Genomic DNA, 71,302 nt, shown 5'->3' with positions numbered 1-71,302 from the left:
AGCCTTAGGTTTCCCAGGAGGTCTTCCATCCTCGTACTGACCAAGCTCACACCTGCTAAGCATCAGTGGGCTGCCGGTTGTGAGTTATATGGCTGCTGGCTGAAAGCACAGAGAGGTTAACTACAAAAAATTAAAATCTTGATTCTGTGCTGTTTTTCCTCTCACGTAGATTAGCTGAGGTATGGGGAACCAGCACTGCAGGACTTCTGAAAGTTCTCTCTTGAGTTCTTTCAATTAACTGCTGTTGCTGGTTCTGCATGTTTAGCCACTTTGCCTGCAGACCAGGCTCAATATGATAACTTGTGATTATCATGCAGTTGAATAGGAATGGCATTATGGTGGTGCAGTGGTTAGAATTGCTGCCCTGAAGCACTGGGGCCCTGGATCCAATTCCAGATCTGGGGTGCTATCTGTGTGGAGTTTGTATGTTCTCACTTTGTTTATGTGGATTTCCTCCAGGCGATCCGAAAATATACTAGTAGATTAATCGTCTTCTGGGAAAAATTGTCCCTGGTGTGAGTGAGTGTCTGTCTGCCCTGTGATGGACTGGCATCCCATCCAGGGTGTACCCTGCCTTGTGCTCGGCTACCACGTGACCCTGAATTGGATGAAGTTGGCTTGATGGACTTAAAAATCACTTTAGACCTGTGTACATTGATAATAATGATACATTTAGGAAGTTAAATAAGTTGTTCCGACGAAATAAAATGTTACACGTACGTAGTAAAACTGTTGGTAACTGTTTTGAAACAAGAGAAAAACAAAACTATACATTCAAACCAAAAGGCTTTAAAAGCAAGAACGCCCTTTGATAAAAGGAAAACACCGAAGTGCGCTCTAAATAAGTTCTAATTTTTTTCCAAAAAAAGAAGTTACACGCTTTACTAGAGTAGTTCAAGTAAGCACAAAATTCCCAGATTCACCACCACATTTGTCGTGGTGGAGGAGAGTCTCTATTACCTGTAAAGCGCTTTGAGTGGAGTGCCCAGAAAGGTGCATGTAAGAAATTATTATTATTGTTATTATTATTATTCGATATTTAAGCGAAGAGCAACAATGTTAACCACTGTGCCACCCTGACGCTGTGATTAGAAGATACCCCCGGTAAATACGGCGGTTACATTAATTTTGATTAAATAAAGGCGTGTATCATTTTTTTTCATCAGCAGACAGAACAAAGACTTTAATAATATCACGTTGACGCAAAAAAGATTAATTAAATTTTGTGTATGACCTTAAAATCGTTTTATTAATCCAACAATAACCTGCTGCCCGTCTGTTCTGTTGCAGCGGATAGGCAGTAGGCGTGCTTGATTACACAATACAATAATTTAGTTATTTGCTTCCCCTCTCGGCGCACCTCTGTTGACTTTTCAATTTGCATTTTATCCTTTGCACCTTGGTAACACTGCTAGTACTCCGAAACATCCCTGAAAGATAAAGGCCTCCGATAGACTCTTTACTGGAGGGTGAGACGCTAAGATGCCAAGCTGCGCACAATAGGACTTCAAAGCTTTGCTCATTGCATTCTTAGCGGTGTGAAGACATCGGCTACCTCCCCAGGCAGTGTCAACAAAAGCTCTTGGAAACACATGACGGATGAATCACCCGCGTTTTAAAATATGCCCATTGTAAATCGTAACCTCACCATCAGATCAGCGATACCAGCGAATTCAGGGCCTGGCAATTTGAAGCTCAAAATGGGTCTTTCTTGGCGCTTGTTCCGCTAGTGTTCTTTTCCGCTGATTCAGCAAAGTGAACAGCTACGTGCCTCCTGTCAGTACCGCATTCATCTCGTCCATTCCGCCAAGCCGCCCAGCCAAAAGCCCTCTTCCTCCCGCCGGCAGACTGGGGTGTATGCTCGTTGACATGTGAACTTTATAATTGTGCTAATGAGGGATAGAGAGGACAGAGCGGGAAGAGAGGTTTCCGACGGAGCTCGGAGGACGGGTCTGTGAGCGACAGTGCCCGGCAGCTTACCGGTCAGCAAAAAAAAGACCAATTACAGTAATATTAATAATAATAATAATAATTGCTCACACTTATATAGCGCTTTTATGGACACTCCACTCAAAGCGCTTTACAGGTAATGGGGACTCCCCTCCACCACCACCAACGTGCAGCATCCACCTGGATGATGTGACAGCAGCCATAGTTCACCAGAACGCTCACCACACATCAGCTATCAGTGGAGAGGAGAGCAGAGTAATGAAGGATGGGGATTATTAGGAGGCCATGATTGGTAAGGGCCAATGGGAAATATGGCCAGGACGCCGGGGTTACACCCCTACTCTTTTTTGAGAAACGCCCTGGGATTTTTAATGACCACAGAGAATCAGGACCTCGGTTTTACGTCTTATCCGAAGGACAGCGCCTGTATACAGTAGTGTCCCCTTCACTATACTGAGGCATTAGGACCCACATGGACCACAGGGTGAGCGCCCCCTGCTGGCCCCACTAACACCCCTTCCAGCAGCAACCTTAGTTTTTCTGAGGCGTTCTCCCATCCAGGTACTGACTAGGCTCACACCCGCTGAGCTTCAGTGGGCTGCCAGTTGTGAGTTGCAGAGTGATATGGCTGCTGGCTATAATAATATTACTATATTATTAGAGGTGGATGCTGAACATTGGTGGTGGTGGAATAGAGTCCCCATTACCTGTAAAGCGCTTTGAGTGGAGCATCCAGAAAAGTGCAAAATAAGTGTAAGCAATTATTATTAATAATAATAATAATAATAATAATAATAATAATAATAAGACTGCACCCACAAAAGTTAAGTACCACTGGCCTATTTTTTCAAAATTGAAAAAGACATTTTTGGAATGTGTTTTTTTCTGAAAACTGAGCCTCATTAATATAAGAGTGAGGACCACTGGTCAGTACTTGCAGTTAAGCTATCAACATCAGGCCATATCACCCAGCAACTCACAACTGACACCCCACCAAAGTTCAGGAGGTGTGAGCCTGGTCAGTACCTGGATGGGAGACCTCCTGGGAAAGGTTGCTGCTGGAAGAGGTGTTAGTGGGGCCAGCAGGGGGTACTCACCCCATGGTCTGTGTGGGTCCTAATTCCCCAGTATAGTGATGGGGACACTACTGTAAACAGGTGCCGTCCTTTGGATAAGACATAAAACTGAGGTCCTGACTCTCTGTGATCATTAAAAATCCCAGGGTGTTTCTCAAAAAGAGTAAGGGTGTAACCCTGGTGTCCTGACCAAATTTCCCCATTGATCTTTACCAATCATGGCTTCCTAATAATCCCCCTCTCTGAACTGGTGTCATCACTCTGTACTCCTCCCCACTGATAGCTGGTGTGTGGTGAGGAGAGTTCCATTTAAATGTGTCAAATACACTTATTTGACACTCAGAATTTAACGTTCATTGAAAAGTTATTCATAACAGCAAGTGGATGTTCCGATTCCTAGTAAATTAACTTAAGGCATGTCGAGTGAATAATTATTGTACAGCTTGTAAATCTTGTAAATCAACATGTACTATTGTTGTGGGCTGCCAATACTTTGTCCGCAGCTGAAAACTATGATTAATTTTCTGAATTTGAGCGAATCTATTTGAAATAAATTATCTGCCTTCTCCTTGGCTCTAATATCCGTTGTTAAATCAATGCTGAGATATTATGTGCCAAAATTTGCTATGAAGCAAAACAGCTTTGAAAATCGGTTTATAGACCCTTCTGCTTGTAAAACTTGCATTCAAAAGATCGCGGACTCATCTGTGCGGGCAATACAAGTCAAACCTGTGCCAGACCTCGAAAGGTGTGTCACTCTAAAGTCATACTTACGTGAGCTGCTATGCCACTTTTACTATGTCACTTTTATTATACATAATAAACAATGAACATTAAACCAGGCGTATAAAATCCTTATTGGAGACACAGCAGGTATAAATTTAGCTCATTTAGTTTTAGAAGGTGCAAATTAAATTTCTTGCACATTGTCATGTCATCCTGTTAACATGCAATATTGTAACAAATGTTTAATGTTTAGCTTATTCCTTCTTTCCGTTTATGGCTACTTGTCCCGTGTAATGTGTAAATAACCCTTATACATCTACAGCACCTTTCTGGACTCTCCACTCAAAGCATTTTACAGGTAATGGGGACTCCCCTCCACCACCACCAGTGTGCAGCCCCATCTAGAAAATGCGACAGCAGCCAAAGTGTGCCAGTACCCTCACCACACACCAGCTATCAGTTGGGAGGAGAATAGAGTAATGAAGCCAGTTCATAGATGGGGATTATTTGGAGGACAGGATTGGTAAAGGTCAAAATTTGGTCAGGACAGTGGGGTAACGCTCCTACTCTTTTCAAGAAACCCCCTGGGATTTTTAATGATCACAGAGAGTCGGGACCTTGTTTTTATATCTAATCCAGCAACCTCAGCTTTCCCAGGAGGTCTCCCATCCAGGTCATACACTGGCCAGGTTTACATTACCCACTGCTTAAGTTCAGTAGGTTGCAGTTATGAGTTGCAGGGTGATATAGCTGTTGGCCTGTGTAGGGTACACAGTTTAGGGGCCAGAGGACAGCACTAGAACAGGCCCTGCTAGTTTAAGTGTTTCATTCACTGCAGTCTAGTTGGCTGCATAGCTGACATTTCATGGATTCTTAACAAATGAATAAAATACCTCCCCCCGCCCGACTTCCCACCACCCCCACACTCTACAGAATGCAGGTATATGCCCCAGTTGCCCATCCCACATATCAGATTCAATGTGGCCTCCACTCAGGCCTACTCATATTATGTTGTCCACTTTCCTTACGTTGGTCAGTCTAAATTCATTCAGGATGATGAGAGACCTGTCACTGCTCTCTTCATTCAGGTGCTGTAGGAGGCTGGTACATGTGGGAGCCGTAGCCTATCCTCGCAAGTAACGTGTGCAGGATATTACCTGGATGGGACTCAGGAATTGAACCCAGGCCCCAGTGCTGCAAGGCAGCAATGCTAGCCACTGAACCACTGTGGCATTGTGACCTCTGTGAATAACCCCTGTGAACCCCTCCAATCTGGTTTCCGACAACTCACAGAAAAGAAACTGCCCTGATCAAAGTCACTAATGGTCTTCTAATCGCTTCTGATTTGGTTCTCTTTCTATCCTCATTCTTCTTGATCTCAGACCTGCTTTTTAGAGTGTCAACCATGATATCTTACTATCTCATCTTGAGACTGTGCTTGGACTTCTGACACTGCTCTTAGATGGTTCAAATCATACCTTACTTTGTCACTTTGTCTTTTTGGGGGGTTTTAGCTCTGAAATTAGACACATTAAGTCTGGTGTTCCTAAGGGTTCGACACTGGGCCCCCTACTGTTCAGCATTGACTGTACACGTACATATGGCAATAAACTACGCTACTATCATATTTTGTACATATGTGAACAATGAAAAACAACTACTTTGTGAGTAGAATGTCATCAGGCACCAGTACAGTTACTCTTGCTCTGTTGTGTGGCCTGTGTGAAGCGAGAAACCTCTTTACACAAGTTCACTGGTGAGTGGCCTTATAGGAAGATACAATTGTGGGAGGGATCCATGACAATTGAAATAATTGCAAGTTACTGATGTAACACTAGTTCGAAATTTGACCCGAAATTCTGACAATTATTTTTTAGCTGCATATGGTATTGTCTCTTTATAGATATTTAATTGAGTCCTGACTTCTAAAAAAGTGCATTGGCTGTGATTATAGTTTGATCTACTTTACATAAGCAGAAGCCCAGTTTGGATTTTCCTCTTGAAAGAGATCCAATTGAAATTTGCATTGGTCGGTACTCATATAAAAAATGGTTCATTGTCAGAGTTTGCTTTGAGTTAATATAAAGATGTAAAGAGATATTAAGCAACAGATGAGATTGTCCTCAAATCAGGTTCTTAAATTTGCTCATTCATGAAAAAATGTTTGAGGAGAATGACGTGATCTACAGACCAGTAGCATTATTGCCTTCTACTCAGGTCAGATCTGCTCAGATCTCATAAGCTAAGCAAGACTGGGCTAGATCAGTACTGGAATAGAAGACTTCCAAGGCAAACCAATTAGCCACAAATGTGTTTGGTGGACCAGTAGGTGCTGCTCTTCCCTTTGAACCTGAATTTTCAAACCAATGTCCCAGTCTAGTGATTAGGGACACTGTGCTGTATCGGTTGTCCTTTACATTTGCTATTAAGCAGAAGTGACTACCTAGTCATTCAAGATCCCATGGTACTGTCTGTACGTGTAGGAGTGTTAACCCTGGTTAACCCTGGCTAAATTCCATTCTGGGCTTGCAGATGGAAAGCCCAGCTCTCTAAAATCCCCCATAGCTGAACTGGTGAAGCAATTTACTTACCTACCCGATCAACTGTGCAGTGAGATTGCTGGTGCAGAATGACAACCATATATGTCACCCAGGTGTATATCGTACTTCATTGGCGGATGAGGTGGCTCCCCGTGAATATGAGAATTTCTCTAGGATCTTTCAGGAAGAAAGACAATCATCATCATTAGTAGTAGTAGTAAATAGTAGTAAGTAGTAAACTGGATAACTGGATTTTAAGTGCAATAAAAATAATCATTTTTCTGCTGCTTTGATTTTCTTTAATGCTTCCCTGATGTGTGTGTATTCTTATCTTGATTGCATGAAAACCTGTGGTCATCCAGAACTCAAACACTCAAAGTGTTTCAGTTGGAATTGAACATTTTGCTCTTCCTCTCTAAATTCAATTCAATTTTTCAATTCAAGGTGCTTTATTAGCATGACCGATGGGTACAATCAATGTTGCCAAAGCAAATAAAAATAATAAAATTAACATGGAACAAAACATAAAATAAAAGTAAAATAAAATCTACAGACATATTACAGACATTTACAACAGAGACATGTCATAAAATATTTACATATACTGTAAACATATTGAGCATTATTGGGAGATAGGCTCACTGTTCCTCAGGCTGTGACAGGAGATCACATACTGGGCTGCCAGTTCAACTGAGTTCCCTCCTCCCTCTCCCAGTAGGATTGGGACCCCTTGTGATTCTGGCAGGTGTGGGAACTCTGGGACTAGATTTCTGAATTTCGGGAAGAATGTTTCTCTAATCCCAGAGTATCTGTCACAGTGCAGTAGGAAGTGCACCTCTGTCTCTATTTCTCCCCGCTGGCAGTGGGAGCAGAGCCTGTCCTCTCTGGGCAGCCAGGTCTGCCTGTGTCGCCCAGTTTCTATGGCCAGGCTGTGGTCACTGAGCCTGTACTGCGTCAGGGTCTGTTTCTTTTTGTTGTTTCTAATCTTGGTCAAATATTCGGCTAGTGTGTATTGTCTGTTTAGGGTTCTGTAGCATTCCAGTTTATGTTGTGTTTGTGTGTGTGTGTGTGTCCCAGTGTGTGAGATATTGCTGTTTGATCTGTGCTGTGATGTGGCTGAGTCTGAGTTGTGTTGCTCTAGCAGTGCTGTCCTGAGGCTGGCTGGTGTCGGTGTGGCTTGTGTCAGTGAGCCCCAGGACCAGCTGGCTCAGGGGGCTCCATTTTGAGCTCAGCTCTTGGCTCAGCAGGGCTTTGTGGTGGTATGAATTTTGGTCGCTGTATTTTAGGTGTAGCCAATACTTTAATACTCTTTTCTGTATGTTTATCAATAGTGGGTACTGGCCTAATTCGGCCCTGCACCCGTTGTTAGGTGTTTTTCTCTGCACACGGTGGATGTTTCTACAGATCTCCATGTGCAGAGTTTCTGTGGGGTGTTTGTCCCATTGAGTGTACTCCTGATCTGTGAGGGGATCCCACACTTCACTGCCGTGTAGGGCAATGGGTTGGATTACACTTTGAAATATTTGGAGCCAGATTCTTGTTGGTGGGTTGATGTTGAAGAGCCTCCATCTTAATTCGTAGAATGCCCAGAGTGCCTTCTCCCTCAGTGCCTTCACTGCCAGGTCAAAACTCCCAGATGAGCTGATGGTGAGACCGAGATATGTGTAGCTGGATGTGTGCTCCAATGTGTTGCTGTTGAGTGTGAATTTGTACCTGTTTCCCTGAGGTCTGGCTTTCTTCTGGAAAACCATAACTCTGGTCTTGTCCAGATTGACTGTCAGCATCCAGGTCTGACAGTACTGCTCTAGCAGTGCTAGGTTCTGCTGCAGCCCCTGTTCTGTGGGCAACAGCAGGACCAGGTCATCTGCATAGAGCAGGAACTTGATTTCTGTGTCGTGTAGTCTCTCTCTCCTGTGTTTTCTCTACCCCACTGGTGGGTGACTTCATTGTGCAGCACATACTATTTCTCAGGTGCAGGGAGGGATGTCTCTTCACTAGCAGAAGGCCAAAAGCTGCATTTTCAGGAACACCATATGTGCATGTGAGCAGAGGGAAAAGGCCCAGTTCTGACTGACATCTCTGATCCTGGAGAACACCAAACAGAAGCAAACTCATCTCTCTTCTAGAGGTTGTCATGGCTCAGCTCTGTGTTTTGCCTTCGGTTGCTTGTTAACAGTACTTCAATAAGCATAATAATTAAGGACTGTCAGATTCCTAAAGGCACGGGGATTTCACGTCCTTTTAACTGGAAGCAAGGGGGCCAAAGGAGCAGAATAATTGCTATAGAATGAAATTTCTTTTTTACAGTAATTGGAAATGGGTGCACTTAAAAGACTTAAGCTGGTTAAATTCCTTGGCTGTTTTCCATGCACTTATTAGTGTTCATTTTCTCCAACATGGCTGGCTATTCCTGGTGACAGGATTTATCGCTGTGTCTAATCTCCGCGTTCACAATCTATCAGTTCTTACACAAAAGCGCTCTGGTTTTAGTTTTTGTTTTTAATTTTGTTCCAGCCGGAGCAATTGTTTACATTTTCTCTCCCTCCCCACCCCAAAAAAAAGACTTTAAAAACGGTTAATGTACCAAAGAAACATAACAGAATTAGCTTTTGTTACTTCCCACAAACTAGCAAGGTGTAATTAAACGGTAAAGAGCGTGCTCAGATTTAAAAGTCCTGAATGCCCTCAAACGTTCGATAAAAATGAAACAATCTACTACTGTATTTAAAGGAACAAGTAATAGGTTTATTCCATGCCGAAAAAAAGAAGAAAGAGAACACAACTTTTCGGCCGTGGAGCCTTCTTCAGGTGTGAGAGAGACAGGGCAGTAGGCCTGAACCACCCACCTGAACTACTAGTGTATTTAGTTGACTTCTGCTGGAACCACGGTGTAAATTCTCAATGATAAAACAATTGCTCACAATTCACCCTGCCTTATCAAGATTAATGAGCACCTCATTTTCTGTCACACATCCACCAATACAAAGGTTTGCAAGCAAGACTTATCTTTGGAATAACACACATGCAAATGTCCTTAACTTTTAAGTACATATTTCTACTGTTGGCTAACTTACAACTCCCGGGAAGCTCTTTAAAATAAAAGAGAGCCCGAAATAACCAGGGGATCTCCATGTGTTTCTTCCATTCTTTCCATTTGTCTACAACGCTCTATCTGCAATTTATAACGAAGTTTGAGATAAACAGTCAGGAAGAGAATAGGGTGGGAAAAAGTCATTTGGGAGCTTCTTTGACCATTCAAACAATCTGCAATCTGCATTGTATTCAAGCTTAACAGCTCACACAAAGAGGGGCAGATTCAGAGTCATTCATTTCTTTAGGAAAGCAAAGAAACATTGTGTCTGTATTGATAATACAGCCTCACACCTATATCCATTCTGATTTCCCTGAAATAAAGGCCACATCAGTGTCTGCGGTTTTTGTCAAACACAATCGATTGCTCACAGAGATAACAGAAGACATCCTACTGTGCCCATCCTCCTTCACACACCATAACTACATACCTGCAGAGTGGCACAGGGCAAAAGGTGATGGAAGCAAATGAATGGTACTTGAGTGGCAGACTGATAGAATTTGATCTGCAAATACAGCAACTCCTTCCTTTGACACTTCATTCAGGCTAAAATTATATGCTGGCAGGGACCGTGCTAAAAGTCCCAGCCCTGGTGTGGTCTCAGTTTCACGGCTGGAAAGAAGTGTGGTTTGAGCTGGAGGAACTGGATCCACATGGGGGTCAGAGCCTTACAGGGTCAGACAGGAGGGGGCTAAGTAGTCCAGCAGTTTCAGAAAAGGTCTTGCCACCAGGAGGTTGCTGGATCAAATCCAGGCTTTATCACTGACTTGCTGTGTGCTGCTATGAGCATGTTACTTCCCCTTTTCTTGGTCCAAAATGTAAAAAAAAATCTAGGTCAAATAAGACAGGCTCAGGGGTGTCATTTCATGAATCCATCGGGGGGTCAAAGGTCATGTTGAGGAGCCCCCTGCCTTTCTCTACACCTTGCACAACAGTGAGCTTTGAGTTCTTCAGTTCAGTTTATTGTCATATGCACAAGTGCAATGAAATGCTTATTTTCATGTATGCTTCAATACAAAGACAATAAGGCAACACCAAAAAACCTGTGATGTTCTGTGTGATAAACTCTATGACAATACATGTCACCCTTCAATAAATGCTTGGGAGAGGGGCTTCTGCGTTAATACGTCTCCATTGTAAGGTCATTGTAGTGTAAATCTGTTCTTATTTCATTTATTATCTTACATAAGAAATTAGATGAACAATTAAAATTCCATTACACTGAACTGTACCATATTCCATGCAACTCAATCGTATCCTGTCGGTTTTAACTATTTTGACGTTCTTAAATTGTTGAAGATGATACAACTGTTGAAGCGTAACTGCAAACTCTATAAACCTTGTCGGATAAAAGTGTTATATGCTGTATTTAGATTGGATACATCAGATACACAAAACCACCATAAGCACAATAACGGCACCCTAAACTCTTTGTGACTGTCGCAAAGAAAAGGCAAATCAGACTTTGCTCTGGCATTGGAACGCGTCTCGAAAAAACAAGATTACTTTAGTTTGTGCTATGTGGTAATATAGTGAAGTTAGGAAATCGCCCGGCAGTGCGCGGTTGCGCCTTTATCTGATTATGTGAATGTTAACAAGCTGCACATTTTCCAAAAAAAAGAAGAGATTAGCTTGTGAATGCTTCTATATTTTAACAGTTGAGTGCTTCAAAACGCAGTGACAGAGTCATCTAATAGGGGCCAGTAGTCACAAAAGGGAAAAAGTCCGACTGCGCTTGTGCGAACCAAATAATAAAAACAACTTCAATGTTGATTTATTTTTACTTCTAATATATTTTAATGCAAACACGAAAATTACCGCTGTTGTGCAGAAGCGTTACATCACACATCACACAGTCAGGGATTACATTATAAGTGATAAGAGCATCAGTGATTTCCACTTTCATAACCACGTAAATTGTTGGTGAGACGAAATCAGCGTTATCAGGATATAAAGCTCTTTAGGTTTCAATTTAGCAATCTCTGAAAACGTGATCAGAGCAGCTCAACGTAAATTATATATATGAGCAACCCAATATGAAGTACTATAGTAGCTAATCCACATTTACCAAATGTGATTAACTCTTTGTCAGGTTTCCCTAATTATAAATATCGTGTGTTCTTTTCTACACATCCAGAAAGCTAAAGGCTACTTTTTGTGCTACAGAAAGCAGACCTACCAGGATTAACCTAGAATAAGCAATAATGGCTACTATTTCAGCAAAAGATCACCATAGTATCGTCTTTCTGTTCAGGAAAAAACCCTGCGTCAAAACACCAATGCAATGCAAAATGGCTTAGACTTTCACACAGCATTTGTTAATTAAAAAGAAAAGTGTGTTTTTTACATAACATTTGCCTAGAAATCGTCCCCTATTAAAACACAAATTTACAACCTTGTAAGAGGGGAAAAACGCGTGGACTCCCCCAAAATTTGCAAACAAATTAGTTTTAAAAAGTTCTTTTGAATATAAAAACCTAATAGTCGACTTAAAATCTAACAAAATCCCTAAAGATTTATCAATTTGAAGAGGAGACCAAAGGTCAAAAGCCAATCTATTTGTAGCCAAAGATCTTACCGCAAAGCATGTATATATCTGCCAATCTGTAAAGCGTGTTGCTCTGTCCCAGATAACACACACTGCATTGCTAAATCACAATGCCAGTTTAAACGTTAGACAATAGTACTCGCGCAGTTCAGCTTGTTTTACGTTACAAATGATAAATTTTACTTAAAACCAGCCTCTTCGTTTCACGTGCGAGCACTGAAGGTACAAAGAGTTTATCGAGAGTACTCTTGACACAAAAACATCACTCTGGAATTAAAACATACATAACGTGCCAGAGTATTAACATTAACAACTAAAGTTTTCGTTAACATGTACGCGTAATCAAAGATTAAAATGAAAAGATCCGTGTTCTTGAATAAGGCCGTTGCAATTGCGGGTCTATTCAGGTATCTGAAGCAGTGGGCTACTTCCTAAACTTTTACGTAGTCGGCGTGCTAAGACCTAGTGGGTTAAATGAAATATTCAACAATTTGCCTGTTTGTTTTTAACTAAACCTTTAAGCGTTTTAACCTAAAGCATGGACTGACATCATCCCATACAAACAGATGCCCTTTCATATTTCGCTCTACAGACCCAAAGGCGAGTTTGAGAGGAGGAATCACGCATGCGTCGCGAATGAGGGGGGGCGGGGTGTTAATAGGCCATGCCGGGATAGCTAAGAGTGTCTGAAGAAGTTATAAGCAGCTCGATACTCCAGCACGCCCGCAACTCCTAGGTGAGCTCATTTGCCTTGGACCTAGGGGATAAAAAGGAGCAAAAATTCAGGACGTGCTTGATTCAGTTCGAAGGTAAGTCAAATGTCTAAGAAACGTGTGGTGGGAGATGGTGAATGGAGAAATATTATACTTATTTCAAATTTAGAATTGGTAACTCTGGTGAACATCTTTTTTGGATTAAAACAGGACTGCTACTGTTTTAATTCCTTTTAAATAGAAGCCCCGATTTTTTTTTTAAATACCTACTTATATTTCGATTTGTGGGGGGAGTTTCTTCTTGTTACATAATGTCTTTGAGCGAGTCGGTGAAAAAGCTGAGCAGCGGACCTACGGACCGGCGCTTTTTAACTCAAAACTGCCTTTGATGTGGAACACGTGGTCAGTTTAAAAAGTTCCTTCCAGCTTTCGCCTTTGACTCTGAGCCGCCAACTTTAGGTTTTAGTAAAAGGCGCATGTTATTCGATTTGGCGACGTAACAATACATTACACGCCTAAAACACCATCTTATACGTTGGTTACGTGGTTTACGCTACTATTTTTTTAAAAAAAAACATGCCGGAATATAACCCGGTGAATTATATAGGAAAAGTGAGTTTGTAACAAGTTTGTGACCTAATGACGCTTTTTAAACTTAGTGTACCAGCTACGTTGTAACTTCTTCAAGTTGACAGTGTTGCCATTTTAGCCTCTAGTTTTTCGGAAGTGCATGTGACTTTTAACTTATTCCATGCCGATAAAAAAAAGTAGTTTTTAAACACCTAATCAGTTCTGAAGTACTGTCGTTCCCAATTAAACATTTTCGTTCGTTCATGTCGACTGTTGGCGACATGTTCTGCTGTAGTATTGAGTGTAAATTACTACACTTGAATTCACTCTTCTCTTTCAAGCTACGTGCAGTGATGCTTCAGTGTTTCCACGTGTCTGGAGGTGACGCAGTTTTCGCGTCCCTGGCGTGAAACATCCCTTATGTTTAAATAATTTAACGTTGGGAAGTAGAAATAAACTTTTCTGTTGTGGAGGTGAAGTGCTTTTCATGTCTCTCTTGAAGCCGGTTCGAGCCGAAACATGTTTCTTCTCTGCTTTTCTACGTGTAATTGACCTCTATTTGTTCCTTGCACTCTGACGCAGCTACCCACTCATCCTTTAACGTAGTGCATTTTGAAAACCTGGTCATTTTTAAAACGAGGCATCTTTTGCTGGGGTGTTGCGTTTTGTGCCGTATAGTAAGAGTAATGTCGAGTTCAATTTTGCGCTTCAACATTCTCATTCTTTAAGATTTTAGTTAACGGTCATCAGTTTTAATGAGTCGGCGGGGTTTGGTGCACTTTTTAACCTTCGTTGGTTACCACTGTATTCTCAGCCTGGGGGGGAAAAAGTGAACTAACCGAATTTATGCGTATGAGCACCGCTTGAATAGACCACCTCAGTAATGGCGTACGCGGAAGATGCTTTGGTATTGGAATGTCTGCGGATGGAAGTTCCTTCACGTTCCTCAGGGTTCTCATTGGCAGGAAAAGTGCCGCTACTTCAGTGGACCGATACTGTGGTCCTGGGAGACAACCCGTTTTTTTTCCCCGGATGGGTTGAGTCACCAGAGCAAATTAATAAACGTCTTGCTTGTTCAGACTCGGTTTAACAAAAGCGGTTAATCTTTTTTTTCCCCCCTCCAACGGCTTCGGTACACGGGGCGTTACTTTGTAGTTCTTATTTCTAACACTCGATCTCTTTCCTTCTGCGGAGGTTCAAAGGGTTTACGCTTCTCCAATGGGAATTTTGAACTTCAGGAATTGGGGACCCACAAACGCCTTGCAGTTAATGCTAGAAAGCGCCTTTAAACTCCACAACAGACGTTCGTACGTGTACAGCTGCGGGTCAGCGAGTTCGGAAGGGGGTTCGAACTTGGAGCTTCCAATAGAATAATTTAAAAGGTGCTTTTCAATACGTTTGAGTTCAGATTTTGAATTCACCAGTGTATTGAGTGGGATGAATGAATTCTAGTGAGGTGCAACACCCACTTGCTTGGAGATGCTTAAAATGGGGGGTGCTTACTAACGTAGAGCGATGTTTTGGAAGTCCCCTAGCTAGTCTGCTGAATAATCTTATTCCAACAGTGAGAAGCCCATGTACAGTATTTCTGTAGGTTGTAAAACGTGTTTTCCTTATTTCATCCCCTTGCAGGTAAAGTTCCTTGTCATGTTAGCTTTCCACAGATAGTAGGTCTGTGTATGTGCTTGAGTGAGCTTGGCGCATTGTAGCGAGGAAGAAATCTGCCTGTTCCATAGTTTTCTGCTTCTTTGACCCCTCCTTTGCATTAGTAGGATTAGTTTCACTTAACTGCTTTTGGGCAACAGTGATCTGATGCATTCAGATCAAAGTGATTTGAATAACTGACCAGTCAGTAAGAATTTGCTGTAGGGGCACAAAAAGCTATTACTCTTCTACTATGGGTAGCTCCGAGACTTTTATTAGAGGTTTTTGACCCAAAACATAGCTTCAGACAATTTGCTTTATTGCCATCCTTTGCTATTAAAAATACTAAAATCATCCTGGAACAATGGTAATGGGCCGGTGTGGTGGCTCTGTGGCTAAGGATCTGCGGCTGTGGCTGGAGGGTTGCCCGGTTTGTATCCTGCTGCCGGCAGAGGAATCCTACTCCGTTGGGACCCTGAGCAAGGCCCTTAACCCCAACTGCTCCAGGGGCACCGTATAAATGGCTGATCCTGCGTTCTGACCCCAAGCTCCTCTTTCTGTCTGTGTCTCATAGAGAGCAAGTTGGGGTATGTGAAAAGACAAATTCCTAATACAAGAACTTGTATATGGCCAATAGTGATCTTTTAAGGGGTTGCTCACAGCTTCTAGTGCTGAGCGTGACTCCTTGCAGCCTGTGTGGCCATTGCATTGCTTATAGAGCTGTTAATGCCGAGACAATAGGGTGCATCCCTGTGCATGTCCAGCAACCTGGGAGACCACCGCCTCAGAGAAAGTCTTTGTCCTTGTGTGAAGAGCACACCTAGTGCAGTCTAATTGCAAACCTAGCTGTCTGTTGGGTTAACAGTGTTGAAGATTTTGAATAGGTTGATTGAATTGGGTTTTGTTTTAGTTTTGTGTAAGACTTAGTCTCGTCTTTCTTATATGCTCTTTGATAACCTAATCGAAAGCAATTGGTTTATTGCTTCCATTCAATCTATTTGGAATAAAAAATGAGAACTCTCCTTGCTCTACTTGATTTCTTACCAGCACTGTAAGTTCATCTGAGCTGCTCATAGCCTCTTTGTTGCAGTACGTCTGTAGAGCCAGCAATGCAGTTATGATGATCCTCCTGTTCCACAGATTGACTTTAATCGGTAAAAGAAAGGAGGCACGGGCAGTTATACATTTCACCAGAAAGGGGATTGGTTAAGCTTTTCATCCTTGAATCCGAACAGCAATCTTTGCTCTTCAGATCCTGGGGTTGCAACATCAATGCATATCATGCTGCTTAATATGTGATGAGCCCTTGGACATAATTTCACAAGTTGAGTTTTGCAAGGTACTATAGCCTTCTGGATATTAAAGAGATTATGTTGTTAGCTACCTGTTACTTTTGAAACTTGTGAGATGTTCTGATCTTCCATCTTCTGCAGCCTGGTGCACAGTGCAGTTGTCTGATGTAGCTGAACATTTGATTGAAAAATCCGGGGCTCCTTCATGTTGACTTGATTGTACCTGCTGCTGCTATTTTCCATTTTGACTTTCCCACTTGAACTGAGATGGTGGGAGGTTTTTGGTAGTGTTCTGTTAGGCAATAACACCCCACCCCCCCTCCCCCCCAATCAGCATATGAACAGACTAAGGCATTTGTCATGACCTTGGCAATTTTAATCAATCAAGACCCGTACAACAGCCTTAGAATTGCCTACAGCATAAGGGGAAACTGAGCAATTTATAGGTTTGGCAAAGGGAAACTACTCCCTTCTGTTGCTTTATTTCAACCTGCTAGTATAATAGGGCCTTTGCCATTTTAAGCACTAAAATATTATTGCTCATCTTAAAACATACCGAAGAAGCAAGCTTTTGTACATGAAACACTTTTTGCTAAAACTGTTGCACTGCATCAAGAAGTGATACAATAAAAGAGACCAGACCTCATTCAGTAGACGTCTTGTGCATTTTGACTATTATAGGTTATGGCTAGTTACGTAGGTAAGATGGCTATTGTTATTGTTGGCTTGAAACCTAAAATAAAATGAAGGTCTTACTGCAAATGCAATGGTGTTTGGTTAGTACAACACTGCTTTGGTGTTGAAGAAAGTATAAAAATCATAAATGGAGGCATTTGTTGACCTTGTGTCTCAATTTAAATGTTTACTTTTGAGTATGGATGAAATGAATGCCATTGATCTGTACATCAGTCAAGCATGTGAAACTGCACTAATAGAAATGGTTAGTAGCATTTCATGGCTCCTGACTTTTTTTAAAATTAAGATGGAGATCTAGCAGTTTTAAGCAAAAAGCAAATGATGCATGTTTAGGTCCTTCAGCATTATCCCCTAAGAAGGACGGGAAACTTTAGACAAACCCTGGAGACCTAACCTCTATCTCACCTTAACCCAGCGCAGACTGCAGTACTCGGCTTCATGTGACCAATGCAATTGCAATATTTAGAACACATCACTTGCTAGGTAGTTTCTGATTGGCTGGCTCTTGACAAGCCTTAGCATGTTGCAAAACAGAATGACATTCAGACATGCTGGAATTCTGAAGAACTTTTTTTTTTCCCTGTTAGTTATATAGACCTACAGCTCGGTGGAAGTCACAACTTGGCTTTATCAGCATTGTATTTGGTCAGCTCTTCTCTTGTTATATAAGGCTGGTTGGTCAGCAGTGCTGGTCTGTGTCCTAGTCACATCGGAGCCCTGTTCTGTGGAATCTCCGCGTACTGACTCCATTTGCATAAGAAAGGTCCGTCTTTCTTTGCGTGGGTTAACATTAACCTGTTTGTAGGAGTGCATGTAATAAGTCATTGTGAGACTGAGGAAAGTTTGCCTACAGCAATCCCTAATGAGATTAATTCTCAAGCTTTCAGGGGCAATGCTCATGCATGGCTAAACAGATGCCTTATTAATGGTAAAATAAGCTGCATCACGAATCTTTGAACATTGAATGAATGCCACTGGGTGATCCAGTCATACCTTGGTAATCTGGCATCTATTCACAAGGTTCACTGCTCAAGAAAAATTGCGGAGGCGACTGTTGTGAACACGTAGCAGTAAAAATTGTAGTTTAAGGAATCCATTGGTGCCAGCACTCCAAATCTATTTTGTTTTTTGCAAGCCCACTCCTTTTGTTTCATTTGCTTAGACAGTCTTGAGTGAGAGCAGACCAGTCTGCTCTCCTGCTACTGGGAGTGCTGGTGTGTGTCTGTGTGTGTGTCTGTGTGTTGTTTGGCTGCTCTAAATGTGCACTGTTTTATTTATTTCCCAGGTTTGGAATTTAAAAGTCTAAAAGGTTCATGTGCCCTAATGTAATTGATCAGACTTTGCTTGTAGGATTAACATGTCTGTGCGTGGTGCTTTGTGCAAGTATTACTATTATGAGGACCAAATGTGGAGTGTTCTTACAAAGGCAAAAACTCCTAGGCATCATAAGGGGGCTCTCATGAGCCATGTCTTTCTGAAACCAAGAGGAAAAAGTTTTTTGGGTCTTTTTTTTTTCAGCAGAGGGCAGAATAGGTTGGTGGGAGGTCCTTATAAGTATAGAAGCATGTCCTGTGTTTCTTTCTCTTCAGGTTCTCTTCCTAATCTCCCTGGGCTTCCTAATCTTTGAAACTGAGGTTCAGGGTGATCTAAAAAAGGAAAGCGTATTGAGGATCACCAGGGCAAGGGTTGCAAGCCCCATTACACTTACATCGGCACTTGTCCCTACTGCTCTTCCAGGCAGTGCTGTGTAACTATTTGAAGGGCCCTGTGGTGTCAGGCAGCCTGCAGGCTCCACAGTAGTGATACACCCTGGGCTGGGAAGACACTGATAATGATAGTGGGTGCTTTCCTCAGAAACCTGGTCATTCGTGTTTCAGGTTTCCTATTTCTCAGTCGTGAATGTGAATAATGGTGGCCCTGAAATTTGATCAACAGACTCTTTAACCCTACAATGAACTAAATTCTTTAGGCAAACTAATGGACTTTTGCTTTTGTAGTGGTGAAGCAATGCTGCACTGCTAGAGATTGAGGCTGATGTAAGGTTTTCTAGGTAAAGAAAGCAGCCCTCGTTGAAATGATCCATAAATTCCTACTGACGTTTGCTTGACATGTTAAAGCATTTAGATATGCATAGCCGAACCCTAAAAATTCTTTTGCAAAAATCCTGCATCTTGAAAAGGTTGCAGAGAATCAGCTGGTTCCTTGAGTGCGTGGGAGCTCTTCGACGCATGGCCATGCATTTCTCTGAAGATGCAATAGTCAAGACTATTCCATTTAAGATTATGGAGTGTGGAGAATCCTGTAAAACGTGCTGGAATGTGACTTTCTTTCGAAGAACAGGGTAAGCACCCTCTGCTCTTGAGTTTGGTCATGCAGGTTATGCAGAAGCTGTAAGCGCAGAGTGTGGCAGGCTCCTGCACTTAAGGACCTAGGCAGTCAATGTCCTGTCTGACCAGCTGTGCTATACCAGACGTCCTGCCCCAGCAATCCTGCTTTCTGCTTCTTGTGGAGCAGCAGCTGGGATCTCGGGGGGACTGGAGACTTTTGGAAAGGTCTCAAGATGAACGTCCGCCCTGAGCCGGAGACGTGATCTCCCTGGAATTGTGCTGGCTAGCCTTCAAAGAAGGCTTGGCGTGGACTCTGGAGTTGTTCGGTGTGACTTTGTGTTTTTTTTTCATGGGCCCCCCAGTTGTCTGCGTATTCCCCTGGTTTTTGAAGTCCACAGCGCCTGATGTTTCCCTGCCACGCCCGAGAGCAGGACGGGCTTTGTTTTAGGAGTCTTCTGCTTTAAGTACAATGGGCAAGGAAACTGGAGTGTAGAGTAAAGGATCTTTAAAAAGGGAAACCTGAAAGTCTTCCTCTGCTTTATTTTTGGCTGTTGTATGTTACATGCAAGGTTGTTTAAGCGGTGTCCCGTTTCTCTGGTCCCCTCGTGTTTCCGGTGCATGAGCTGTAACGACTGTGCATATGGTGTCCAGGCACGTATCCTATACCTATGGAAAGTTATGAACTGGGTTCATGGTAAAATTAATCTGTTCCGAACTGGATATTTCCTATGGATGAAAAAAGCAGTCAAGACGGATGCTATTTAAGAAAATACTGATTTGTTCCCACGTATAATCTTCAATTGCTATCAAGTGTCTTCTGTCCACATGTTAGGTTTATTGGTCCTAGGCAACTGCTTGTAGTGGTGCAATAACTTGAATGTACAAATGTCTGAGTGAAGGACAAAATTAATTTTTTTTTAAGCAATTCCATTTTTACAGTCCATGCAATATCTCCAACAAGCAGTCTGTGGGCTTTAGACAGGAGAATTTCCCCCTAAGGTTTGATGTGCTAAAATTCCAGTAGTTATTCACTCTTAACAGGTAAATGCAACCTAACTAATTAATGCCACCAGCTTTGGGACTGTATGAGTATCCTTTCTTCTGGGTGAGGTATTGTAGATTTTGGAACAACTCAGGCCTTAAAGGTCGGAGGAACAGTGGTGCTTAACTCGGAAGGAGCAATAGGAATAAATGTGGGAGATGTTCGCTAAGTACTGGATAATGCTTAGCTTTAGCTCCTAAGGAGAACTCTGGGATAGATAGTCAGAGCTGTCATTACTAGCAGGACATAAGGGAGGGAGTTGTACTATCCTTGTCTAGACATGATTGCAAAGCAGCAGAGCTGTGGGAGTCAATTTTGCCTTTAACTAGCATTGGAGTTCAGCCTCTCCTAAAATGCAGCAAAACATTCAAAAGTCATGGGCTGCAAGCTTCCCTGCTTGTTTAGAATGAGGAGCATTTTAATGAATGCTGTGCCTATTAAAATCAGGATCATGTTGAAACCCTAGTGGCAAATCTCTGAGCCTGCCAAATATGGCCCAGAGGAAGAAACTGGAGGCATTTTGTATCGGTCCAGCTTTCCCGGAGCCCGGGATAATCGGACATAATCCTGTGGTTAAAACGGGTGCGTTGCTGCCACAACCTCTCAGCGTGATTTTGATTGCATCTTTAGTGCCAAAATCTCTAGCCAATTACTGGGGGATAAGCATGTTCTTAAATGTTTTAAACCCTGCTAAAGTAAGATGGGTACTTAGGAACAGAATAGAGTCCACTATGATTTGCTGAACAAGTGAGTACAGAGACCTAAAATGGCAGCAAAGCAGTGCTTGGCAAAGCAAGTTGAAAATTCAGCCTGCTCTTTTAGAAAGAGGAATGACCATATTGGATTTGTATAGCGGCTTTCTTTAAGGGCTACAAGAACTGGAATGTGTAGAAAAGGATCAAAAACATTTCCTCATCAAATTATATAGTTCTGGAATATGTTGTTTTTCTTTGTTGGAGATGTTCAGCAGCATACCTGTATATCCATATCTAAGCAAGGAAACTTGACACTTTTCTACTCATTTGCTTTAAAGGGGTGATATTTAAAAAGCACAGTGGAATGAAAAAGTTGTTACGGGTGATCAGTAACCTGTATGTCTATGCTTAACAGCAGCAGTTGCTTTGGCTCAAATATTTTTTTTCCTATGCTTAAAATTGAGCAAGGATCTACCCATATGAGGTAGTTTAATACGTCTGGGTTAATTCACTCTGAAATATGAAATTTTGTTCAGTTTTTGGGAATTCTCCAGCATATTAGAACTCTTCCAGCAGCTGCACATATGTAGTCACTACATTGTCGGTAACAAATTTATGCTTTTTCCAAATGATGAAATATAGAAATATGGCTCAATTCTGTTCATCTTGACTTTTAATGTAATTGTTTGTCAGCCCTAACCCTTATCAGCTTATGTCATAAAGATAATTAAACTTTTCATTCAGTACTGACACATTATGGTTTCCTGTATGTGTTCATGTACAAACCAATTGTAGGTCCATCAAATGTGGTTTTTCCTTAAAGATATTACCATAATCCTCTGAACAAAACTTATTCTGTTTTCACTTTTTTTCCGTTGCACCGTGATGCATTAATAGTAAATTTTGCTGCGACATTCCTAGTTAATGCTGAATGCAGTGTCTGAATTAGCCAGTGCAATGAAGAATAAGGAATGTGGTGTTGCAGTACTGTTCACCTGGAGTTGCAAGCCCAGGCTTGAATAACAGGACTACATCTCTAAGAAGCTAACCTTGGAAAACCTTTCACCTTAGAGAAATGAACATGGTAATCTCAGCGGAAATGACGTGTGGCTGGAAGAGTTCAAAAGTGCCTGGAGCTTTTTGAACTTCAGTACTAATGTGAATAAGAATTGGAAGTAGTTGAGTGATTTTTTTTTTTGGGCCATCCCTCGTATTAGCCTTCACTCAATCGCAGGTGAAGGTTTATTCCATGCTGAAAAGACATTTCAGCTGTGGAACCAGACACCCGAAGAAGGCTCCACAGCCAAAATCTTGTTTTCGGCATGGAATAAACTTTTACCTGTTCCTTTGTAGCCGACGCAGCTACCTACTTGAACATCCCTTAAAATGGTCTGCTGCCTGGTTTGTTAGGTGTGATGCCTATCCGTACAACGACTTCTTTTTCTTAGGATGTTCGTGCCTAGAAAGCGGTGTTTTAAGCCGCTTGTGCCAAGCCAGATGGCGTTATCAATCAGGCCAGGGTGCTGCTCTGGCTCTGAAATAATGTTATGGTGTTCTGGCCCAGTGAAATATCAGGAGAGGTTTTGTGAATTTGTCTGCTTACTGCCAGCCCAAGAGAATGGCTTAAAGGATTATAAGTTGCTCTGTCCTTGCTTCAGGCTTTTCCAACTTGTTAGAAAAACAGATAAACAATTTGAGGCCTTCTGGCCTAATTCCAGGCTACCAGGATGCCCTGGCTACCCTGTTTTGTCTACATTTCCTCAAGACACGTGTTGGTGTAGTGCTGTGATTTTTTTTTAGTGAACCTATTAACCTCAAGTTTAGTAATGAGGAGTCCACTTGGCCTGTTGGTAGTATACAAAATGATCCGATCTCATTCAGCAATTACTCCCACATCCCTTTGTATAAAGTGCCTTTTGTTCTCAGTTAAATGCACTTCCACACAGTTTCCACTTGTCCTTTGGGTTTTTACTGTTCTTTTTGAAGAAATCTGTGGTTTACAGGTCGGTGTCATTAAGGTACATAGGAACAAGTAATAGGTTTATTCCATGCTGAAAAGAGAAGAGAGAATTCAAAGTTTTGGCTGTGAAGCCTCTTCAGGAGCTGGTACATAGAGTAGCTGGTTTATAGAGTAGCAATATTTTCTATAAAATGGTGACTAAAAAATAAAACTACAGTATTCTAAATGGGGAAAATAGTCTAGATATTCTACAGGAAAGAATATCAGTGTTGTAAATGGAAGTGCTATTCCATAAGCCATTTCTTTTGCTTCCATAGAGAAGTGGAATCTGATCATCTGATTGATCACCCACTCAATTTGGAATCTCTAATGGTTTTAAGATTGGGCTGGCAGTGATCCCTGTCCTGAATGTGACCGACTTGCAAATGTCAAATGGATCACTATTTTCCCGAGAATCAAGGGGGTCCTGGTAGTCTAATCCTGAATCTTCCCCTTATTGGCAGAGTGTTGTCACTTGGTGAATCCCTTTTCAGTTGGCAAGTGATGTGGCTCATGCCTTCAGGGTCATTGATGTTAGCCTGTGCTTCCTGCCAGCTATCTTTGCTGGGTGAATTACGTGGAAACCTGGATATATGATATTTCTTTTGAATTTAAGTTGACTGAGTCTGAAACTGGTTTTGGGAGAATTTGCTTGTGGAAAGCAAATGTGGCTTACGTCAGAGAACAAGTTATAAAGAAATGTCTGTTTAATGCTGTGAATTCCATCGTGTAGTATCTACTGTTTTGTGTTTTGTCTGGCAGGCAGCTCTGCTTCTGTAGTGTTGCCATCTACCCTTGCTAATTTTCCCTTGTACTTGAAATAGCCTCCAGCAAAAGCAATAGAATGCGGTTTATAAACTGGGGTTTTGAGAATCCAACCGAACAGTTTTGATATTTTGCCCACATCCTTAAGGGGAAACCCATGGCATCTAGTCAAACATTGTTTTAGACTTGTGTGCTTTGGAATTTGGGTGGTGCATGGGTTGGCTACCTAGATATAGCAGTATGACACATGCACACGGTCATTACTTGCGCATCATTTCCTCATTTCTTTACATAATCCAGTTTTCTCCTGTGTTTGTCTTGTGAAGCAGCAGTTTCACACTAATGCACTCCAAAAGCCTCAGGGTGCCTCGTATAGTAGATTAGAGGGAAGTGTGACTTAAATCATTTTAAGTTGCTCTTCAAATACAAAAGGTTTCAGCCTAATCTATAAAAAAAACTCCTGCCAAGTGCATCCAGGCCAGCTTCATACTGGTGGGAATAGTGTTGTGGTTGATACTGTATGTCTCTGCTGTACGTGTCAGCTGGCACGTTATGCACCTATAACTGTGAGCAGACTATTTGCATACAAGACATCTACTCCCCCCCCCCCCCCACCCCAAGCTCTTTTTTTCCATTCAGCAGTAATTTCCTTTGAAATGGTCATCCAGAATTTTTTAATCTTTCAATTTGGCAAGGGCATCTTGCTCTTCAGGTGCTTCTGCTTTGCAGTAATGCCTTCAGTTGTTAAAATTGAGTTAGTCCCACATTTATGGGACTAATTTGTAAGGAGAAAAAGCTATATACAGCAAGACCCCAATTTTTCTTGTGCCATGTAATTTCTCTACTGCATTGTCCTGCTGGAAAATCATCTCTTGCATTGCTCCTAAGAACAGGAAAATCTGTTGTCTCAAGGACTTTAACAATGTATTCTAGGAGTGGACACAGTCTTGACCAGAGCTTTTGTTCTGCTGAAGGTTTGTGCCCCTTATCGCATGGCCTCCCCATTTGTTTTGCTTGTGCTCATCACGATGGCCCCCAAATCACCAATTTCTTGACTCCTAAAAGAAACTCCACCTCTGTCTCAAATGTCCTCCAGCCTATAGAAGCCAGCAGGCAGCCAAAGTGGGTGTTTTCTTCCTAGAATTCCTTTGACATCTAGGATGTGACCTGTCGCCCTCAGAGCAGTGATCTCTGGCTAGTCTGCTGATTGCTCAAGCAGAACAATTCTCATTCTCTGGACTGCTTCTCATAGGCTGCTTTTATAATCTGTTAGTTTTTGTTAAAAGTAGGGCATGATTGTCTTTTGCTGCTTGCTTGTTTTTTTTAAGCAGCAACTTAGATTTAATGAAACAAGAATGGAATCTTGCATCAGAACTATGGTTTCCCAAAATCTACATTTTTGTAGTCTATAGGTTTCCTAGCTGAACTTTGTCCTCTGAGTTAATGAATGAAATGTTTACTCCTAAATTATGGCCCATGTGCTCTTCCAATGGAGAAAAATGATAGACTATCCCAAATCACCCAAGGGGTGTTTGCTATTTAATCATGTGCAGCTGTCTCCATAGTCACACGTTATCCTGGTGAAGGTTCCTATTATTAAGACTTAGAACAGTCGGTGTGATCAAGCCGAGTAAGTTGTGCTTATGTGAGAGGGAACATGCTTATTGGTACAGGTTTCAATGTACTTTGTACCCTTGTCCTGCTGGTCATGGTGCTGTGGCAGCAGAGCATCAGAAAGGAATTGCCGGATAAGTGAGGTTCTTCTGCCGTGTTTTTGTTTGGCGTGACCTATGGGTAAAGTATTGTGGTCTTGACCAGCCTCTCCTCTAGCCAGAGGGCTCATGCCCAGCAGTGAGCTGCTCTTCACAAGACCATGAAGTAGTCAAGCTGTAGATCCACAAGATAGTGTTTTTCTCTAGTGCCTTGACAGGAGTATTAATAGCCTCATCTTAGTTGGCAGTATGTGACCAATTAAGAGGTTTAGTTCCCATTCAGCTCGACAAGAGTGTTGGGTAGCTGGTAGGTAACAAGTTGTGTTGTGAGGGTTCGTGTTAGGTGTGGTGGGCAATGACCCTTCATTTGAATTTCAGAACACTCTACTAGACATTACCAGGTGACATCGCAAAATAAACTGCAGCTTGACTTCAGTTCCTGAAAAACAAATCTAGCTTTTTTCAACATTTCAGCTTGTGTTCCGTGTAGGAATTCATTTCAGTTTTAATAGTACTGCATTATATGGCATTTAAAATGTCACGAGCAGGATAGTGGAGTGCTCTTCCTTTGCAAGGACATTTACCTCCCAATGATAGGAGCATAGCTGTAAAAGTTTATATCAAGTACCTAGGTGCATTTTTTCTGCATTTACTGCCTATTAAGCTTGGCTTTTATGTTTGAAGACGATTGGTTTAATGTTGCTATTAACATGTTCTGGTTGCAAAACCTTTGGAGGTACTGTTGTACATGTGATTCTGGATAAGCGCAATTAACTTGAAGGCCAAACCAGAAAGCAGTTTGAAGGCTTCCAATAAAGTCCCTACCCACAACTGCTAGAGAAGTAAGAAACTGGAATGATGCCACCTTTTGGAGTTCATTGACTCCAAAATTTTTTGCAGAGCAGTTTGTGGTACATGGCAATGGTCCAAGCAGGTGAAGTTGATGACCTGTTGAGGGAATGAAAAGGGGATATCAAGTTTGGAGTTGATTGGCCAGATAGTTTCTGAGCTGGAGCATTGAATGGATCACTTTTCCCCAAAGTATATGGTCTCATTGGGAGTGCACAAGTGATGTTAAAGATTTCATAAATATTTAGTTGTTGGTAATCTTCCCAGCATCAATTCAACGGTTTGATGGTTTTCATGTACCATCTTGGCTGCTGTTTTGTATGAGGTTGCTGGGATGCTTGGCCTTTGAACTTAAGCCCTTACAAACACCCATTTTCCATTTAGTCTTGAGACTTGTCAACTTGACATAACATCTCAGGATATGGACCTAGTCCAGTAAGAAAAGACCGTGGTGTGTGCTCTGGGAATTTGTTCACCTGCAGAGTCTAAAATGTATGGTTTTTAAGCATTTAGGGAATGCCTCTGGTAGTTAAATATGCTGTACTGCTAGGCTAAAGGCTTCCTTAAATGGTTCAAGGTTTTGATCTTGATTTAACAACTGGAGGTAGAATTTTAAAATCCTGTTAAAACTGTTCAAGGATATTTTTCCTTCTTATACAATGTTTGTTAGAAATGTTAAGTGACCTGGTCGTTGAAGAGGTGACCTTTTCCCTTTCGTGTTTGTGTTTAATAAGTGTACGCGTGTGCAGTTGAGGAGGGGGGTGAGAAAGTGAAAACAGTTCAGAGTACAAAGGGGGTGAAAAAAGGGAAGTTAATAAGCGACTTTCCATGTTCTTGCTACATCGATCAGTTCCAAGTTACAAACGTAGATGGAAGGGGTGGGGGGTGCTTGTTAAACTGGGTTGCAGTGCGTCACACGGCTGCCCTGCTCACCTAAAAACCTACTGTAAATAAAGTTGACCCAGCTGCCAATATCACTAGGCTGCAAAGTCTGTGCTTTTTTTACATTACCTTTTTCTTTGGGGTTAGGGTGCCTCTTCTGCAAGGGTCGCCCACCGCAGAAGCGATTGTGTCCCCAAAAGAGATTTTTATTCCCGTCAACCAGTTCCTGTAGAAGTGTTATTTCTTCCATCCTTTATGGTTTTCCAGTGTTCAAGGCTTCCAAACAACATGGTGAGCTAGCTTATCCTCTGGTATTTATGAGGCCATGTGAAGGGAGAATTGAACGAAATTGGGGGGGATGAAAATATTCTGCTGAGCTAGGTCTTTTTTAAGACTTTATCAAAGCTTGGAAGATGCCGCTTCAGGGGCACAATTCTGTACTTTTGAAAGATAGTCAGAGGTGCACAGAACCCTTCTGGTGTTTTTGCCCATTTGACCCACTGCAGAATGTCACACCCGATGAAAGTTTGTGGTCTTGAACCTGAGTTGCTCTAGTCAAGTTACAAACAGAAGTGCACTTCAGGCAACATTTTTTTTGGTACTCTATCAAGAATTATGGTTCTATTATCACTTATTTTTACAAATGTTATGTAAACGTATGCTTGCTATGCTAGGGGTTATGTGGTAATCCAAAGAAGAGAAATGACTTTATACAAAAACCTTTTCCTAAATAGCTCTTAAGCTTTTTTACTTTACATTTACGCCGTCTATTTTTATGAAAAACAATGCAATGGGTGTTTATTGAAGATGTGAAGTGTCACTTAATACCTGAAATTTTGAATTCTCATTTCTTGTTTTTAGTTGCATGGGGTGCGCTTTTCCCGGGCTGCTCTGTGGAGCGTTACAGACAGTAGAAAGTAACTGATTATAATTCAGATTAGATTGGAAGACAAAGGTTTGTTTATTAGCTTGAGAATGTTCCCGGACTTGTGTGTTGCCTCTGTTTATATTCAGGACTCTGAAGTCTCTCCAGTTTCCCCTCTTTAATAGCTTTAGAAACAAACATACATAACTAGTGGCTTTTCTTTCACAGGGACTGGAAAAAAAGTTAGAATTACAATCGGGAGTTTAAAAGACCTTTGAATGGTGCTCACCACTATTGTAAAGCCTGGTATTAGCTCAGGTCCCGGTGGACAGCAATTCTCAAAGCAGGATTCTTTGTTCTGCAGTTGTACAATCTAGGACTCTATCCTGTAATATTCCTGTATGAAGGTAATGGGGGATATCAATAACAAACACAGCCTGTTATCTCGGAGCCACAGAAGTCTTCTGTCTCCTTCCAGTCAAAACATCACTAACCTCGGTACATCTGACAGTCACACAGAAAAATAGGCGTATCTTCAGGCTGTACGGGACCAATAAGTACCAGGCAGACTTTGTTAGTGCTGTACAAGTCTCTGCCGGCTGTTTAAAAGGTAAGCTGACCCTACTGAACCTTTTGTGTGAATGTGCGTATTTAGTCCCCACAACCGTGTTTGTTTCGAGGTTAGCATTTGTTTTGGTCTGAGCAGATCTGTTGGACTTTGGTTCGAGAACTTCCTGTACTCTGACCAGTGCTCTTGTGTTGCTCAATAAAGGTGCAGTAACAGGGCACCCGTGCACATGTGCCTGTGGTTTGAATGAATGCTAACATCTTCCCTGTGCCTGACTGACACTTCGGCACAGACAACTGCCTGCGCTAAGGAATTAGACCTTGTAGGCTCTTCACTTCTGAAATCTTAAGCTGGTAAGTTCAGATCCAAAAATCAACCTAATTGTGGAAAATTGTTAGTGTCCTATGTAGTGTGTGTTTATATTTTGTGATGGGCATGATGTATTCTACCAAAACTAGCTTCTGGGATTAATGCTCAATTTTTGACTTGTGAAATTTGATCTACAAAAGTTTCCACTTCTTAGATGTGCTCTGTGTCACTCTCAAAACAATGTTCACATTTGTATTGCAGCAAAACAGTTATTCTCCACCACTAAACAGTCTTGATATTCATTTGCTAGTTAATATATGAAATAGTTTGGGCTATAATATGACTGTTTCCTACCACCTGTATATTAGATGAAAAGGGCTCACAGATCACTTAACATTCGAGCTTAACTCGAGAAAATGTGGGAATTGGGAGCCCACTGAAAATTAAAACAGCTGTTAGGACAAGCATGCTGCTTATTTGTGGGGAAAAAAGGCCAACTATCAGTTTTAACGTTGGTTCCTTGAGCAACCAGAATATTCCTTTGGTTACAAAGGATATTTTGTGTATGGATTTCTACACCAGACAGCCTGAATGCCCATTCTTGGGCTCAGCTGTGCTCTCGTGACTCGTTTAAGTTCTGTGTCACTAGTCCTCTTATTACAGGTCTACACGAGGATCTGTTTCTGGACAAACGTTCAATCACTTAAGGCACGAGAACAATGCAGGCTCCCAGGGAGCTCTGGAACATGTTACAAGCCTTTCTAAAACAGGCTCACGTGTGTTAAGGGGAATGGATGTCCTGGATAGCAGGCTAGCTGGTGTTTGCAGGAAAACGCTGTGAAGCCTGCAACTAAGAGACGGGGGTTATTTTTCAGCGTGTAAGATCTGCTCCGTTGGGCACTGCAGACCGTACATATCTTTATCTCTGTAAAACACCCTTTTAGAGAACTTGAGGTTATAAGGTGCATGTTAGGGATAAATGTTTGCATGCTTCACTTAACTAAAGCAAGGCAGCCATTCAGCTGCAACACTGCATTGGATTGTTGTAACATTCATTCCCAAGAAAAGAAATGACTGTTATAGAGCAGGGTATGTTTGGTATAGTAGGCAATCCCGCTGTTCATGTATATTTATATGGTGATGTAATAATACTGCAACCTTGCGTACAATAGTCATCTTTTGGAGACTTGCCTCTATTGCTTGTCAGGTGTAACCTGTTTTGGGGATTTTTTTTTCAGCAGCAACAAATGAATGCCTTTGAAATCACTTATTTACTAAAGTTATATTAATATTTGTATAATCTTTTTGATAGACTACCTCTAAAGACTATTTAGAGATATTTCACATGACGTAGAAAAAGTCATCCATGTATGTGAGCCATGGCACTGTCCCTTGTCCTGTAAAGGCTACATCTTTAAAATGTTGTTCTTGAGGTTGAGGACAGTGTTTAATTCACTTTAAGAACCTGTCCAGAATATTTGTTGTGACATCTGTTGTATTCCTCTGTTTGTGCCATGTGTTTCTCTTGTAGAGCTGTGTCCCTTGTTGATGCCGTGTCTGAGCAATGACACGAACTGTGTGCTGGACAGACTACACATACAGACTCTTCCAGTAACCCTCATGACCTGGCATACAGTCCTTCCTTGTTTTGAGGACAGGGGTGCTAAAGATCAGTCCTGTCCTGTGCTTTTTTTGATCGCTATGTATTGAATTTGGTGAAAAAGTTACGTTGTAACTTGGGCTTGCACTAGACTGAACGGGCCAGAAGGATCAAAAACATTGCTGTTCAGGCGTTTTCCTGTCTGGTGCCAGATCATTCGTATAGCACAGCAAGTGGTCAGTGAAATGACAACATCCCATATATACATCGTTATACTTAGTTTTTTCATTCTCCTGAAGGAAGAGGCTATATCCGAGCTGAGTTTAAAGAGTAACAAGGCATTGTTTTGAATTTGTGTGGTGTTCTGAATGAAGTGTGATTCCTCTAAAGCCCACAGACTTAGCTTTTTCCTCAAGTGCTCACTTTTCACTGCATAAATGTACAGGAGGTTTGCTCATGTTAGTTCAGTAAAGCACAAGGTTTAAGAATCAAGGATTAGATGGCACACCAATTTCTTAAAGGATAATTGCTTACACTATAGCGCTTTTTTGGACACTCCAGTCAGCGCTTTACAGGTAATGGGGATCCTCTCCACCAACAATGTGCAGCATCCCCTTGGATCCCAGGGTATTGACTTCAACAGCACAGGTGGGTGGCCTGTTACACACACCCACAACCTCTGTGTAAAGTAGCGCCTGCTGTTCTTGACTGTAAATGCAACCCTCCATGATGTCTTTTGTTCGGGCACTGCATCGACATGAGTCGGTACTGCCTTTCTTGCTGCAATGTTAAGATAACCTTGGTTGTCTAATGTCCACCCGATCCAGTACCAACAGAAGCACAGCTATGACCAGGAAATTGCACTGATTTGGTTTAGTCTTAACTTCCAAAAATAAAAGCAGTTAAAATGCACAGTCAGCTTTGTCGCTCATTATAATGCTCCGTGTTAAGAATGGGGACCGGCCAGTGCTCGCTGTGCTCTGTTGAGCCTGTGCTCAGTTGTGTGATGTGATTAATTGCCCTCTTTTAACCCTCTCACCAGGGCCTTCTCCTTTGCCAAGAGGCTAATCTCTCCATGTTGGCGATTTCTTGCACAACCTTCTCAGCATTTTTAAAGGAGCTGAAGCTTAAGCTTGAGGAGAACATCTTGATCTAGCAGTGCAAGATCTTAACACCTCTTTTCATTTGGCAGCTTGCATGTTGTTTGAAAACTGATTGGCACCCTGGGACAAAAGCAAATTTAAACAATCGTTTCTGGATTAAATTTCCCTTTTCTGCTTGCTACCTATTTTAAATTTTGGTGTCCATTTCTATGTCTGGGTCTGAAACAGATGTGTCCTCCACTGCTGTAGAATTACTGGTTCACACAGAGTAAAACTGGCATGTAACTGTAGTAGCAGTGCTCTGCCAAGTGTAGGAAAAAAGCGTAATCTGGTGAGTAATGTTTGTCTTGTATGGACTATTCAGTTTAAGTACCATTGAGCAGTGTTACCAGGGAGTAATACTGTAGTCACTTCATTTTGTCCTTGAGGGCAAAATCACCTTAGAAAGGACAGTGCCCTGTGGCTTTGTAGGTCATTGGTGTGTGTCCTGTACATGTGCTATTTATGGAGACAGCAGTTCACAATCCATTATTGTGCTCCTCAAAAGATAGAAACCGATCTGTTTCAAACTTTGCACTTTGCATGAAGTATTATAAAGTTATGGGTTGTAAAGATCAATAAACTTTTTAGTTCATCTATATTATTCTTTGCCAGTTCTTATTTTATTGCACACCTCAATGTGAAATGGTACAATTCTGGCCTGCTTCCAAGTTATTCAGCTGTGTAAATAGGCTTCTTTTAGTAAGGTTGGAGTGATTAATCATTGTGGTTCTAGTCACGGTAAGTCTATAATGTCTTCCAGTGTAGGTTTGGAGATCAACCTGATTTCTCTTTCTAGGATGAATGAAGTGATACTCAGTTTGCCAAGGTTTCTGAGTTGTAGCTGTGTATTGTTGGGGAGAAGTTGACTTTCTTTGAACTTTGGATTTAAGTCTGCTTTCTGAATTGTATTGAGGAATCATGATCCTTAGTCTACCCACAGGGCCAGTTCAAATACTATATTTGTTTTTCACTGCTTATGTGTTATTGGTTCTGTAGCCTCAAAGGTACTGGCATGCATTTCTGTGATGTCCCTAAAGCTTGGATCCAAGTGATAGCCGTTCAGATCAGCAACATCACCATACACACAGTAACTCGCAGTATAAAGGCATGTTAGACACTGGAGCCAGGCAATATTGATTTCCTGTGGATCATGCTGGTGCTAAAGCAGGGCAGTTTCATTTTTTCGAAAAAGCATGTTTAGTGCAATAGGCATTCATCTGCCTCTTTTGGTCAGCATCCTTATCGGATTTAGCTAACCCTTGGTATTCCAGTCCCTACTCTGGAATTGATGTGGTATGGTTATGTTTAGTGGATTTTGCATTTCCAGTTTCTGGTACAAATGGCAAGTCCTGCAACAAACCAACATCCTACTAGCACCTTGTATATGACGGCACAGTTGCCAAAGACATTGGAGAGAAAGCTGCTTTCTGATGCTGGCTAGACAGTCATGTTGCAAGACCATTGGCTCTTGTGTGCTCTTAGAGGGCTTGTTGGAAGTTCTCACCCTTTCACTTGCAGACAAGACTGCTGCTTCTGCCTAGTTTAGTGAACCCTGGCTTCTTCAGGCGCATGTTTAAATGGTTTATTGTTGCTTGATGCTGCCCTGTTTGAAGCTGGCTTTTCTCTTGTCGGGATTCCACAGTCCAGATGTGAAGAAGAATTTGGAAATGGTTAAGATGAACACTGCAGATTGCTGCCTGGAAACAATTTAAACCTGGCAGCAAGGCATAAAATGAACATCTGTTGCATTTATAAACCTGTAATGAGTGTTAGGCATGGGCAACTGAAAGTGGAGACACCAGTACTTCATTACATTCAGAACAGCTTGATGGTTTCGCAAGTTTCCCTGTGTCATTACTGGTAATTATAGCATAGCTTTACTGAGCAGTAAGGAATTGGGGAAATCAGTGAATCATTTACCAGATTGTACCGAGAAGAATGTCATGTAAATGAGGAGATAGAAAACTGCCACAGGCAAGGAATGCTTCTTTCCTGGAAACGCAAAGTCTCACAAGGAATCGAGCACTGATGTGACAGATCAAGTCTTTTAAGGAAAGACTAAGTTGTTTTTAAGCTCAGAGTATGTGCATTACCCACAAATAAGAGGACGGAGGAAGCTGTTCAAAGCTCCCTCTGTGACGCAGAGTAGTTAAACACTGACTGGAATCATCTGGAGTAATGAACCAGCTACAAGTGTTTACAGTGCCACTCTGTGCCAGTTCCTTGCTTTGCAAGGTGCGCTTCTCTGAACAAGGGTAGTGTACAAGTGAGGGAGTAGTCAAGAGTATAGCATTCAGACCCTCAGCTGTTTACACTGCATCTGTGAAAGCATCAAGCCTCGATGTCCAGTGACTCCAGTGTACACCCTGGTCATTCATTCCATGTGTCGGGAAGAGTAAAAATGACTTCCGCAAAATCAACTTCCAACAGGTTTTCTGTTGTCCGTATTCTGCTCACCTGACTAAACCTTACTTTGGACCAACCTTATTGATTCTCTGAACTATTATGGGAGCATAAATATTTAGGTGAAGGTGTGATTTGTCCAGAGTAGTTTGATCAGTTTCAGTGTGCAGGTTAACTTTCAATTTTTGGGATCAATTTGAATAATACCATGTGATCCCCGTCTTGGAATCTGTACGTTTTCAGGAATTTTTCTCGGTTCTATAGTTATGGAGAAGACTAGGGCTCCATTGAAATCCCATTCCTAGTTCTGTAAATTCATTCCATTTGTAGTACAATAGTCTGATCTAAACAACAATGAAAGATTTAAGCTTGTCCACGTTTAAACAGGAGTAGTTTACATACTTAAGAGTTTTGCAGCTGTATTTGATAACAGCTGTTTCTCTTTTGCTTTTGGTGTTCACACCCAGCCTTGCCAATGCTGAAATACAAGCGAATGTTTCTGAGAAAGATCAGAAAAGGTTTAGTGACTATTATGCTTGAGGAAAGGAACCAGGTAATGAAGGGCAAGATGCATTGCTGCTGCAGTTGTGTGCCTTCTCTGGGGCTCAAGACCCTTGAGTTTCTCATACATTATAGCACTTCAGAAGCTCTTAGAATGAAGCAGTAGAGGAACTTGCAGAAGACAGGAGTAAAACATCTTGAATAAATTGAATTGTTAAAGGAATTATTTTTTCCCTTCATCTCCCTCAGACATCACTTGACGTTCCGTTCTGAAGCCTCTGCCAAGCTGAGATGCCACCTGCAATCGGAGGACCCGTGGGGTACACCCCTCCTGAGGGAGGCTGGGGCTGGGCCGTGGTGGCTGGTGCCTTCATCTCCATTGGCTTCTCCTATGCCTTCCCCAAGTCCATCACTGTCTTCTTCAAAGAGATCGAGGTCATCTTCAATGCCACCAGCAGCCAGGTCTCCTGGATCTCTTCCATCATGCTGGCTGTAATGTATGCTGGAGGTAAGATCCCTAAAACCCCTGTTTAGAGACAAGGAAAACTCTACACAAAATGCCTGGAGCTGTGCGGTAGTGTATAAGGCAGTGGTTCTTGAATTTTACTGCAGCCTGCACCCATTGGGTTCTCGATATGTGTTCACACCCCTTGTCAAAGAGGGCAGTCATAACATAACTACAGAATGAGAATTATACTATCAAGTTTACCTAGTTTTGATAAATCAAGTGATTGTGCTTAATTTATCTTCTAAAATCTGGCATGTCTCACATCTCTAGGAGATGTGTGCACCCCGGGTTACAAAACACTGGTGTGGAGTACATTGCCAAGCTGCTACATTTGTTTAGCCCTTGTTAAATCATAAGGGAAAAGTCTTTTTTTTTCTTAGTGGGACATTGCTAGCACTGGGGATGGGCATCTCCTGTCAACAATCTGATGCTCTTTGATGCTGCTAGAGGGATGTCCTCAACTTTTCTCTAGCCATGGCAAGAGCTTTTGGGACACCAGCACAATAGCACATGTCACCTACTTGTCTTTCAAAATGAGGCACCACAAACCTATCCATTTAATCTAATTACATTGGAAGTAAGCCTGTTCTCATGGTTGAAGGCAGAACTCATTCTGTATTCCCTCCTTCTCCTGGATGTTTTTATTGCCTGGACTCCAGCGAATTTCCACAGTTCCAACTGCAGAGCCCAAGTTCTTATCCACAAGTTTCCCTGCTGCATGAGACAGCCCCATCTTGTTCAACTGGAAGCTCAACTCATTTCATGCTTACTGTAGACTTCCTTTTGACATCGCAATTGTTTTTCCTTGTTTCTTTATTTAGAAAAGCTGTAACTGTAGGGGTTTGCTTTCCTGGGTGGTGACGGCATCACAATTCACAAGAATCTGGGCTTCGATTCTGGTTTTCGGTTTTTGGCATGTCATACCATGCTAGAGATCAGGAAATGTTTTGACATTAAATCATGTGTGCGTGGGGGGTAAAAATTAATGAACTGCATCAGCAAGTGTTAGCTAGGTTTCCTGGCTGAATTCCATTCTACGCTTTGTCCTCCCTAAAGTTCCCTGTTAATTCAATCTGTGAAGGAATTTCTCCTTTGGGCATGAGTAGTAGTATCCGAATGCAAGATATCCTTTAATGCTCAAGATATGCCACTAAGAGGTTGGTTTTATGTCCAATCAGAAGTCGAAGGATGGTTGTGCGTTGGTGACAGAGCTGGAGTTGAGAACTGAAACACCTGCCAGCAAAACCTTTCTCTAGCTAACCACTACCTCACTCCACCTCGTAAAAAGGAGGACTCAAATACTAGCTACTATGCACAGGAGATTTAACTGCAGTTATCCAGCATCCTGAACACAGGCGTGGACTGACACCCCTGATTGATCAGCTTGGCAAATCACCAGTTTCCTGCTACCATCCTAGAACTGCAGCAGATTCCTTGATCTTGATCCTCCCATATGATCCCATCTTTTCTGCAGAATAGCATTACAACATGGATTAGGGGGCAGGTGGGGTGTGTTTATGACCAATTGGCCTCAAAATATGGATGAAGTTAGCAAAGCGGATTGGATTAAATTCCCTAGCAAAGCTGCATTTTCCGGCTAAAGCAATACTAGATTAATCAGCTTGCTGGTATAAAGAAAAGAGCTTGGAAAAAATATGCTTACTGTGGTTAGGGTTTGAGTCCCAGGTGAGGCTATTGTGCCCTGAGCAGGGTAATTCACCTGAATTATTGCTCAAGTAAAACTCACAGCAGATGTGAGTTTTTACATGAAAGCATCAGCCTAATCAAGTGTATTTCTCTGGAAGCATATTGCTTTGAGTAGTAGTTCTATGTTTTGTACAGTACTATGCTGGTTTTAATATTGGACCAAATAAAGATGCCCATTCTGGATATGAATGCTGATTTCTCTGCTGTATGACCAGGCATTTTAGAGGTAAACAAAACTTCAGTTATACTCATTAAATGTACTTTTCATTCTGGCTTTCTAGTGGCACCTAACAGGCTTATACACAGCAGTAAGTGTTTCCAGGAATGAATTTACTCCTTTGTTCAAGATCTGCTCACTGAATTCTGTTGAAAGAAGCTCAGACATGAAGGTCTGTCAGTCTATGCTTTTTAACAGTGGTTAGGAAAGCAGAGGTATGTTTAGGGACTGTGCTTTAACTCTCCTGCTAGAAAAACCATCTTATTTCCTAAAAGCCCATATTGTGGATTTGTAATTGAGAATCCAGTGAAGATGCCTCCATATAAATGCCTTTTTCAGCTTGCATGGGTAGGGAAAAGGTGACTCATGGTTTCTTGTAAAACATGCCTTCTGTTCTAATGAAGCACTGAGATGGGCGAGGTTAACGTTTTGCCAGAGTCACGTGACCAACACGGAAGGTTTGGACTGCATCTCGCGGGCGTCACATGCCCACACACGCATTCTTTTCTCAGCGGCGACGGGGAACTGCGCACGTAGTGAAGAGCCCAGCCTGAGAGAGGACAGCACAATCGACAATGGGACTGCTCTTCCCTGCCTGGCTTTAATCAGGGTTGCTGTCCAATCGGAGTACTGCCCTGGATCAAATGCCTAACTAGAGAAGGAACAAAGAGCTTTCAGATGAATGGTCTGAGAAAAGGTTTGGGTCCCAGAGGGCTCTTTTACACACAGTAACAAATTGTGATGCCACAGGCCTAAACAGTTCTCACCCTGCCCAGTCACTCCATTCAGAGCTCAACATGTAGGCACTGGTGTAATACAGCTCAGCCAGGTAATCTTCATAGGTTTTGGATCTTAGAAGGAGTTTGATGGAAAGAGGGATTGCAGTTGGCATTTTTAAGTTTTTAAAAGAAGTAAAAACTACTGTAAATTGTTGGTTTTCATTTGTCAGGTTTGCTCTTATTCTGATTTATTTTGTCATGGTCTAAAGCACAAGCTAGACCTGTATTCCTACATACTCATCACCCAGGTATCTGTGTATCCCATCCAAGACGGACCATAAAATAGGTCTTAGAGTAGTTGTACATATTTTCTTAGCTGTATAAGAGTGAGAGTTGAATGTATAGGGCTATGAGCACTCGGGCAAGAGAGAACCCTCCAGTGATTCCTGCCCCCTGTGATGATTGAGTTATTCAATAGTCATCGCGCTGCCTGTGGTCTTCTGTAATTGGTGTTATTGCTTTAGCTCTAGTCCATCTGACAGATGCTGACATTTCTCACATTCCTCACAACCAAGCAGACTGTAGTTTGAAAATTCTTCCAAATTTTGGTGAGTGATTGCTGGCAAAGCACCATATTCAAAAGACTGTGCATGATTTATTGGTGCATAACATTTCATTTTTTTGCCAGCTCTGAAGCAACCAAGTAAACCAACACAAGGTGCTCAGTCTGGCCTTCCTGGCCTTTCCACTGAGTATAGCTTTTTCAATCTTTATTCCCGTCTGTGCTTCTGCCCTGGAATTCTATGGTGTGCCAGGTAAACTATAAATGTTTTTGAACAGGTATTTGATGTTCAGAATGGAGTAAGGAGATTAGCTGTTTTTCAGCTCCGCATCCTGGAGTTTGCTTCCTGTCAGGCAGAATGGAAAAAGAACGGACTTTCTGGGCATGATGTAATAACATTACATCTTTATATGAATTGCACAACATTCCTGCAGCTTCTTCATAAAGCCTTTATGAAGTTGTTCACACCGTGAACTTTCCCCTCGTCTTTCTACCTGTCCTAACCCAGGCTTCGTCTGTGAAGCCAGACTTTGACAGAGCCTGTTTACTCTGTAAATACATTACGCACAGTCTGAACATCTGATGGGCAGTAATGGCTGGTGCTATGTATAAGCAGACTCCATCGAATGTGCGGTCTAGATGGTTTTCTAGGAGACTGATTAGTGTGAGTTGTATACTAGTTGCTTTGTGTTCTGTCAAACCTCAGACCAGGTGCTGTGGTAGGGCTTATGCGAGGCCTACCGCATCCCGTTTGGATCCAGTGTCTACAGATTCTGAATTAAAATAAGTGTGCTTTTTGGTGGAAAGAGGGGTACTTTGGTTTCCAAAAGAGACTGCTAAATTCCCTCTGTATTCCCCTTCCCCCTGAAGACCATTCTGGGTCTTTTGTCATCTGGCATTAGTGAATTGTTCCCCTTAGCTGGCTTTGTTTTAAACACTGTAAGATGTGAAATGTGCAATTTAGGTTTTGGATGGACTGAACTGTGGTCTAGGCTGTGTGCGGAAGTGAGGTTGTTTAAAACAGGATGTGAATTGACTGGTAGCAATTGTTCACTTGCCTTTCATGTTTTGGCTGTGCACCCAAGGCCGTGCTGTTGTCAAGAATGCAACCTGCTTCTTTGTGGAAGGTCTTCCTCTGACCTGGCCTGCTTGTTAGCTTCTTCCTTTTTTCACAGGCAAGGGAAACTGCTCATTTTATCTCTTGTACATATCCGTTTGTTTCTCTTAATAAACAACTTTTGATTCCTTGAGGCCTGGCAAGGAAGGTTGTGTAACTTCAGTACAGTAGGTCAGTCACATTTGCTGGTTTTGTGCTGTTCTGAATGTGGCAGGGACAGTTCTTATGCACATGGCTCTCTGTACGATCTCAGGGTGGCCTTGCTGTTGAAAGCCAAGGCCGTGAACTGGCCTGTTTGGCCACTGACTGGATTACTGCAGTGGTGCCAAGGTCTGACCTGAATGGCCCGGGTGTTTTGAGACTTTACAGGTAATGGGAACTCCCCTCCACCACCACCAGTGTGCAGCCCCACCTGGATGATGTGATGTGATGGCAGCCATAGTGCACCAGTACACTGACCACACGGACTACACCAGCTATCGGAAGGAGAACCATAATGAAGCCAACTCGTAGAGGGGGATTATTAGGAGGCCATGATTGGTAAAGGGTATACCCCTACTTTTTTCGGGAAATGCCTTAGGATTTTTAATGACCACAGAGTCAGGACCTCAAGTTTCATGTCTCATCTGAAGGATGGCACCTTTTTACGGTATGTTGTCCCTGCCACTACTGGGGCATTAGAACGAACACAGACTGGAGTGTGAGTGCCCCCTGCTGGCCCCACTAACCTTCAGCAGCAACCTTGGTTTTCCCAGGAGGTCTCCCATCCAGGTACTGACCAGGCTCTCACCTGCTGAGCTTCAGTGGACTGCCAGTTGTGAGTTGCAGGGTGATATGGCTGCTGGATTTATGGTGCAAACTTGTAAATGCCTCTTGAAGGTCTGGGTACCAAAGTAATGATCAGTTAGGGCTTCACCAAAATTAACAATCTGCCTCTTCCAGCTCTACTACATCAAGACTATTGAGTCGGCTGTCACTGTAGGCCTTTTGTGGATTAAGAATTCAGTACCCTTATTTTTCATAGAGCAACATTGGTGGTCGGGCACACACTGAATAGAAATGACTAAAGGGAACCCCAGTTAAACATTCCTTGGAGCCCAACAGCGCTAACATGGGAAATTTCTTTTGTGGGCAAAAGGTTTGTAAAGTTTATCAGTGTGACTTAGGGTTGCAATAATGCAAGGGAGGGGTTTACATTAAGGTGTAGCGACCTGCATGTTTCAGAATGAGCGTGGAGTTTGTTGCTGCAGCACTGGAACAGGCTAGGAACTACAGGTGTGGTTTATGAAGATGTGGTAGTGAGAGATGGCACTACATACCGACAAGCTCACCAGCTGAAGGGTTGCAGTGTGTCTCTGGAGCTGGAGGAGCTCTCCATTCTGCCAGTATGAGCTTCCCCAACCCCTTTCCTGTGCAGATAAGAGAATTAAACCTGCCTCCACTGATACTAAATTAGGGAAGTGGTATCATCAGAAACTGGACAGGCTTCCTGTTTGCTCTGTATTTTTCAGCAGTTGAGCAGATGAGAGGAGCCACAGAGCAGCTGAGAGAAGGCCTTCGTGTTTATTCTACAGAGCCTGAGACACTAGGTCACCATGAGCTACTCTGTCCATTCTCTAGCTCTCTGCAGGCGGGTGGCTAGGGCCTCTCGGAGCCCCCAGGCCCTGCGTTTTAATGGTTGAACGGCAATCTCCAAAACCTCTGCTTAGGCATTGCCTAATTAAGCAAAAAATACCCTGAAAACGCTCGGGGGAGAGGTAGCACAAGTAGCCTTGCATTAAGCTCATTAACATCAATTAGGCTGTACAGTTCCTCATTAGCTTTGTGTTGGCTTGTGCCCAGGCATTTTTTCCCCCTCCTTTTCTCCAGCTGCACGATAGAAGCGAACAGTTTGCTCAGTGTAGTAATGCTGGGACGTGCTGACACACACGGCCTCCTTGTCATCCTGCTCAAATGTAGCTGAACTTGTTTAACCATTGGAATTCGGGAAGAGCAGAGTGCGATTCTGTGTGGGCACTGCTGCTCATCTCACTGGTGCAGAAGGGCAGAGTTTTTTTTTTTCCCCCACTTTTGTAGCTGATCTTGTTGTGTGGGTCTTGAATGTTGGTTGCCATTTCCAATGGAGAATACTTTTTGATAGACCTGCAAGCTTGCAGGCAGCTGGTGAACTGTAGGGGGCGCTAAGATGTAGATATCCATGAGAATGGCAGCTCCGAGCTGGTTATGCACCATCCCTTCTTGGGCAAAACACCTATGGTAGTCTGAGTGATGACAATCTCTGTACAGATGTCTTTTGGCCCTTGAGCCACTTAACGGCTCTCCTCAGTTTTATTACAGTGGGATATTTATCTCTTACCCATGGTACTAGTTAAAGCTTTTTGGGGTTAGTGTCTGTATTAAAAGCCCCAATTTTGTGGAGGTAAAGTAGTATTCCAGGCTGTATTCTGATCCTAGATGAAGTTTCCCTGTACTCTCGGCTTTCACCTGATTGCTTGACCAGGTTTGTGGAAGGTCTAAAAGGAAGCAGTCATTCCGAGTACTGCTTTGGTGTTCTGTATACTTTCTGCCTCCCTGTAGAAAACCAAATGAGCTCAGAGCCTGGTTTGCCCCTGAGGGTGCTTCTGCCGTGGTTTTGTAGTCTTATAACACTCATGATGGCATAAGGGGGGAGCAGCCGAGTGGCTTGATGTGTAGGTCCACTTGTCCCAGGGGTGAATCATGGCTTTTACAGGGATGCAGCTCCTGCCTTTTACTTGCCTGGTTGCTCTTTCAGGTGACCTTTCCCACTGAACAGACCAGTTTTTCCTCAGTCCCTCTATAAAAGTGCTATTTCACTTTAAAGCCTACACCCCCTCCCAGCTAAATGAATTATCCCACTTTAGTGAATCTGCTTAGACTACAGGATGATAATTGAGAAATGGAGGACCAGACAGAAGTATTCAATCCCTTTAGTGAAATAAGCAACCAGTAAATTAATGAACACCATAAACTACATTTCTATCTTATTTACACTCTTCAGCAAAAGGAAAGATTGTAGCAGTATTGATGAATTTCAAGCAGGGGCAGTAATACTTTGTAAAATGTAAACTCGGCTGAAACAGATCTTTTACGTCTTTCTCCAGTGCTGTCATATTGTAAACTGGGCTGTGAAGATCTGAAATGCTTGCAGCAGGGAAGGGGAGGAGGATCTTGTATAAAAGAGGTTCTAAGCACTAAACTTTTTTATATTAAGTTTGTACCTCATATTAGAAGCATACTTTTTCTGTACTTGTGCCTTAGGGGCCTTATTTTGGAGGGGGGAAAGATCTGTTACACTGCTTGAATGTTTGAACTGTGCTGTGAAATGCTATTTGAGGCACTCACGATAAGACGGTAGTGTATTTTCTCCATCTTTTAATGCCCTAAAATTTGCTAATTAACACTTATTCTACCATTCTCTTTTCTAATAATAAGGGTCTGTTAGATTTTCCATGCATGGTTGCTTACCTGATGGATGGGGGAGACATGTGAGCTGATCACCATGTGTACGCCTGCAGAGACCTAAGAAGTCTAAACAGCTCTGCTGCCCCCTAGCTATGGTCTGAATTCTGCAGTCTGACTCATGAAGACTTACATTTCTGATCCTTTGCTGCCGAGTTCTAGACTGATTGCCAACCCCTGTTTTTGAATCTCTTTGCAACATTGTCAATTGACGGGCCACACCTAATAGATGTATTGATAATAAGGTAGGAGAGGCACCCTAAGGTGGACATTGTGAAATATTTTCTGCTGTAATGCTCAAAAGCACTACCTACCTCCTTCTACGCTATCAAGTTTTGCAATCACAAAGGGAAAGAGTTAATCTGCTAGTTTTGAGGTTTTTTCTAAGCAGTCCTGTAAGGTAAGCCCCCAGAAATGGCATCTATATCATCATGAGGAGTAGCAGGTATGTTCAGTTATGTGCCTTACATTTGACTTATGACTGAGGTGAAAAGGTAGAAAGACAAAGTGAATCTGAAGTTTAATTTCCATAATAAAATGGAAGCCAGTAGAACTTCGTTAGCAGACAAGCTTCCGATCTTTGCCTGGGAACGTAACCACGCTCACAGGGCCAAGACGTGAGCCCTGTTGGAGTCGGAAGTGAAGCGTAAGGCCTCCACGGGGATCTTTACTTGCCGCATGCCCATGTCTCCTGTCGGCTGGCTCAGTTTTTCTGTCCCCCTGCCCCCAGGTCCCATCAGCAGTATCCTGGTGAACAAGTATGGCAGCCGTCCCATCATGATCGCTGGTGGCTGCCTGTCGGGCTGTGGGCTGGTGGCGGCCTCCTTCTGCAACACCGTGGAGCAGCTCTACTTCTGCGTGGGAGTGGTGGGAGGTAAGCACCTGCAGTGACCCCCTGGGGGTTTTAGCTGAGGAGTCCTAGACCTCTGGAGCATGACTTGAGCACCAGGACCAAGGCAATCGGGCAGGATTGGGGAGGGTCAGTACCCGAATCAGTTTCCTGTTTTGCTTCATGAAATTGACCTTGGGATTGGTTTTTGAATCATATTGGGGTTTTTTCTTGTTTTTGTCAACTTGGCTCTCGAGAGCTGCTGAGCCCTGTTGGAAAATGAAGCAGAGATACATGTTTTCTTATAAACAGTGATGTGATGTACTGGCACAAGAATGAGGTTTTTCTGGAGCTCCTCCATGCTGTTAATTAGGCTTGTCCATATTTAATGCATCTCTGCACTTCCTGTCTTTTTTTAAAAAGGACGTTTTCACATTTATAAGTGAATGACAGCCTATAATATGAATAAATCATAAAAGGACAAGTACAGCAAAAAATTGGCTGTGTCCTGATGCATGAACAGCTGGATATGATCCTTGTATCAGTTAGATACTTGCAATCAAGCAAGCCTAGGTAAGCTTAAATTCTTATTCTGGTGTCTGATTTAGTTTAAAGCGACATCCTCCATTACTGATGTCAAGTTCTTACAGAGAAGTTATTGACCTAGCTCATGCCCTTGTACTTTTTCACCCTCCGCTCAGTCCCATTTTGCATTAATTCTTACTCTTGGCTAGGACATAACTTTTTGCTGGCATTTCAAAATGCATGAATTTTCACAGTGTCCGGTTTCTAATTTAGGACAAATTACAAGTTAGGACCGTAACTCCATTGTTAGACTTTTGAAATGTTGCCAATAAGTTCAAATCTGTGACTGGAAAAGAGATGTCAATACAGGGCCTCTAGAATCAATTATTTTTTCCTTTAAAACAGCAGCTGTTTTATCCAAATGCAAGGTTTAAAAAAATGTATCAAAGGCTGCAAAAGTTCCTAATCTTTTTTTTTTGTTCTACTTCTAGGTTTGGGATTGGCCTTCAACCTCAACCCTGCCCTGACCATGATTGGCAAATATTTCTACAAGAAACGCCCCATTGCCAACGGCATTGCTATGGCTGGCAGCCCAGTCTTCCTGTCCACTCTGGCCCCTCTCAACAGCTGGTTCTTTGACCATTTTGGCTGGAGAGGCAGCTTCCTGATCCTGGGCGGCTTGCTGCTCAACTGCTGTGTGGCTGGGTCCCTCATGAGGCCAATCGGGCCCAAGCCACAGGTCGCCAAGAAGGTGCCCAGCGATGCCCTGCAGGAAGCTGGGAAGGCAGGCGATGCAGCAGCCGCCACGGACCTCCTGGCGGGCAAGCCCAAGGAGAAGAAAACTGTCTGGCAGAAGATCAACACCTTCATCGACCTCAGCCTGTTCACACACCGGGGCTTCCTGCTGTACCTGCTAGGCAATGTCGTCATGTTTTTCGGCCTCTTCTCTCCTCTGGTCTTCCTCAGCAACTACGCCAAGAGCAAGGACATTGCCAAGGAGAAGGCCGCCTTCCTGCTCTCCATCCTGGCCTTTGTGGACATGGTGGCCCGGCCCTCCATGGGTTTCGTGGCCAGCACCAAGTGGGTGAGGCCCAGGATCCAGTACTTCTTTGCAGCTTCCGTCCTGTACAACGGGGTGTGCCATATGCTGGCCCCCCAGTCTGAAGGCTACACTGGCTTTGTCATCTACTCCATCTTCTTTGGGTTCGCCTTCGGCTGGCTGAGCTCCGTCCTGTTCGAGACGCTGATGGACCTGGTCGGTGCGCAGCGGTTCTCCAGCGCCGTGGGCCTGGTGACGATTGTGGAGTGCGGCCCTGTGTTGCTGGGGCCTCCTCTGCTGGGTGAGTGGGGCTTTTGTAACTGCAGTGATTAGGAATTCAGATTCACCCGGGTCTCAGGTATCAAACCCTAAAGACTTAGTAGCAATTTTGTTTTTGCTTAAGCTATTAGTAGCTAATTAAAAACTTCAAAAATATTGTTTCTCAGGTGAAGGTTAGATATCTGGTGGAGGGTTCAAATCTTTTACAGTTGATTATTCAAATGTACTTTATAAAAACAGCGTTGCCTGGCTAATAGTGTTTGGGAATCCAGTGATAAACAGTACAGCAGATGTTATGGTAAAAGTCAGTACTTGGAGTTGTGGGGCAAGTGTTATACAAATTCTTTACCTTCAGTTAATCTGAATTTAAATGACTGTGAAGTCAGCAGTGACCCAGTACCCCGGGACATTAAGCTCGTTGGACCCAGCCTCTCAACTTTGTTCAAATTTGCAAACATTAAACGTCTTCAGAATTGCAAGGAGCAGCAGTCTGGCTCTTGCTTTGTTCTGCTGCCGCTGTCAGATGAAGTGGACTTGGCCTTCTTGGCAGTCTGTTCAGTATGCAGCATGCTGAGAAGTTTTTTAGTGATCTTAATTCCAAGCCACATTGTCACAGCAAACCTAAAGACTTGTTAATTTCTAGATCAGAACATTTAATCTGAGTAACTGTAAACTTCAGCTAAGGAAGAGACTTTGCTTCTGTTACCTTACGATGGTTTGTTTCCCTTTCATTCAGTTTTGAGACTGGTTAGGTGGATTAAATTAATAAAATGTGATTAATTAGTGACCTTCTAAACCCCCCCCCCCCCCCCCCCCCCTTGATCTTAACAGGCAGCTTGAACGACATGTACCACGACTACAAGTACACCTACTATGGCTGTGGCATCATCATGATCATCGGTAGCATCTTCCTCTTCGTGGGGATGGGCATTAACTACAGGCTCCTGGAGAAGGAGCAGAAGGCCGAGGAGCGCAGGGAAAAACAGGAGGCCAGGGAGGAGGAGACGAACATTGACGGAGCCATCAAGGAGAAGGAGGCCATCAACGATGCGACCCCGCAGAAAGCGGACGAGGAGTTGAAAGCAGCAGAGGAGAAGGTGTAATGCCCTGTTTTGGGGACTGGGGTGTGGGGAACCAACCGATTAGTCTTCCATTGTTATCCGTCCTGAGCTGAAAACGTGTATATCTAGTGCCTTTTTTAAAAAAAAAAGTATTCCACTTGGTCCAGGTGCCAGCAGTATTTATAAAGCAAATATTCGTGTTCCCGTCAACCCTGAAAGTACTGTACCTGATTCCCCTCTGCTCCTGTTTCATCAGTTTGGGAAAAACAGTTCTGGAGAAGGTTTTTATAAATACTGCTGCAAGCTTAGACTGAGTTGTTGCAAACCATATGGGTATGTTGATAGTTGTGCTTTAAAACTCAATGGATGCATTCCACATGTATCAGGTCTGTTGAGATGGAGAGCAAAAGAAATAGCGATCACTGTGATATTGGGTAGCACAGGTTGTAGGTAGTCCCTTCTTTGACTCTTGACAGGAACACTTCCATGTTGACGCTGTTTGGTAGGCCGGTAGCTTTAGTGCAATGCTAGTTTTTTAAGAATCTTGTCCGGATTGAACTTCGCACATTTTGTATTGTGCCTCTTTTGGGCTGTCCAGCATTTCAGTACAAATGAGCACACGTCAAAGGGTTTGAACACCGAGCAAGTCAGAACACCGACCTTTCCATGGTAAATTCCAGCCCCGATGCTTTAATGCTGGGCAAAAGCAAGGAATGTGCCATCAGAGTGCTGGGATTGAAATTTGCATGTCAAAGATTTGATTAAGTTTGGGTCAATGTTCCTGTTCTTGCGTGTATGTAGGTTTGGAGATTGTGTATGGTGACTTCAGGCTGAAACCCACCTTCTCAGGAGATGAAACATTTCTGTGCATCTCTTGGATTCCTGAGATGAACCACGAAGAATGTGTGTATTTTTATATATATATATGAAGGTGATTTTATTAAGATGCCTATTGCATCACTGTTTGCCTTACCAAGGCCTCTTTAGCCTTTCTAAGGTTTTTTTTTATTGCAATCACAAATTCGGTAATAGTACACCCTTGGCTATTTTGGTCTACAGTCTTCCACAGTGCCTCTTGGGTGGAAGTTGGTATCCATCAGCCTCAAAGTCCTTTGTTAATTTCCTTCACCACCTCTTCCACTCACCAGTGTAATTCTGAATCCGGGATCATTCCTCAGATACGGCTCTGGCCCTCTGTTGCTATGCATCTATCAGGAAGGGACTAAACCTAAACGTCTGTGCAGTATGAAGACTTTTTAATGTTTTTATTCATTGATGTACAATAAATTGCTTTTTATGTAGATTTTTTTGAACTGATAAGGTCAATACCAGCTATGATACCTGTTAAGTACCTTGGTGTGACCCTCGGCATAGTGATTGACATTTGTCTTGTCATACAGTTTATGCAACAGAAGCCAATTACTGACCTCTCCTTTGTCAGGAAATATCTGGCTAAGTGGTACACTAATGGCATTCCGTAGACAGAGTGAAAATTTTTAATTTTAATTGAACACTGTGCCTTGATGCCTGGAAGCAGGGAGTTTAGTGAATACTAAAACATGAAAGTGTTTAACTATGTGTTCTTGGCAGTGCTGTAGGTTAGACAACTTGAAAACTAATTTACATGAATTCTAAGCTTTGTGTGTAGACTGATCATCTAAGAGTCAGTCTCCTGGGTTTGTTCATCTTGCCTCTAGTTCCCGGACAAGCTTCGTGGACAACAAAAGGGGGGAGTGTTGTGGGAGGGCAAGATGTCAAAACCCCAGGAGTGGTTTACTGGTCTGTCCCTCATTCCAAAATGTGTGAAGCACAAGGAATCGGAAAAGGATATGGAAAGGCTTCTGTTCAAAGTCAGATTTGGGCCCTTTGATACATAGATTTAGTCTGAATCCTAATGTAGTGCTCCAGGCTGGGCAGTGTGCAGTTAGCTAAGAGATGCCAGTATTGTCATTGTCAGATGTTTATTTGTACCTCTGCCTGTGCTCTATTTACACTCCAAGCTGGGAGCAAATTGTGCTAATATAGGGGTTGTAATGGTAATCCAAGCTGACTAATGACTAACAATTCCATCTTGGACTCTAAAACTAGAATTGGAAATGCATTAAATTGAATAAGTCAATGTATAAGTATTTAGGTGGCCAATAGTCAAGTTGTGTACTCACACTTGTGGGGTAAGGGGGAATGCAAAATGGGGTTTAAATCATCTCCTGGTGATCTAGTCTTTTTGGTGAGTCAAGCAGCCATTTAGTGTGGGAATAGTAACTGGCCAGAAATGCCATGCACAAAAGTTTTCAATGTAGACTACAAGTTACATTTCACAGCATATCAGACTTGGCAGGATGATTGAACTGTCTGGCAGATTCAGTAAATGAATTTTGACAGGAACAATAAACTTAGTTGATGTCCTCTGTGTAGTAACATTTCTTAAAATCCATCTAGCTAAAAAGTCTACAAGTGAAAATTCACTTCATAGTATTGCAACTTTTACAGTTTTTACGAAGACGCTTGGTATTGTGTTGGCATAATATCAGGCTTTGTAGTATGTGCAGGCTATTTTTGCTTAATTTTTCTACAGGCCAATAGTCCTCTTAAATACCTAAGAGGGACCAAACTGCAGAGCAAAAAAGAGCATCAGGTTTCTCATTCCCTTTTATGAAATGATCAGTTCTTAGAATCTGTAGAAAGACCTCTTGTTCTTGAGGCATGATTGTGATTGCTGGAAAGCCCTGCATGTTTAGATTATAAATTTCCCGGGGAGGTTTGGAAACAGCTGGCCTCATGTGTGCCTCATCCCTGTCCTACAGACAATGTCCCCATTGTCCCAGTTTGCACTGTGCCTGTACATTTGCTGATCTTTCCATTGTGCAATCTTGAAGTAGTTTGTTGTGCCTACATTCATATCCTCTAATAACTGACAGCACAGTTCTGTGGGTTCGTGCTTCCTCTGGCCATGTTGGTGAAACATTGAACTTGGACTTCAACCTGCTCACTTCAGCCTTTGACTAAATCATTGGCATCACGGGTCTAATGAGGACACCAGCAGAGAGGTGCGTTTATAAAACCATGCTTTCTGCTCCTTCACTGCTGCATGTGTCCACATTCATCGCCCGAGCAGGCAGCCACCAGAGCCTGCATCTTTCTTGATCTTCAGTGACTGGTGAAGGGGTTGAGCTCAAATGAGCTGTGAATAGAACTGACCTTATTTGAATGACTGGTGTTGAACCGCATCTTTAAACTTTCCTTTACCATAGGTGAAATAGCTGAAATGAGAGGGTGAACACAAAGAAGGCTGTTCAATGCTGAGTTGGCACCTTCTGTATATTCAGGAATTTCTCCTGTCTTCCACCTTTGATAGTTGAAGAGAAACACATTGAGTGGCTAGGAAGGAATATTTAATCTCCATATTAAAACTGCTGAACTTGTGGAAACATTAGGTTTTGGAATGGTGACTGAATTTTTTTGTGAAATATGGGTGCCGTGTATGATGTTACACATGCTGGGTTATAATTGTTACACTTGCTGGGTGATAATTGTCAAGGCAAAAGATCATTTTTTTGACAAAAGCTTCCATTTACTCCAGGATTAGGTCTTATCATTCCCAATGGGCCGAAGTTCCAGTTTTTTATTGTTTTTATCTGCAAGAAATGCATAGCAACAAACTTTTTTATATTGTACATTTGAGATCGAAGTTTTTATGCAATAGAAATCGGTCGTCTTAGTTTTTGTCTAGAACCTTTAGAATTTAAAATATGCAGTGTTTCTTTTTCAGTTTTCTGTTTCCTGAATTTTAGTCGGGAAATGGTTCATTCATGGCAATGGTGTCCTGGCCATCAAAACAATATGCTGCAGTTAAATATTCTAGGGATCAAATGTGGAGGGAAAGCAGGTATTTTATTTTTTTAGGATTACATCTCATCTCTACATTCTTGTTCTTTCATTTGAGACAGGGTATTAAATTATAACAGGATTCCTTCGTGGTCACGAAGCCCTAGTGTTTGAAACGGAATGCCAGAGATGTGCCACTTCCTCTGGGGTGTGCAGGTTTTCTGAGTGGCAGCCGTGTCTCCCCAGCTAAAACGAATGACAATGATCTCTGGATGTTTGTGTGTTATTGTATCTGAGGTATTATGGTATCAAGATGTTTTTTTTGAACGAATAAAAAGTTTAAAAAATGGATTTTTGTCCTTTTTTTGCCTTTGTGTATATCACATTTTTTTAATAAAGAAATGTAACCTTTTTGGATTCTAGGCTCACTGCCTGTATGAAAAAATTCCCAACCTTTCCTTTTCTGTCTATGAAAAGTCTCTTCTGCAGGTGAGCAAATTGCAAGACTTTTTAGCAGCAGTCAGCTTTGAAAAGTGCTTTTTTACCAGGGTAAGGTTTACAAAGAAAGCTCACCCATTTGTTCTGGCTGTTTTTTTTAGTTTATCTGAAGACCTTCAGCACAGCTCAGTGGCTCATTTCACACTTATCACCTTTTCGTACCTAGAAGGGACCTAAGGTTGTAGCCAGATGGCTCTTTCCAGGCAATGCAGCAGGTTATTTCCTGAACCAATGAGTCCTTTATAGAACATTTTAAAGGCCCCGACCCTCTGTGCTTTACAGTATTAATGCCCTCAACCCACAAGATCAACACTTTCTGACTAAAGAACAGAAGTGGGAAATATAAGATTGGGGCAACTTGAGACTGAAAATGACAGGCTGTGGTAGAGATGTTCATGTATATGCATGATCAAAACTCTCCAGCTATGTTTTCTGTTATGTGCTGGAAAGCACCTTTTGAAAGCGGTGAGCTGTTGAATGGAGCATGATGGTTACAGTATCATTTGCAGTACACACCTTGCATCATTTGCACCTTTACAGTATGAAAAGGAAACATCCAGAGGTAAGAGGCCACTGGCTTTTAAGCTGCCTGGAAACTGAAGTTGAAAACCAGCCTCTATTCTACATGAAGGGAATGAGTGTAACCCCCCCCATCCAGAGACTCAAGAGCTTGCCAGTATCCTCAGGAAAACATTTAATGCATTTGCTGTTGGGTATGGTCCCCACAGGAAGAGCCACACCACAGTGGTGGAACAAACTTGAAAATGGTAGTAAAATGGTAACATTGAAGTCCAACATTCCTGATTTGTGCTTTAGTACTACATTTTTCCAGTTCATTTTGATTTTCAGTACCATGAAAAGTACACTTTACTGCAACAGGTTACTGCTGTGTCATCCTATCTACTTGGCTTTGTGTTTTGGGTATTTTTAAGGATGAGGAGCCATCTTGTGGTGCTAAATCTTAATAACCCTGATAGTTCAAACAAGCCATACTTTGCATGGTGTGATGAAAACCATCAGTTAAAGGGGATTTGTACAAGTCACCCTAATCAGGTTGTCCACAATAGTTTCCTAGGCACTCCTTTTTATAGGGAGGTGAAAAGATCATGTGGGGAGTGTTTGAGTAGTAGCTGGATGTCAAAAGTCTCACTGACAGAAAATGGAAATCACCCTCAATGTAATGCACTCAGACCCAGGGCTCCAGGCTGGTGCACATGACCGCTGCATATTTTGAAAATGAAACGCTTCTAATTACGTTTTGTACTAATGCATGTCATGTTAAATGCTCATTTCTACAGCTTATCTCAAGTATCCTAATGCGTTTCAAATGAAGTTGAGTTGAGTCTCCACTTATAAGCACTGAAGTGCAGCACCCATCTGCGTGAGACATGGCAGCCATTCTGTATCAGCAGCCTTACCACACGGCAGATAGGTGAAGAGAGAAATTACCACACCAGCTCATACGAGTAATAGGGTGTTTTTGCTATACCAGATTGTGCAAGTTCAGCTAGGGCAGTGGGGTTCACACACCTGCTCTTGAAAGCAATGCCGTTGGATCTTTAAACAAGATCTCTAATTAATGTGGGGGGACTCGGTTCCTGGTCCTAGAGGAAGGAGGTTTTCAGGTCTCTATAAAGAACCAACATTTGAAGATCTGGGAGAAGTGGTTCAACTGGTCAAATTAAGCCAGTAACCAGCTAGTTCACCCCAGATTTAACGGCTCATTGTACCTCCTACAGCTGTGGTTCCCAACACTGGTCCTGTGGGCCCTCTTGTGTCTCGCGCCTATTGGGTTCTTAGTCACAGGCTGACTGTTTTTGATTTTCTTTATGGGGCATTATGTTTCAATTTGCTTTCAACTCTTATAGTCAGGTCTATAGTCAATCTATGGGATTTCTACCTGTACCAGTTCATAGGTGTTTCAGAATTCCCTTTATTCAGCCATGGTGCCTGATGTGTAACCAGTTTGACCACTGCAGAAGGAGACAGAAAAGCTCTGGTTTAATGTTACTCTCACCTATGTCTGTTCCTTGTGAATTAATCGGCTATTAATAAATAGCTGCTCAGCCTGGAAGAAGAGTAAGAACGTTCAGGAGATACTTCTCACAATTTTGCATGCTACAGGTGTTAGAATAATTTTGGAGAGTAATTCTGAAAGTCTAAACACGTAAGTGAGCAGCATGGTGGTGTGGTGGTTAGCATAGTGCTGGAGCCCTAGGTTTCATTTGGTTTAACAGCCCTGGGAAGTTCTTATGTTCTCCCTGTGTTTGGGTGGGTTTCCTCCAGGTGCTCCTGTTTCCTCCCACAAAGACCCACTAGTAGGTAATCGGCCCTCGTGTGAATGTGTGTATCTGCTTGTGTCTGCCCTGCGATAGAGTGGCATCCTGTCCAGGTTTTACCCTGCCTTGAGCCCTTAGCTTGCCAAGATAGTCTTCTGCCCCCCACAACCCTGAATTGGAAGTGGTTAGAAAATGAATGTATGGATAAGCAATTTATCAATTTAAACTCTAGTTTTTATGAAACTTCTTAGTAAACTTTTAAACAGTTGCAGGGTTTCTATTTCTCTTCCATAATGGCAAACAAGGAAAAACTAAAATATAGCCCTATTTTAAAGTTTTTTTTTTCATTTTAACACAACAGAAGTCTTAACATCTGAGGAAAAATGGAGAAATCATAACTGTCGTTGTTGGTTGCAAATATGATCAATTTTAACGAAACATTTTGAAATATAATGAAACAAGATGTTATTTCTCATGTCCATAAAAACGGCCACACACACACACACACTAAACGTACGCTGCGTGTAAGTTCAAAACATCTACCGGTAATGCATGGAACGAACGAAAATATGTAGGCCTATGTTTGTTTACACAGTCTGAGTAACGAGAAAAACAAAATCCCGAACAATTTTTGGAATTTTATAAATCCCGGTGGGACCGATATTTTAGGTCTCAAAAAGAGGACTTCTGGTCACCCTCATTAAAACCATCAGTTAGCACTGGTGATTTGGAGCTCTGGTGGAACGAATATCAGCAGACACAAGGATTCCTAATACCTAGTGCGCTGTGTCCCCACCTGATACTGGGGTATTGGTTTGCAAATGTTGTTCCACAGGGAAGAGCACCGTCTATATGTGCAAAAACAACAATTACCGCATAATATTTAGAAATCTCTCTTTTTATTGGTCGAGGTCGAACAACAAGGTAGGAATTCGTCGGCAAACAACTATTAGAAACCTATTGCTTGTGCACACGTTTCTTCATACTTTTGTTCCTAGCGTGCAAGTGTATATACTGTACATAAAAGATAAGACGTGAAAACATGAAACATATATGGGAAAAGCAGTAGTGTGTACAGTATTGAATTAAAATAAAGAAGTGTGAAATTCGCGGAACTATCGTTTCGGACGGGAATTCGACTGGGAACATTGTTTGTGCCGCACCGCTTTCCACCAATAGGAGAGCACGCCAGATCTAACAGGAGGAAGTTATCGGCGTTTTTATTAAAGTTATGGATCTGTCTGTTTTTGGACACGGACAGCGTTACCTCTTTCTGTGAAGAAGGTAAGTCCGTTTTACTTAATGACAACTTTGTAACTAAAATGAAATACAAATAATCTCAGTCTGCATGTTGTTTTTTTTTTAACTTTCATTGAAATATCTTTAAAAATTGGGAGTATCGAGTGATTATGCGGACTGTGGTTTTATAAATATTATGACAGGTGAAATATGAGCGTCCAAATCGTACTCATAAGATCAGTAGGGCTCAGTTAATGGACGAATTTCGTGGGAAGGTCCCTATGAAGTCGCTTTAAAACATAAACATTTGACAGTAGATTAGACTGACATTAGACAGTTAATGACTGATCCGACAGCGGAATATCAAACACAAAAGTCTTTATCGTCTTTAAAAAACCCTAGATGTGTATGTTTTAATCTAGACCAGCTTTTAGATTCTGGTCTTTTGGTATCCCTATCTGAGGGCTGTTGGTTTGAGTTCGCTCTTAATCAGTGAGGCTGATTAACCTTTAATAATTATTGTTAGAAATTGGTTGGAGTTTGTCATTAGAATCAGCCTTCAATCAATTTCTGTTTCACATCTCCAGTCATGCTGGTGTGTGGGATGTCAGTTACAAAATTCCACCTTTTGTGGGGGTGTGGAATATACAGATTCTTCCCCTCCTGTGTCTGGACATTTTGAATTAGTTGAGCTGTTTAGACAAAAATAAGGCTGCGATCACTTAATACGAAAGCTCAGGAAAGAATGGGTGCTACGCTACCTGCAGTTGACTGTTTTTGAAGCCAAAGACTACGTGCAAAACAATTTAAAAGAGTAATCAAGTGAGTAATTCAATTGCAGATAATCAAACAGTCTCAGAGGTTAAAGTGCTCAGATGCAGTGAAATCCAAAAGACTTGTGGACCTCCAATAACAGGCTTGAGAACGGAAGCCCTCTCACTCCTGGAGGGCTTATTGTTCTATTTTTTGAGGGATTTTTGTTCTAACCAAGATCTCAATTACCCAGTTGGTGTAAGTATTTATTTAGCTGTGTAACTGTAAGTCTTCTAACCAAGATCTGAGGTTATTAATAGATTACTATACCTGAAGTGAATGTCTTGTTTAACTGTAAAACACTTTAAGAAAAATCCTATCCATATCTAATTTTGAAAAATAATGAGGCTAAATGTTTAAATGACTACTCCATAAGGAGGAAAAGACAAAAAGAGAACAAGAAAATATGAGGCCCTCTGGGAACTGTTTGAAACCACTGCACTAAGTACTTATTTAATAGGACTTTCTTAGCCAGAGAAGGAAAGTGTTATTTCTCTAAAGTAACAGCTCTTCCTGTATGGGTATTGATCAGGTGTTGCCCAGTGAGGATGCCATACCTGGGCTCGGAGGACACAGTGAAGGAGCTGAAGAGAGCTCTCTCCAACCCCAACATCCAGACAGACCGCCTCCGCTACAGAAATGTCATCTTCAGAGTCATCCGGTGAGTCCCGCCTGTACAATACACGTCTCAATAGGCAGAGGGGTTTCTCTAGAGCCAGCAGTGACTGCTCCTGCTTCCAGGGAGGGCTCACACTGTGGCAGGCCTTTTCTGCTGGAAAAATGTTCCAATACGAAAATCCTTTATTGTCTGGTTTCCCGGAATTTTGTTGGATTCACACTGAGGCATACCAAAATGGATACAAACCATCCATTTAGACATCATGTAAAGAATAAATATGACATAAAAGACAGCAGGGCAACACAGTGGTTAGCACTCCATGTCCAGAATTGAACCCAGGGCACCTGTGCTGTGCCAACCTCAGCTCTGCACTGTGCCACCCAGGGTGATTTTTGTGTAGTGTTAATGTTGTCTGGACATATAAATGTGAAGGAGCAGTATGTGTTTAAGAGGCTTAAGGGAGGTAACAGGTAAGGTGGAGCTTCCAAATAAAAGGCAGTCGCTCATATTGGCTGGGGATTTCTCTGTCAAGACTCAGGAGAGGAGGATGCTCTGGATCCTGAGCCTGTTTATGGTTCTTATTCTGTTCCGGCCGGTCCCATTGGAAATTAATTGGCATCTTTTTTTATCACGGGTTTTGCCGTGGACTGGCTGACCGCTCGTGATGGGGCTGAAGGAGATCTGCTGCTGAAACGTCTTACTCCCACAGGCACATGACGCAGGGCCTGGACGTGTCTTCTCTGTTCACGGACATGGTGAAGGCCAGCGCCACGGTGGACGTCGTCCAGAAGAAGCTGGTCTACCTGTACATGTGCACCTACGCCGCCCTGAAACCCGACCTGGCGCTGCTGGCCATCAACACCCTGCGCAAGGACTGCGCCGACCCCAACCCCATGGTGCGAGGCCTGGCGCTGCGCAACATGTGCAACCTGAGGTCAGCCCCCTTCAGAAAGATTCACACTGACAGGCCTAGAGCTCCGATAAAGAGCTCGCCTTCTGTACGGTTTTATTGGAGTACAAGTGCAGTGATTCCATCTGAAACATGATTGTCCAGGGGTCCGGTAATTGATTGCACGGCACAGTGGCACAGTACTGGTGCACTGGGGTCATTTCCTGGGTTACTATCTGTGTGGAGTTTGTATGATCTCCCCGTATTTGCTTTGAGTGCTTTGATTTCCTCCGCGGTCCAAAGACGTACTGGTAGGTTAATTGGCTTCTGGGAAAACTGGCTCTGGTGTGTGTGTGGGTGTGTTAGTGTCTGAGAGTTCCCCGCAAAGGACTGGCATTCGATCTAGGGCGTACCCCACCTTATGCCCATTGCTTGCAGGGGACAAGCTCCAGCTCTCTGCAACCTTGAATAGGATGAAGCGGTAAGAAAATGGACTTATTTTTGCAGACATACTGGTAAGTTAATTGGCTTCTGGGAACATTTGCCCTGGTGTGAGCATGTGTATCTGTTGTCTCTGTGTGTCCTGCGATGGACTGGTGTCCCGTCCAGGGTGTATCCTGCCTTGGGCCTGTTCCTTGACAGGATAGGCTCCAGCTCTCCATGACCCTGAATTGGATGAAGTAGTTAGGAAACAGATGGGTGGATGATTGAGTATTAAACAGAATTAGACGACTGTCACTGATATATCACTGATATTGAGATATATAGATGATTTCTCTGAGAACGTGGTGGGTGCAGTGGTGGGAGATGCAGTTAATTGTTTACCTCAGCAGTTGTAAGGGAAACAAGCAAGTCTAGCGTGTAGAGAAGAGATTTTTCTTCTCCACTTAAGACCAGTTTTGCAAAACAAATGACGTGGGAGGTTACAAAACCTCAGAGCAAAAAAAAAAAAAGCTTTTCAAAGTCATTCTTTGCATCCAGAGCAGGAAAACAATGCTGATTTCATCTTCATCCAGCATACAGTGCCAGCGTTTGTGAGACGGTTGTTTGCTGTGTTCATCCATCTCTGGTCTTCAGGTGATTTGAATTCAGTTATCTTTTGAAAGTGTTAAATGACAAGGTTGGTATATGTGAGACTACGGTTTTCTACGTCTTATTTTCAAAAGGCAGTGTATTAAATAACGACCCTCAGTTAGGTCCAGAACGCACAAAGGATGATACCAGCCAGTTATATTGGGCTCCCTGAGCTCAAAAGCAAAAGAAGAAGCAAAGTGTTTTTAGTCTTATTGTACTGTTCTACTGACATTCCTGAATTGTTGAAAACAATTAAACCAGCTAGACAGACACTCACTCTACATAAATGCTGTTTAACATTCCAGCTTCATCAGGACACATTGTCCTCATCTTTGTTTTACTGGTTTTTGACAGAAATCTAGCTCCTCAACAATTCGTGCATTCTTTTTCCTTTTTTGAAACATTTCTGAATTTCCTGTGTTTTCTATATTTTCTGCATTTTCTATATTTGTTCCTTCCTTTTTATAGGACAGTGTTTTTAAAGCACACTGATCCTCCAGGAGTTTTGCTTGGTTGTTCTTATATCTGTGACTCTCCGTCTTTTTCCCAGAATGCCTGGCATCTGCGAGTATGTCCAGCAGCCCCTTCTCCTCGGACTGAGGGACAAAGCTTCCTACGTGAGGCGGGTGGCAGTGCTGGGCTATGCCAAGATGCGGAAGATGACACCGGACACTGAGATCGGTGAAGCAGGTTTTCTTGATTCTTGCTGTGCCCCGGGGGCAGTATCGAGTTCAACACAAACACAACACAACACAAAACATCTTGAGCACTTCTCTGTGCTGTAGGAATTAATTTGGCAGCAAAAAACAGGGCCAAGGCTGCATTCTCAGACCATACTGTGCAGCGCAGTATACTGTATATCCAGCAGCCCCACACTGTTTCAGTTTCTTGCATGCCAGGACTGAAGAGTACTCTAAGGAAATTAGTTTATGCAGAATATAGCAATCTTCCAGGGTTGACAACTATAACCAACTGTCATCAAATCATAGCTGACACTTCATATCTACTGCAATGATGATCCCTACTAAAGTGCTAGTGGAAAAAAAGTGAATGATTATTAAGTACAAAATGGTCTGGTAAACAGCATTGCACCACTGCAGGAGAGTTTACATTGTTAAATCCTGTCCTGTTTTTATCTTTCCTTGCATCGACTTTGCTAGAAACGTGCTATAGAGAAAAGGCAACAAGTCTAGAGCTTCATTTTTCCAAGAGATTTATCTCTTTATCAAGAGATTGTCAGTTTTATTATTTGTGTATTAAAAGGCAGATCACCCATCAGATTCCCAAAAGCCGAGCAGAGTACAGCACTGCTGATGGAGATGCAGTAACGTGTTTTTTCCTGCAGATGGCGCTGTGGTGAATGAGCTGTACGGGCTGCTCCGGGACCCTGACCCAGTGGTCATGGTGAACTGCCTGAGGGCCCTGGAGGAGATATTGAAAGAGGAGGGAGGTGTTGTCATCAACAAACCCATCGCTCACCACCTTCTGAACAGGTGCACCTAACAGGCCACATCCCAGTGTGGAAGAGTTGTTCTAGAGCAGCAATTAGCAGTCACTTGTACAGTTGTCGTTTGTCTTCATCCTACTTCTGCAGCGGCTGTTTAAGCATGTGTTTGAGCTGTCCAACTGGACACAGGACAGTGACAGTTGAAAAGCTATCCAGATGGACACGGGACAGTGGCCAGTTGAAACTGCCCGCCATGAACATGTTTACTGATCTGTTGACATCTGTTTGAATCACGGCCGGATGTCTGTTCTTCTCTTCAGGATGAAGGACCTGGACTCGTGGGGTCAGAGCGATGTGCTGACTTTCCTGCTGCGGTACGAGCCCCGCAGCGAGGAGGAGCTCTTTGACATCCTCAACCTGCTGGACGACCTCCTGCGCAGCAGCCACAGCGGCGTGATGGCCGCCGCCGCCCGCCTCTTCCTGCGCCTGGCCGCCGCGCACCCGGGCGTGCAGGCCGACACCCTGGAGCGCGCCCGCGGCCCGCTGCTGGCCGCCTGCGCCTCCCAGTGCCGCGAGCTGCGCTTCGCCGCCCTGTGCCACGTGCGGCAGGTCCTGCGCAGCCTGCCCGGCCACTTCAGCGCCCACTACAAGAAGTTCTTCTGCAGCTACTCGGAGCCAAGCTACATCAAGTTCCGCAAGATGGAGATCCTGACCGAGCTCGCCAACGACGAGAACGTGGACATGATCCTGGAGGAGCTGCGGGCGTACTGCACGGACGTGTCCCCTGAGCTGGCGCAGGCTGCCATCTTTGCCTTGGGTAAGCAGCTCCCCACCCCAGCTGATGTTCAGGGACGGGGGTTAGAAATCGCTGCTCTGTACGACAGCGGGAGGAAACAGTTGAACAAGGCTGTGCTCCCGGCTTTTCTTCTGGTGATGAGACACAGCTCGATTGTCACAGACCCTCTTGCTACTGTCTGTCACTCGTCACTCAGGGGAGCTGCGGAAACACCAAAGCACTTTGTGATTGTTTTTCAGCATTCTGCTGTATTCATCTTTCATTTATTATTCTGCTCTTTAAAAACTCAAGTTCTTTCCTTTCAGGGCGCATCGGTCGAACTTACAGCGAGAAATGCCTCAACGTTTTAACCAGCCTGCAGGGACTCCGACAGGAGCACATTACTTCTGGTGAGGAAGGTTAAAACTAATCTGAAGGCTCCTTTTGGTCTGATATCATGAATTGTATGTGTTATTACTACAGACTCCGAGTTATTGCTAAGTGGGGAAGTATGTACATTCTGTAGGACAGTATTATAAGGCTCAGTTTGCTTTCACCATTTGTCTCTTTACTGTTCTAAGTGTCACTTCCTACATGTGCAAGATTTCTTGGAATGGAACTTGAGCTTTCTTTTGGGGAAAAATTGAGAAAGTTTCTATTGCAGCTACTGGGATATTGTCACAGAGCTTGGTGCCATGAAGTTTGTTCACTAAATAATCAGTGTGCTTAGTCTATACATGAGATGTGGATAATAAAGTGCAAGAAACGCATGGCAGTGAGACACAAGAAAGACATCTTTGCAACTGGATGCCCTTGAATAGAAACTTATTTTATTTGACATCGGCAATAAGTATGCTATGGCGTAGCGGGTGTGATCTGAGCTCCTCCTGCCTGTTACTCCCACAGCTGTTGTCCAGACGTTCCGCGACCTGGTGTGGCTGTGTCCTCAGTGCGTGCCGGCGGTGTGCCAGGCCATCGCGGGCTGTGAGGAGCACATCCAGGACAGCGAGGTAGGGGGCGCCACCATCGCAGAACAAGCTCACTCTGTAGAGTCTCAAAAAAATCAGATTTCTCCGATTTCCAGCAGTACTCCCATGCCTGTGCAATGCACGTCAGCCGTCTACAAGGCCCAGCACAATCTACAAACCAGGCTGCGAGATTCATATTTGTTTCTCTTTTCAGTGTATTTTTTGTCTCAATTGTTTTTTCTTTCTATTATGAAGCCCTGACAGCTGTGCATTTTGCTTTGGGTTGTTCTTGATATTCGGCTACAGTCCAAGTATTGTCGTCCTCCATCTCCAGCAATGCAGTTCATGTTTATTGAGTGCATTAAGTACATTTTGTTAAACTTAAATTGACAATGATTTCTCTTCTAAAATAATTGAAGACGCATGCATTCTACTAAGGTATGGTAGTATTTTTATTCATTTTTAAATGAATATATTCATTTCTGAATGTTGAGAAAAGCTCGGTAGGTTTTGTGTGGTGAAGACGTTTAACTGTTGCTGCACAGGGTAAGCAGGCTCTGATTTGGCTGCTGGGAGTCCAGGGTGAGCAGATTCCTGGCGCCCCCTATGTGCTGGAGGAATACATTGACAGCCTGAAGACAGAGGTGTCTCCAGCTGTCAAGCTGGAGCTGCTCACCGCAACCACTCGGCTCTTTCTGTCCCGTCCTGCTGAGACCCAGGACATGCTGGGCCGCCTGCTCTACCACTGCATAGGTATAGCCTGCCTACCTCCCACCCCTCTTCTGCTTTATCCACCACAGGGTCACGGGGGAGCCAGAGCTTCTCCCAGCAAGAAACGGGCACAGGGCAGGATACACTCTGGGCAGGACGCTAATTCAAGGCAGACAGAAACACACTCACATACAAACTCCACATAGACAGTACACCAGGAATTAAACCCAGTGCTGTGTGAGGCTGCAATGCTAACCTAACCAGTGGGCCATCATGCCCCCCCCACTCACTTAAAGATAAGCTCCCAAAAAGACTGTCAGCAGGAGAGGATTCTGAATAACAGCCTGGACGTTTCATTGCTGGTCCAAGAAGGCTCTGGCTAAGTGGACAAGCCTTGGGAAGAAGGCAATGTGTTCTCTAGTGCAGTTCTAACTGCTGAACATGGGATGCAACATAGACACAATAGGAACAAACATGTTCCAAATATGTAATAGCTTAGATCATTATGCAAGGGCATCTTGAATAGGAAGCGAACAAGATGGCTAATGTAAAAGGAAGCAGAATTGTCAGTATTTGTTTAGCAGACCCTTATCCAGGGTGACTTAGTAATATAGTAAATCTAAAATTCAAATGGAGAGAAAAAAACCCAATGACAAAGACACTGAGGCAGGCACATGTTAGAAGTCCCTGCGCAGAGCTGGATGAATGAGCAGTAAAGAACATGAAGATTGGGATTTGTTGATTACGGGGCACCAGAAGGGCACCAGTGCACATGCTGCAGTATTAGTCGATGGTAAAAGTCCACGACTGTGAGAGAGTGATACAAAGTAATAAGAAAAATAATTTCAATGAACTTAATTCTTCCAAAAAAACTACCTCATGTGGCATCATAGAAGCTTTATTTTATCTTTTTTCTTTTTGGTAGCTGCATGTGGGTATAATACAAGCTGACCTAAAAGCAAATATGTGCCAAAAATGCTGGAAATATTTCCTTGTGCAGGCGTGGAGGAACTAAGAAATCAAGTACCAGAGGAAACGTACAGTGCTGTAGTCAAGCAGCAATGCACAGATTAGGTGGATGTCAGTTTGTTAGTACTTTGCACTGCGTGAAACACCTGACTTCGCTTTAGCCTCGGGCAAAGCACCGGATCTTCTAGTGTTTCAGGACACTAGTATACATCCATCTGCTTTCTAATCACTTCTTCCAATTCAGTGTTGCAGGGGAGCCAGAGCCTATCCCTGCAAGCAACAGGAACAGGTCAGAGTACAGTTACAGGCACGCACTCACGCCAGGGCCAGGTTTCCCAGAAGACAATTAGCCTACCAGTATGTCTTACATAAACAGTGGGAGAGCATGCAAACTCCACATAGATAGCACCCCAGCAATTGAGCCCAAAGGGGCCGCAGTGGTATTAGGACTCAGATACCCCCTCCCCCAGAAAAAAATGATTTTTAGTGTTCTGAAAAAAATTGGTACCCATGGAGCTCCTTCTGGTTTTTCTTTAGAGGAGGAGAGCAACATGGCCGTGCGCGACCGAGCTTTGCTCTGCTACCGCCTGCTGCGCTGCGGGGTGGAAGAGACCAGGCGGGTCCTGGAGGGCCCCAAGTCCGACCCCTGCCTGGGCGTGATCACCGGTCGGCCTGAGGAGCCCATCAACAGCTGGGCTTCCGACTTTAACTCCCTCGTGCCGGTTTATGGTCGAGAGCGCTGGGCAGCCCAGGCCACCACCAGGGGGAGCCCTGAGCCTCCTTCCCTTGGTACTGCAGAACCAGCTGAAGCAGGTAGGTGGAGCCTTTGAGAGTTCAAGTGCCTAAAGTCACTGATCTGTGTGTTTATATGCTGAACAGTCACTTCTCGAGACTGCAGAGAAGCAGGGCAGGTTACTTCAGTAGAATGGGAGTCAGGGTTAGTTAAGTGGATGAGGAAGCTGAGTACAAATGTGAGCAGAGGGCCAAACAGAACTCAATAGAGACTTAATTCAATTTTCTATTTCACTATTTGGCAGCTGTAATGGTTGTCACAAAACGTGACCTAAAAATGAATACATTGAAAGGGTTTACCTAAATAGATTTTAGCTAAGTTTAGATTGTTGGAAAAAAAACCTCTTTATGATAGTTGGAGCAGCGAGAAAGCAGTTGCTATCTGGTATGATGTTCTGCATTGTGTGTGTACATATAATATACATCCTTTTCTAAATTTGTTTTCCTTTTATTTATATGGTACACACCATCATAACATTGTCTATCATTTTATGTGCCCTTAGACAGCCTTCTTAGCTAAATCTTATATTCCACTTTCCAGATTAAGATTAGATATTGGCAAAAGCTTTTCTCTTTGCACTGTGTTTAGAGGATAAGATGGTCCATAAAGTCTTGCTTCTGGAGTTGATAGAGTGGGTTCTGAAGTCTTGAAGCTTGGAAGCAGCCTGATCTATGTTTGAGACTGGCAGGATACTTTCAATCTAATGCATACAATTCAGCACAGTATTTCATTCAAGTTCAGTTTTGCACATCATAGTCTTGACATATTATTTCTCTATTCTGTTGATTGGAATGGAGCTCCTTCAAACAAAGAATACTTCCAATCATACTCTTTGTACAGACTAAGCAGAAAAACTATATTTTATTAACAACAAATATTCATATTGATGTACTCAAAAAGCATTTAACTATCTTCAACTACCTGTACCTAGTACAGTGTACAGTAGCCAAAACTGCAGTTATATCAGAAGTCTGATCCATTCTCTTGCCATCACCTGTTGACTTTGTCTCTCCACAGCCAAAGAGAAAGGTGAGGAGGCAGCGTCCTGCCCTTCCGATAATGGGGATGGTTTCTGCCTGAACACAGTGCCAGCCCTGTCCCCCGAGCTTTTTGAGAAGCATTGGTTAGAGCTGGAGTCGGCGCATGTCCAGACCCTTGCCTGCCGACAGCCAGCTTCATCCCCAGAAACCCTGCAGGCCGCCTTGCAGCTGGTCAAAATTCAGACCCTGGCTTTCAGCAGGCCCGGCGCTCGCCCGTGGAAGGCCTACCTGTACACTTACAGCTCCGACACTCTGGTTCTGGCTGAACTGACGTGGGACGCGGACCCAGGGGTGGCTGACCTCATTGTGACCTTAAAGCAAGACCCGAAAGATGAGGAGGCTTTGAATGGTGTTGTGTTGGTGCTGCAGACAGTGTTGAACACTTTAACCAAGACTCGTGCGTCTGTCCCCTGAGACTCCCACAGGTACCAGTCCAGTAGCCTGGAAGGTTTACACTGGACAAGAAACTGCGGAGAGAGCTCTGTCAACCCAGTGACACTTAGAAGCTGAGATCAGCCACTGGGTTGCGCTTTTTATTTTATCAGCTTAGAACCAGGGTCTGGCTACATCTGCTGAGCACAGGAGCTCATGTCACGTGTGCTTTACTCTGTGAGCATAGACGCAGTGTTTTCTGATCTGAACACCTCAGTGCTAAACCATCTGAACCCCCCAAAAATCACTCTTTGGAGTTGTTTTACCACCCAGTTCGCTTACACAGCACTTGATGTATAAATGAATCCAGCTTCTCTAACCTTTGCCGGCCGAAAAAATTTAAAAGAAGAATGCCTGACCGTGTGAAGGACAGTTGTGGGAAGAGGTTATTTCATGATTAAAAGGGCCCTGGGACAGTGAGGGGATTGGAAATTGTTTGGTTTGTAATCACAGTCAAGGAGTCAGCCCTTAACTGATTCCCACTGCCCTGCAACACCAGGGTCTTGAAACAGCGCCTGAAGGAGGAGAGCTTTGGAACTTATCATATTAAGAAAATTAGAAAGCACTGGGGCTCCTGGGTACCAGTTTCAACTGGCCTATTGACCACAGCTTGCTGTCCCAGAAGAAGTCAGCCACCTCAATGAAATTTAAGTCAAGAGTGCCTTTTTTAAAACTGTAACGGAGTGGTGTTCTGCTGTTATGCATTGGACAGCACGGAATAAGAGAAATGTTTTTTTTATATATATATATGCAGAACTAATATATGTGAAAATAAAAGTGAATGAGAATTTCATCTTCATGTGGTGCTTGAAAAGGGGTATGGGTTTTGAAATTCAGGAAGCAGCTAGATCGTGTACTGCTCTTTTTTAAAATTCTGAACTAGCCTTCCAGTTTGGGAGCTGCTACTCCTTAATCACCTCCACTCACCCACACGACCTATGTACCAGCAATATTAAATAAACCATAGAGCCCTTTGCTGTTTTTCCCCCACACTGCTTGTACAGGAACAATGGCATCAGCTGGCATCATGCAATATGCAGGGAAATGTTTTTTTGACCAGGAAAAAAGCATTTTACTGGCAGACATTTCTTTCCCACACCTCTTGCCCTTGTTCTCCTGTGGCCTTCCAGCCTTGTTTTCTAAGGAATCCTGTATCCGAAAGGCCTGGATATCGGAGGAATCGGAGAGTGAGGTACAACGATCTGAGAAATACCACCAGGAACAGCAGAAGAAGTAGGATATTACCCCAGATAGGCAGAGAGATGTCAAACTGTTCAAGGATTTCTTCAGCCGGGATGAAAGCAGTCATGTTCGGATTGTTTTTGAGTGCTCCTCTGCAGGGCGGGTAGATTGAGTCCTTGGCACACCTGCGATAAGAGCAAATGCATTTCCGTGTTGATGCATCCATCTTGAATATTTTAGGGATTTTATCAAATTTATAAAGAAATTATAATTATAGGGATTTATAAAGAAAGCTCAGGAGGGATAACATCAGCCATGTTCACTCAACTGCTGTCGTGAGTAATTTGTAATCATGTAATTTCCTTAAAAAAATTATAAATACTGTACATTATCCCCTTGTTTTCATGTGGACAGCACGGTGGCATAGTGGTCAGCATTGCTGGCTGACAGCACTGGGCCCTGGGTTCAATTCCAGACCTGGGGTGTTATCTGCGTGGAGTTTGTATGTTCTCCTCGTGTTCACGTGGGTTTCCTCTGGTGCTCTGGTGAAAAGAATCCTGATTCTTTTCAGGATGAATGACCCTGGGTAGAATCACTGTGCTCTTGAATATTTTCCATTGGTTCACTGTATGACAGTGGATGGATGGAGCCCAAGATGTTTAGAAATGGTTTTGTAACCCTCTTAAGCGTAATCAGCATCAACTATTTTTTTATCTGAGGTCCTGTGAAATCTCTTTTAATCACCCAAATTCAGTCTTTGTTTATTGGTTACCAAATTATTTAACCACCTGATTTTAATTACCCCCTTAATTGCACTTGTAATACATTTAATTCCAACCATACATCCATTTCCGACCACTTTATCAAGTTCAGGGGCATGGGGGAGCCAGTACCTATCCCAGCAAGCAACAGGTGCAAGGAGGGACACAACCAGGACATGACACCAATCTGTCACAGAGCGCATATAAACACAGACACTCCACAATTATGGGGCTGGCCGATAACTCTAGTTATGCTCTATTATGTATTGATGTTCATTTTGTACTGACCTTTTCAATCAGTATGTTTTTCCACCACTATGAACTGTGGGAGAAAAGTGGAACAGCAGGAAGAAACCCACGTAAACACAGAGAGAACATACAAAGTCCACGCAGACAGCACCTCAGGAAATTAACCCAGAGCCCCAGCGCTGAGGTAGCAATGCTAACCACTGTACCACTGTGCTTCCTACACCTCATTTTTCAGTCTTGTTTTCTTCTACTTCATACTGCGTGCATCTCAAACATTGAATTGATAAATACAAACCATTGTGCTTGTTTACCCAAAGACCAGATTCAATCAAACAAGGGTTAAACATGTTAAACAATTCTCATTTCCATAATTATTATTTAAACTTTGGCACTGTGGTGTCTTTATTTGTGATACAATATCCAAGACCAAACACATCCAGACTGCGGCACACCAGTGGTTCCTGACCATGTACCTGGAGGAGCAGTCTGCTGGTTTTTATTCCACATCTCTAGTGCTGTAGTTCTAATTGAGGACTTAAATAGAAGTTGAAAAAAGCAAACCGATCAATTAACTTTGATCTTTGATTAGTCCCGAGTATCAAAAGTACCCTACTTCAGCACATAGAATATTATGCAGTCTCTCCTCAACTTGCCATTATTTATGAAGAACCAGCTCTTACTAGTTGGCCAATTGATAATGCACAGGCATAGACATTTTTCTTCACTCTGTAGTGGTTTAAAAAAACACAGAACTCTATGAGGTGCCTGCTTACTCATTAAGAATCAGCCCCCTTATTTCTCATGACACTTTGAATAAGTGATCAATTAGTGAACAGAAGGTATAAAAAATGTACTAGACACACCCGCAGCGAGCAGCGTTCATACAAATTACAAACATCATTTGTTTTTTTAAAGAAAAGAAAGCAGTTTTTTTAAAAAGGCCTTACAGAATCCAAACACATTTGCCTGTGTTTAAGAACTCTGCTGGATCAAAAAAAAACAGCCGACACACTACTTCAGAAAAGGACTTAACCACAGACTAGGACTGAGAACCACTGCATTAGAGCTTTGAACAAGGAGGGGACTTTCCTAAAATAAGGTACAAAAACAAGTTCACTCACCTGCCTTGTAGTCTGAGTAAATCCCATTTTTTCTGTCAAGATTCACAGAGTATCTTGAGGTAAGATCTCAAGGAGAGAGAGCTGAAAGCTGGGGTGTTGTAACTTGCTGGCAAAAATGTCATGTCTTTAACTGTAGATAGAAGTGCTATGTTTAGAATTAAGCCTGCTTCAAATCCTAAAGATTTAAAACGATACAGAGATCTACAGTGACTATCAAAAGTATTCACGTGCCTTGGACCTTTTTATATTTTGTGTTACAAAATGGAATCATATTTAACTGGGAGTTTTTGCATGGCCTCTGGAGACTCTGCCATCTTATCCACTGCAAACAGATAATGATACCTTACACAGGAGACATTGTTCCTATCCATGTAGGAGTAGGCTGTTTAGGGCAGTAAACAGGTTGTTACAGGTGTAGTGATGCATTCCTACTGGTTCTGTACTCTCTGAAGCCACTCAGGGCTCTGGGAGAGAACCCTGAACCTGCCCTGGCAACATGCAACATGTTATGCAACATGTCAAGGTCTGACTGCTGTGGTATTTAAACAGTTGAATTGCAGTGAATGCATCCCTGTTTATTTAAAACCCTGGTAGGTCATGGAAATGACAAGTACAATATAGAGGGACAGGGAGGGAAAGATGAGCACCTTTCCTCACTCACAGATGAAGTCTGCTGGGTTACTCTGTGGAGGACACTGCATTCCCAGGTCTGTGACCTTCGATACCTGCCCAAAGTACACCAGCTTGAAACAAAAGTAAGGAGTTCAGTCTCTCTCGCACTCAGGAAGAAATTGAATGACCCTGTATTTATCATTGATGTCCAAATTTAGAACAAATTGACAACTATAAAGTGCTGGTCTCTGTAACTTTTAGTTTCCCTCCAATTCAGGGACACAGAGGAGCCAGAGCTTACAAGCATGGGCGCAAGTCATATAAACACCCTGGATGGGACGCCAGTCCAACGCAGGGTAAGCAGACACACCCTGGTAGACACACCAGGACCAGTTTTCACAGAAGCCAATTAACCTACCAGCATGCTGTGGACTGTGGGAGGAAAGTAGATCACAGCGCTGTGAGACAGCAGTGTTAACCACTATGGCACAATGCAGCCCTTAAGCAGACCTGAGTGTTTGAAAACAACTTGAGCTGAATTGTATCTACAATTACCCTGAACTACAACTGAGCTGAACTAATGAGCTACATCAGATGAATTCCTAGATATCTGAAGACCCTTCACAGTGCATGCAGAGTGAATTGGAATCTGTCTTTCAATAAGATGAAAAGAGTAATAATTCATTTACTACATATTACATTCACTACACTGTTTTAATTAAAATGAGAGCATGCTTTGTTATTATATTTGACCAAATTAGCTTAAACTATACCAATTTGTTAGACGAAAGCACTTCAATAGTATTACAATAAAATAATTAGCAATACCTCTGAGGCACTCACTAAATCCATATAATTGTCAAGCCTGACAAACAGCCTGCTGTCATGACGACTTGATCTGAAAGGAGACCGACTACCTATAAGCAATTAATCCATCACTTACCTTTAACCAACAGGATATTTAAGACTAGCCTCGACTGTATCTCTCTGCTCAATCTTAGAGCTTCATCTCTGCTCTCGGCATTCAGTTTTCTCATGCTTGCTTGTTTCTCCCAGCTTTGTTCTACGCTTATGCTGCTGACTAAGTCTCTTTCTCACCCCTGTGCTTTGCCTGTATTGGCCCGGTCTGTCTTGATCTGGCCTTGGACTCCCTCCTGTGCTATGAACTTGGCTCTTTCAACTCTCTCTTGCCTGTGTCTTCCCTACTTGGAAATCTACTTCATTTTGGACCACGGCTTTGGACTGTGTTTCTCTGACTGTTTTCTGTGCTCATCCACATCTCTGCTTTCATCAGCCTGCTCCCTTGTCTCAGCCTGCAACTGGGATTCAGCCCACTGCCTCTGACCACTGCTCGCAGTCAGTTTAGCGCATTAGTTCATGCAGCAACATTACATTCATAACGTGGCCCTTATTTCAATGTACTGGAGCTTTGCCATACTTGTGTTAGCGAGAAGGCACTTGCGTTCAGTTTTAATCCCAATGAAAACTCACTTGCCTGCCTATGTGCCAAAATGAGCAGTTTGTCAAAGGAGCCGAGAACGTCTGAGGATGGCTGGTGCACAGAGCACAAGATGGTCTTCCTGTTTCCTGGCCAAGCACCTCAAGGTGGAGAGAAGACACCATGAGGCGCCGGAGTCTAGACCAGTCATTGGTTCCTAAAATGATGAAGGAGAACAGTTCTAAAACGAAATACCTTGATAGTTTGAAAAGACTCTCACACAGCATGTTGGAGAACTGCAGCTAGAGAATGTTTCCCTTATCGAGGGGAACAGCAGTCTTCACTAAGTGTTTCAGAAACAAACGGGACTGCATACAACTGTTTGTTCAGAAGAATTCTTTACAAAGCTTCAGTTAGCCTGCATGATTAAGAGGTTAATTACATAAAAACTCTCTCTCATCCTAGCATTAATCCCGCATCAGCGGGATCCGCTTGTCAGCACACCCGTCTCCATTTGGTGGTTTGAACCAAATCTTTGAGCTGACGTTGCCATTGAATGCAACCGAGAAATACTCCAACCGGTGCGTCACTCCACCTGCCGTCGGGGGGGGGGGATTACATAAAAACTCTGATATAAGGAAATGACTCACAGAGCTGTGGGGTGGTTCTGTAGTAAGCTAGCCTATTCAAAAAACAGCAACATTAAGGCCATGCACAGTGCTGCCATGACATGTGCTACATACATTATCCAGACAGTGCTCAGGTCAGGTTATTCCCCACAGAAATGGGTTTTACTCACTACAGGAGATTTAGACCACTGGCATCCATCACCAAAGCATTCCTAAAATATACAATCTGATGGATCAAATGTTCGTGACCCATTTTGTCCAGTTTGTGCACCAGATTTTCACAGCTCCAACGATGGAGAACTGCAGGAACTCTCAAACATCTGTACTCCAAGGGTCTACTTACATCCTGGATTGGCACAGAAGGGTCGCTCGGCAGTTCGCAAACGAT

General features: G+C 42.9%; 2 protein-coding genes across 5 annotated transcripts; both read left to right on the top strand.

Moving 5' to 3' along the window:
* Nucleotides 1-12,549: 12,549 nt before the first annotated feature.
* LOC148830826 (monocarboxylate transporter 1-like) lies at nucleotides 12,550-50,725 on the top strand. 3 transcript variants are annotated; one of them, XM_088921895.1, is made up of 5 exons: nucleotides 12,550-12,740; nucleotides 34,758-35,016; nucleotides 43,549-43,692; nucleotides 44,664-45,512; nucleotides 46,322-50,725. In XM_088921895.1, the coding sequence occupies exons 2-5, from the start codon at nucleotides 34,800-34,802 to the stop codon at nucleotides 46,591-46,593; spliced, it is 1,482 nt and encodes a 493-aa protein (XP_088778021.1). In that variant the 5' UTR covers nucleotides 12,550-12,740; nucleotides 34,758-34,799; the 3' UTR covers nucleotides 46,594-50,725. The 3 variants fall into 3 exon arrangements, with proteins under 3 accessions (XP_088778021.1, XP_088778023.1, XP_088778022.1); XM_088921897.1 differs by lacking the exon at nucleotides 12,550-12,740 and adding an exon at nucleotides 28,568-28,592; XM_088921896.1 differs by lacking the exon at nucleotides 12,550-12,740 and adding an exon at nucleotides 28,618-28,903.
* Nucleotides 50,726-54,317: 3,592 nt separating this feature from the next.
* ap4b1 (adaptor related protein complex 4 subunit beta 1) lies at nucleotides 54,318-65,715 on the top strand. Of its 2 annotated transcripts, XM_088922402.1 has the most exons (11): nucleotides 54,318-54,437; nucleotides 55,738-55,866; nucleotides 56,534-56,758; nucleotides 58,338-58,468; nucleotides 59,133-59,280; nucleotides 59,555-60,051; nucleotides 60,336-60,419; nucleotides 60,916-61,019; nucleotides 61,523-61,730; nucleotides 63,195-63,470; nucleotides 64,468-65,715. In XM_088922402.1, exons 2-11 carry the CDS (start codon nucleotides 55,754-55,756, stop codon nucleotides 64,902-64,904), a joined length of 2,223 nt encoding a protein of 740 aa, XP_088778528.1. In that variant the 5' UTR covers nucleotides 54,318-54,437; nucleotides 55,738-55,753; the 3' UTR covers nucleotides 64,905-65,715. The 2 variants fall into 2 exon arrangements, with proteins under 2 accessions (XP_088778528.1, XP_088778529.1); XM_088922403.1 differs by lacking the exon at nucleotides 56,534-56,758 and having other exon boundaries at nucleotides 54,367-54,437.
* Nucleotides 65,716-71,302: the final 5,587 nt, after the last annotated feature.

Source organism: Atractosteus spatula, chromosome 7, assembly GCF_055471065.1.
Source record: "Atractosteus spatula isolate fAtrSpa1 chromosome 7, fAtrSpa1.hap1, whole genome shotgun sequence".
Classification (NCBI taxonomy): domain Eukaryota; kingdom Metazoa; phylum Chordata; class Actinopteri; order Semionotiformes; family Lepisosteidae; genus Atractosteus; species Atractosteus spatula.
Note: the sequence above shows the minus strand (reverse complement) of the source record. Positions and strands in the feature narration are given on the sequence as shown.

Coding starts and splice junctions, on each gene's coding strand:
- LOC148830826 (XM_088921895.1), top strand. CDS start 34,800: ATGCCACCTGCAATCGGAGGACCCGTGGGGTACACCCCTCCTGAGGGA. Junction 35,017..43,548: donor GGCTGTAATGTATGCTGGAG/GTAAGATCCCTA, acceptor CCCTGCCCCCAG/GTCCCATCAGCAGTATCCTG. Junction 45,513..46,321: donor GCTGGGGCCTCCTCTGCTGG/GTGAGTGGGGCT, acceptor TGATCTTAACAG/GCAGCTTGAACGACATGTAC.
- ap4b1 (XM_088922402.1), top strand. CDS start 55,754: ATGCCATACCTGGGCTCGGAGGACACAGTGAAGGAGCTGAAGAGAGCT. Junction 55,867..56,533: donor GTCATCTTCAGAGTCATCCG/GTGAGTCCCGCC, acceptor TTACTCCCACAG/GCACATGACGCAGGGCCTGG. Junction 61,731..63,194: donor CCTGCTCTACCACTGCATAG/GTATAGCCTGCC, acceptor GTTTTTCTTTAG/AGGAGGAGAGCAACATGGCC.